Here is a 72,089-nt window from a genome sequence, read left to right as displayed (position 1 = left end):
AGAAGGCATGGAGGATGCGGAAGAGAAGAAGAGGAAGCACCATCGAGAGAGGGGACGGGAGGAAGGAGCTGCAAAGGTGTGGACGAGGGAGACTGGCGTTGAGGACCAGCTGGCTATGTGCTCCTGGGACTCTTCTAAGGATCCACGGAACCAAAACTTCTTCAAAATCCACACTTTCAGAACCAATCGATTGATGTGAAGGTAAACAAAACTGACAAAGAATACATAACCCTAAAAAATAGTTCCTGCTAATACTTAGTTTTCCTATGGCTTTTTAATATTAGCTTATACATTTTTAACCAAGGGGAAGACTTGATGGGAGAGAGAATCTTGAAAAGAGACTATAAAAATTATATTAGGAGCTATTGCCACCTAAAGCTCCATCATAAATTAATGTAAATTATGATACAGTGAAATCATTAAAGATGACTTAACTTACTGAATATGAACTAATGTAAGCCCAGTAAAAAGATTATCTGTGACTTTGGCTGAAAGAATGACATATCGCCTGGTTCATGCTTCAGCTTATTAGAAATGACAATTATCACAACTCTTTCGTAGAAAAGAGAGACTGTTCTCTGAAAGCTCTTTCTACAACTATAAAGCACAATATAGATGAAAGTAGCTGTTATTTTATTACCTTTAGACCAGCAGCTTCAAATACAGTGCAGTGAAAGAGGCTGCTGAGAGAGACAAATAAGATACTACACATGGAACGTTTCTTAAAAGCTGACTGTTTTTATAAGCACCATTTGGCCATTTATCCTAGGGTCTTACTAAAGCATCATGAGCAGTCAAATTCCTCTGAGCTGTCCCAAAGCAGAGCCGCCACCTCTTAGAGCGGTATTTGGAGATATCAGCTGTGAAGCTGTGCGTTATTACATTCCGGATGACCATGGATAAGGATGTTTGCAATTGAGATTGTGTGAATGGGATTTAAACCAGCAAACGGCAGCCTTTATCTCAAATAGCTCTCCACATCAAAGCTGTTAAAGCAAACCACTTTCCATAAAAATGTGTTAAGAAAGTCCCCGGAGCCACAGCCCAATAGGAAGAACAAAATTTATCAGCAAAGTTGTCTGAAGAAAGGAACTGCTGTGCTATGTGATGCCAAAGCAGAAGAAAATCAAGAAGGATGACCAATCCTCGAGGGAAGCAGCAGAGAGAATGCTTCCAACACGGCACCCAGAGCTTCCAGAAGGACCAAGCGGCCTCATCTATTAGAACTTGCTGCAGTGATGGACAGGTTCTGTACCTGCACCGCCCAGTCAGAAGCCAGCACACACATGTGGCCACTGACCACTTGAAATATGACTGCAGCAACCAAGGAACTCAAGTTTTCCTTTTCTTGCAATTGTAACTAATTTAAGTTTCAGTAGCCACACATGGCTTGTAGAGACCATACTGGATAGAGGTCGCAGTAGCTTTAGGAGACAGAAAGTATCTCCCATCAGCTGGATATCCATGTATTCATTCAACCAAGCAGAATTCACTGGGTACACCAGCCACCATGTTAGGTGCTGGGACTCAAGCATAACAGACAAACTTTTGCCCTTGGAAGTTTAAAGTCTAATAGGGAAGGAAAGCAAATACAGTACATTTTTTTGTGATAAAATGTAAATACAGAATGAAAGACATGCACAGGTCTCTGTAGAGGTAAGAGGGGTGAGTGGATGGTAGGATTTGGGAGCAGGCTTTGCAGAGAAAGGGCTGTTGCTGAGTTCTGAAAGGTGAGTAGGGGTTTGGCAAATGAAGGAATCCAGATAGAACATTCCAGACATAGAGCATTCCAGACAAAGGAAATGCTTACAGCCGACGGGCAGTATAATGCACCCTGGAAGCTGTAGGTACAATAAAACCTGTGCCGTGAACTACGTTCCTCCAGTTAACTGTGGGTCTCCAGAACCTGCGGCAAATACAGATCCTGATGCCCGTAGCTCATCCATCTCCCAGCCTGCAGGCTTCTCTCAAGCCCCAAAGATATTTCCACTCTTCAGTTGGCTTCTTTGCTTACCAAGAGGTCACTCTTGTTATTCACAACCTGCTTACCTGAGGGGTTCTTGTTATACTGTGATGTAATTATACATATCAAGGAAACCAACTGAATAGGAAGAGGAAAGATACAAATTAAGTGTGAGCAAAACCACTGTTAAAGTTTGGGGGAAGTCTGCAAAATTGGAAGAATCACGCACTCAAACTTTTGTGCGTTCCATTTTAAAGTACCAATTCAGGAAATTATATAGAAGGCATTATGTTTGTGGTTTATCCAAGAAAATTGACACATAACTCTGGTCAGCCAATCTTTGCTCAAAGAAAAGTTTTTGGCCTTACATCAGAACATTGGTAAATGCATGTAAATGTATATCTTTTATGTTATAATATAATATTGAAGACGTTGTATTGGTTTTCTGACTCACTATTTACTCCAATTTTTCAATTGCCGCTCTGTTCGCATAGTGTGAGGCCTCTATTGCAGTTCAGGGTGGAAGAAGCTTAAGCTGGCAGTGGTGACATGAAGGGGCTGAGGATGCAGTGGTACCCAGAATCTTCATGAGGGCCTGGCATCCCCTGCTGGGACCCAGGATGATATTGACTTAGGAGCAGAGGTGAGCAGAGGGTAGATTTTCCAAGCAATGATTATACTGATTTGTAAAAAGATGAAATCACATCTAAGTGAACTAAATAAATGGTTTAAAAGTGTTGTAGAAAAGTGGGCCCCAACAGATATCCTGGTGATCATAGTAAAGAGTAGCATAGTTTTGTTATTCAGAAACCCAGACCAGGGTGTGGTATGTTCTAGAAGGATGAGCAGAGGGACAGCCTTCACAGACTTTCAGGGGGGCAGGAGTTCTGCCTTTCAGATCCACGGGGCCTACAGATGATAAGCTTCAACTTATAACCGGAGCACAAACCCTGACTAACCCTGTAAGAAGCAGGGGACGATCATGGCTGACAACCAGCTGTTACAGAGAAAAGTGAAAATGTGAAGGAATGAAAAAGTAAGAAGACCTGTTGATTGAGTAATTGCGGAGGGTAAGTTAAGGGATGACTCCGAAGTCTGCAAATACACATGACTTTATAAACCATTGAACTTGTTGAATATATTTCACATGTTGATGGGAATGCTACTTCTTCTGTGAAGTAAGGGTAAGAATGGGGTCATTTAAACATAAAAATAGACATTTTATATTTATGTAGAGTAGACCCTTGTGGCAGGATTCCCTCTTTATCTGTCTCAAAGTTTATAGGTCAATGTTACAACAGGGGGAAAAAATACATACATATATATAAATATATATATATATATATATATATATATATATATACACACACATATATCATATATACACTATGTATAAAGTTAGATATATTATATAGATTTATATAGCTATATAGTTATATTTAGTACATGTATATATTTATATTGAAATATGTTATATAATATGTCTTTTTTCCAGAATCATGTTACCCAACAGCTTCCCATCAAATGGATCAAGGACATCTGCATCCTGGGAAAAGGATAGAAACATCCTAGAACAAAGAACTTATCGCACAGCTTTCTTCCTACGTGAAAGTTGATGTGCTAAATTTATAGCCATCAATAGTCTTGAAAGCCAAACTTTGTTAAAAGAGAAAGGTTTTCACTTCTTGTAAATTCCTAATACTTATTTTTAAACACTGAGAACTTACATTTGGAGAACCACAGGTCCAGGAGGATGGGGAGGGCACGGCAGGGAATGGATCCATTCCATGAGGGGCCTAGACTGGGGACTGAGCAGGGCACGGCCTGGGGAAGAAGCCAGGGGCTTGAAGATGGAGTTATGGACCTGGATGAAGGGGAAGCTGGAGGCACCTTCCTCGGGAATTCTGCTCCCAGGACAGCTGGGTTCTCAGAGCTCAGCAGACGTGAAGGAACAGAATCCAGCATAAGAAAAGGCCCATGTGGGAAGGTAGATGTGGAGGTGGCTGCTCTGATATCTTCCCTGGGAGGGGACCCTCAGGGCTGTGGGACGCAATCAGATGTTTGGAAGCGTGAAGTCCACTTACCGGGCTGGTGGGTTGCAAGTTTCCACGATTTAGTCTCAACTAAGTGACTGTTACCAGCTTTGTAATCACTGTCTGTGGCGGTCTGCCATGTCTCGGGCAGACTCAGCCTGACTCAGGCTCAGCAGAGGAAGACTCAGCATCCTGAAAGCCCCACCTGAGAGCTGGGGGAGCGGAGGGGCCTGTCCGCTTGCACATTGTCTCTAACATCTGAACACAAATCCAAAATACATCCATCAGAAAAGCAGCCCACTGTTTTTGTCCCTCACTTGGTGCATGGGTTATTAAATCTTCAGGGACAGAATTTCTTGTTAATATGTTGAGCACACTCGAGGTGTGCCTAGTGCCTTTAGGTCAGAAGTTAATCACAGTTAATCTATTTTTATACAAATACTGACATTGCTAAATTTTCAAACACTTATGTGCAATATTTATATAAACAACCAAAAATGAATCTACACAGCATCTCTAAATGTGATGTGTCTTTTTCCCAATAAATATTTTATATTGAGGCATATATATTGTGACAGGGTATAAACTAAAGTTATAATGACAGTCATATGTAAAGGATACAAATAAGAAATTTGGAAGACAGAGTGGGTTGTAGAATCAGTGCATATGTCAGAATGCTTTTTCTCTATTTATAAAACACAGTAAAGATATATGACATTTTCGTTAGCCATGATTTTTAAAAGATTAGGGCCTACATTCAGAGTTCTTGTATATTATTTTCTATAATAATCATAATTGCAAAGCTATAATATTTGAGAATATGATTTATTATATGATAAAATAAAAAGAAAGATGATTTTCATTTAAATCAACTCCCCATTGGGTGTCAATGATGAGTTCAAATTCTACTTGTTATGTGACCTTGGGAACATAATAGCTTTTCAAAGGTGCAGTGTCCTTATCAGCCAAAGGAAGATAATGAAAGCATGTACCTCATAGGTTTTTGTGAGACTAAAAAGTAACACATCACATAACTATTTTGCAAAATAACTGGTACCTAATAAGAAGCTGATAGGTGTTAGTCATTATCATCATTGTTATTATTACATTGAACAGAATTTTTATGTCTAAGATCATTATAAAGCATGGAAACTATGTGTTAAAGATAATAGTGAAGGCCAAATCTGCGTCTTAGTTTCCAAATATTTGATAAGTCACAGCAGGCCATGAGGACCTGATTTTCATACAGACCTGGGACACCACACTATTCATGTGAACAACAAGAATTTATAAAAATTGCATTATTACGTAAACTTCGGGATGGTGAGCTGAGCCATTCCAAAGGAGTTTTTCAGTCACATAGCCATTAGTAAAGCACGCTCTGGAGAAGCAAAGAGTCACTCTAGAGAAGGGAACCAAAGGATTATCTCGTTTCCTCATCCAGAAATGGTACAGAGTTGTGTGGAAGGCATCCTCTGTAGCCTTGGACAGAATCACTCACATACACTTAGACGTCAGTGCTTGAGAAATTTATAGATGATTTTTAATCAAAGGGGAACATTTGCAAGAAAAGGCTTATCTGTTGAGTTCCTCCAAGAGCTATGGTCACTAAAACTGGGTCATCAGAGATTGGTTTCAGGACCATGACCAGTTGGTGGCCAGGGGCGGGGGATGCAGAGACAGGGCATCAGCGCATCATGACAGGTGGTGGAGAAGGACAGCTGCTGGGAGGCGGAGAGACAGCCACTGCAAGGCTGGGCCTGAGTCATAGGGAGCCCAGGGTTTGGGTTGGAGTGAGCCGTAATAACTAATGGGGATGTCGGCTCAGGAAGCCCACACTGATGGCCACAGAAGCCCTGTGTGTCACCAGGTTAGGAAGAACCTCAGGGAAATAAAGAAAATGTCCACCTATATTCCCAAACTGGTTGAATAAAAGAAAGCTGTTTATCTGGGACCCAATAAATGATTGGGACACAAGAGAGAACTGTAAATCTAATCAGAGATTTCCTTCATGTTACAGAACATATTTCCCAGCCATTTGGTCACATACTGTGGCTAGCATGACCATCTTCTAAATTTACAATCTTGGCACATTGATTTTTTTTTCTTTTTTTTTTGCACATTGATGTTTTAGGCCCAAATAATTACTTATTGTGGGCCCTAGTCTGTGCTCTGTGGGATATTTAACAGCATCCTTAGCCTATACCCGCTAGATGCCAATAGCAGCCCACCCCCATCCAGAGAGACGAACAAAAATGTCTTTGGATCCTGCAGGTGCCTCTGGTTGCAGGGAAAGTGGGGACACAAAAGAAACCTCAGCTGAGAACTACAGCTTTACAACAATGGCTTTCCCTCTTTGTCGGGGAACATTTGCAGGGCAACTCATGGAGTTTGGAAAACCATCCAAGGATGCTGTGATTACTGTCTCCACTCTTTCAGATGTTATGGAAACGGGTGATGGCAACTTTTCATCGCCCACTATGACAACGCAAACACCTTGGAAGTTATTCATTTAGTTTCTGTTCTCCTATAACACTACGTCAGTACATGAAGCCCATTGCACTGCGATTATTTACCTGCTTATCTTTAGCTGTGGGTTCTGCGAAGACAGGGCTCCATCTTACCCACACTTATATGCCTGGAGCCCAGCAAAGTGTCTGGAAAATTCTATTTTCTCAATAAATATTTATTGGCTGATTGACTAAAATAACAAATGAATGAAGCAAAAGGACATAAGGAAATGTGCACTTTCTACCCAATATGAGAGAATCTACACTAAGGGCAAGGGTGCAATACCAGCTCTATCACACAGTGAATTCTTCTGAAAGCAGCAAGTTTAGAGCATAAAACAATGATGCCAACGTTTACTGAAGCTGAGCTGAATAACTAGAACAGAGTGGCAGAAAAATTTTTTGCCCAAAAAGCAAGTCAATGCCTAAATCCTTAAGCCATGGGTGTGCAAAGCATGGGAGAAACAAAACCAAGACATTCAGGATGTCTGTGCATTTATCTGCACATTCTATGTGCTTGCGAATAGCCAGGACAGAGCTCATCTTTGTACTGTCTGTGCTAAGCAACATGCTGCTCGGTAGAACGTGTCATTCTGGTGGAGGTGGCCTTCTCCGGGCAGCTGGGCAGCACCTGAGCCAAAAGGTTACTATCCCTCTGAAAAATGAATGGGGCATTCTCCAGTACTGTTGGAGATTATCAAATCAATCTCCATGCACTATCAAGATAGACTGATTCCAAGGAGAGTATAACCTGCCCAGCCCCAAAGGCTACCCTCCCCCAGGACCCATTCAGTAGGTGTTGGACACCAAACACAGCAAGAATAGCTTTTCAAGCACTATGAAATTTTTAGCCAAGATTAGCAAAATCAAACTTTTATAAAATGACCATCAGAGAAAAATAAATATGTTGTGAATAAATAGAGGCTATTTATACCTTGTACTCCAGGGAGGGGCACCAGGCTACCACACCAGTTTGAGTCACGTGCTTGGATCTTTATTTTATGAATAATGTGGGTATGCCCTCAAATTCTGCCATAAATGTCACTGGGGTTATTTTAAAATTCATTTTAATTCAGCTGACATTTACAAATTTTATTTTATTTTTACACAGCACACACATGAACATGCAATGATGTCACCCCCAGCCTAAAATTCCTCAGTGGTTCTTTTCATAATGAAATCTACAATGTGCACTTCCTACTAGCATCTCTATCCTTGCTTTTGGCATCCACTCACTCCTTCTCTGTAACACAAGACTCTCCTATAGGGACTTCTCTGACCTTGGCAAACTCGTTCCTATAACCTTGCCTTTGCTTCTGGGATTTTCTGCCTACAACAGAAAATGTTTCCCTGAGAAACAACTATTATTCCTTCTAATTTAGTTCACCCTTTGCTTCATCCCTTTCCTGATGCTCCCCGCTAACGATTCCCTCTCCTCCTTCCCTCCGCACTACCTTGTACTGCTCTCCATTATGTCTGGTATCGTAAAGCATCACGATTGTCTGATTATATCTGTTCCCCAACATTCAGTAAGACATTTGAGGATCAGAAAAATGAACTTCAGAATGGCTATGTCCAGTGCTTGGCTCTGTACCTGACAAATAAGAGGCCCTCAGGTAGGTGAGAGAGAAATACATATATACCTCATTCCCTTTAAGAAAAAGACCACATATAAGAAATCAATACGACTTAAGCAATCAGGAATAGACTGCAAGTTCATGGAAAAGAAAAACTAAAAAGTGCAGACCAGGAGCGACACGACGTTTGACATGGTGGAGCTTTATCCTCGATGGTAATCCTGTTTGCTGCCAGGGTAAAATGTTAAATTTATAATTCTTAGTTGTCTGAGGGAATGGGAAAGTTTGTTTCTTGGAACAAGCAGGGCCTTTTCTGGCCTCGAGTTCCAAAGGAAATTTCTCACTGATGGCTTCCTGGGCAGGGGGGCAGGGGGACTAGGGTGCAGCCTAGAGAGAGAGCACCATCGGCCATGAACTAGCCTTAGAAGTCATAAACCATCAAATCTGCCACAGGGAAAGTGGGAGCCATCAGTCTCCTTCCCCTTAAAGGAGGGGTGTCAAGCAACAGTAGTGTCAAAACTATTGTCATCTGAGAGCTTTGTCCAGCAGTCCAAGCTTAAGCCAGTCCTTGCAAAAGCACTATACATCCACGTGTTTCCTGAATTTCACGGCCTTCTTAAAACTGTGACACTAAATCACATAGGCACCCACCTTTCCTGTCTATGTGTAATGTTGTCCACGAAGCCATGTGATCAAATGAATCTGTGAAAGTTCTGTAAGTAACAGAGAGAGACTGACCTGCCAAACATGCTTCATGTTCAAGGTCAGTTTTGCCTGGCTTGTAACACATTTTAGAGTGTATTTAGAATGTATAGCATGAAAGTCCTAGCACATGTGCAATGCAGAATCCAGCTTCATTTCCCCCACATAATCTTATGGTCTCCAAATACTCAACTCCTGTATTGAATTATTTAATCTCACCTTTTAAAGGCACCACAGGTTAACCATGCTTATTTTAACATTAAGATACAAAGATAGGAGGTGGTCCATTCAACAGCCCTTGCTTCTTCACACTTCTCTCATTCAGATGGAAAACGATGGCCCAGGTTCCCAGGTTTACAAAGAAGATAAAGATTAAGGGGAAGAAGAAAAAGAGGAGGAGCGGGAAGGGGAGATAAGCAGAAAATATTGAAAACAAGAAGGGGGTAAGAGGGGAGAAGAGGACGGAGAACCTGGTGAAAGCCGTCACTAGACAGAAATTGTTTCAAATTGTCCCATTCCAAGGCTTAAAAGTCATCAGAGAAGTCTTATCTCTGGTGAGTCCTCAAGCTCTTCTCAGAACTGATGCCAAATTGGCACAGAATTTTTCAATTCTGCTCATACTTGCAATAAAGCAGCTTCATTGTCAAGTGAATTCCGATTATGATTGAAAATGTGAGTGAAATGTGTAGACAGGTAATAGAGTGGAATTTCATTGTCTCTATGATGTCTTAAGAAATCTACCCTGAAACAGAATGTAGAAAACTGAGTATAACAATATAGCACATTCAGAGTGTTCATTACAGCAGCAAAGGACTAGATTTGTTAAATTATAATTGTTTTTATGTTTACAATCTTGCCAGTAAATTAAGGTTTAGTACACTAATTAGATTGTCTATTACAGTACCTGCACGTGCTGTCTTTTGCTCCCTCCGCAGCTGGCAGATGGTGTAGAGCAGGTGATTCTGCCATTAGGAGCCACAGAATTTTAAAGAGACAAGTATAATTGTGTGCATTGCTTTTTTGCTCTTCCCCTAGACATGTGTGAGATTCTGGCCCATATATGCACATCACAGCTTCAATATTACTGCAGTGCCTTTCTTTTGAAAACTGCTCATGCTTTTTTTTTTTCATAAAATCTATGTTGCTCATTATTCCAAAATTTTAGAACGAATTATGCTGTATAGACAATCATGTTGCTGTAGACTATTTCAAGGCAATTCACGATAAACAATGAAGTCTATTTTTTCTTCTCCATCAGATGGAGGACTTGATCTAACGAAAGTTTCTGTATGCTTAAACTGACTTGGAGACACATTCTTCAGATTATTGAACATTTATTGACTGACCGAATTCATGGCTAACAGAACAGAAAAATGAACAGATAACATGGAAGGACGTGTGGATTAGTCAATTGTAGCTACTGCAAAGTGATAAAATCATGAAAAACTGATAGGAGAAGGGTGGTTTAACCGAGTCAACACTGCTTGGTTCATGCTGGGTGTTCTCAAAGCTTACTGCAAATTCTAATCCTCCTCAGGGAAAATACGTTCTCTTGTAGATGGAGTCCTAAGCCAACATCTTCCCAGATGTGTGAAACTCTCGAAGGGCAAGGAAACCCAAAGGTGAAGAGAAAGCCGCTCTCCACCCTCACGTCCCCAAGCTGCCACAGGTGGCTGAAAGGCTTTTAAAATGTGGGATTAGTGACTCAGGGAGAACTAGGATTTCCCAAGCCGTTCCATTTCACCCCTGACTACACTCGTGTGCTCCCTGACATTTTTCACCAGCACCAAGCAATCCAGAGATTCTAACAGAGTTCACCCAGTGAGTTTGCCTGTACATCCCTGGCTGAAGTTCAGGTGGTCACTTTTTGTTTGCTCATAAGCCTTATAATAGTAATATTATATATAACAATTATTTTATATATTATAATATATAATATGCATTTTATATAATAATAGATAATATATTTTCTATAATAATAATTATGTGTCTTTCAACAAATTAGTAAATAAATCTAAAAATTTATAAAATATAAAAATTTAAAAATATAAAGATACGTATTTATAGTCATTTATTTATATTTTTATTATAAACCTATTTTATTTATTACATTTTCCATTATAAACTAATATTCATTAGTTACCTGTGACAATTAGTAATCCTGCCCCAATTACAATCTGAATGATGGAATTCAGCATGAACACGAAATATATCTTCATTATACCTCTAGAAGGAGCCATAGAGAAGAGTTTTGCAGTACAAGTGCCCTATATATAAATCCACAGTAAGTGGCAAGTGGTAGTGTAGTCTGCTTTTCTGTATCTTGGCAATTTGACAGAAGTTAAAACTTGTATGTGATTTTAAATGTTTCTCCTTGAATGACAGTGCAAATCATCTATAAAACGAACTCACAGAGTCAGAGTTTACATAGTTTTTACACATGAATAGAAAGTTGAGTCAAACCTTTCTAAAAAAGGAAAATGTTTTAAAAAATAGTTATATATATAACAATCTGAACCCAAGGCTTGGTTTACTGAGAAAAATAAAGATCACCGCCAAGTTTGTGTTTGCAAACGATGATGACATTTTTAACCAGTCCATCTAAGAGCACAGGGCTTTGTCTTACTAGAAGCTAATTCTTTAGACCCTTCAAATAAAGGTGTGCACCTTCCCCAAACAGGGGGGAAAGTGATGGTGAGGGTCTGAGAGACAGTTTGATGAGTGAGATCCACAGTCTGGGCTACATCCCATGATGGCAACTCTGACTCCTTTCCCCCTTTTGGAAAGACACAAACCAGCTGTGGGTTCAGAAGATCAGGATTTGACTCAGTTTCTAGTTTACTACATAAACCTCATCAAATCTATTAGACTCCAAGTTTATTCATCTGAAATAGGAGTGATCTTCGTGCCGTCATAGTGATGTATGAGGATTCAGGACCAATCTCAGTTTCATGGCCTCTGTGATTGTTAAAATCTTATGCAAATATTAATTATTATAATTATTTATATTTACATAATTAAATATATCCTCCTTCCTTACCCCTGGATGGAAAACCAAAACTTAATTTTTATCAAACTAATTTTTAATAAGTGCTGACCTAATTAAAGCAACTGACATAACATTGAGAATGATTTGTATCCCTCAGAAAAGCTCATTAACCTGAATAAATGCCAGTTGGTAGGTGGATAGGAAAATATATTTCTGTTGCAAGAGGTCTCCTGGTTCTCACCTTGTGATGAGAAACCATGATGGAGCCACATTTCCCTCCCTCACTCTTAACTCTCATTCACCAGCACTGGCATCACCTCCAAATACACCCAACAAAAGATTGGCCACCAGGTCCATCAGGAGGCGAAATACAAGAAACTTGGAAATTTCCAGCAGCACTCCATCCCTCTGTCCCTGTGCCTACAGGTTTACACTTACCACCTGAAAATGCTTTTATTGATGAAATCAACAGGTTCTGCTACAAAGTCATTACTGGGAGAGAGGAGAATGCCTGATATATCAGTTATTTAATTTGTTTTTATTTTTATTTTTTTTTGCAGTACACAGGCCTCTCACTGTTGTGGCCTCTCCCGTTGTGGGCTCAGCGGCCATGGCTCACGGGCCCAGCCACTCTGTGGCATGTGGGATCTTCCCGGACTGGGGTGCGAACCCGTGTCTCCTGCATCGGCAGGCGGACTCTCAACCACTGCGCCACCAGGGAAGCCCCGTTATTTAATATTTTTTAAGGTTGATGTGTGTGTATGTGTGTGTGTGGACACCCAATCATAGAACAATAGCTTGGAATGGCCCTTAGAGTCATGGATCTATTTCCTCCTCTAGTTGGTCAGATTAGACAGTACATTAGATAGCAGCAGAAATATTTTATTATTTTGGCTTCTTCAATATCATAATTCCCAACATAATAACTTAATATATACGCGATAAGTTAACAAAACAGTCATTTTTACCCTTAATATAGTAGGGATGAAAGAAACCCAGAGAGAATAAGTGATTTGCCAAACATAATACCATTAGTAGGATTCTGAACAAAAACCAAACTGCTCCAAGTAGATCTGCTTTACATCACATGTAGTACTTGCAATATGTCACATAATAGTTAAAACATGAAAGGAAGCATGAGAAGAACAGCCAATACGTATGGAGTGCAGTCTATGTGCAGTAAGTACTTCAATCTCAAAGCTTCTTGCATCCCAAAATAAAAGGGACAACATTGGTTCAAAAAAGAACAATGAATTAACTGTGCCAGCTTATTTTAGTAGCTTCAAATGAACTGAGGTCTGAGAGTTAACTTTGGACTTAGTGATAAGGGAGGTTGCCAGTGACCTTGTCAGGATCTGTTTGTTGGAGTTGAGTCTTGGAGAAGGAAGCCTGATCCAGGGGGACCCAGGAGGTCATTGATTGAGGGGGATCACATGGGGGGCACAGGAGCACTGAAGACAGTCTGTGAAGACAAACGTTGATTGGACACATAGAAGCTAGGAAGGCTGATGTGACTAAGACAGGTGACATTCCATTTGCTTCATTCTAAGAGGAATTAATCAGTAGAGCAAGAGAGCAGGACAGAGAGGAGACATGAGCTGCAGGTTTATACCTGAGTAGACCAAGACGGAAGCCCCAGTGGCAGGACGGGACTTAGACAGGAAGACAGTTCATCCACTGGGTCAAGAGAGAAGCCCTTGTGTGTGACACAAATCCAGGTAGGTTAGGGGATGTGATAGGCACATGGGTGCAGGTGGAAAGTCTCTGCAGATTGCTTGTAAATTTACAAGAATGAGGAGGAGGGAGGGGGTATCTGGGGCTTTAGGAGAGGGGAGGACAGATGGGAAGTAGTGTCTAAGAGCCTAGAAAGTGACTGGATTGGCCAGCCATTCTCTGTGGTCTGCAGACCCCTGGGTGCCGAGACAGCTACAGGATATCAGCAAGGTCAAAACTGTTTTCCTCAAAAAAATAATACACTACTTGCTTTTTTCACTATGCTTAAATTTGTACTGAAGGTGCAAAAGCAATGGTGGGCAAAAAGAGTGGCCAAGCAGAAAGCAAAGCAGAAGCACCAAAATGCTCTAGCAGCCATGGCGTTCTCTGTGCCGTGCCCTTGCGGCTCAGTGTGTGTGTGTGTGTGTGTGTGTGTGTGTGTGCACATGCCAGCTGCACCTAAGAGTGCCCTCAATAAAGATGTAGATCTGGTTAACATTAAGTTTCAGGCTTTATGTCTGTGTCTCCTTCCTCTTCTGTGTGGTAAGCATAGTGCACACATAAGGCACTTCTACTGGATACCATCTCATGGTGCTTATCACACTTGTGTCAAGGAAAAGAACTTGTCACACATTTCAGTTGCTGGCTGAATTAGTGGCTTTTTTTCATAGGACAGCATTTTTATTTGAAAGAATGAGTGACAGGCAAACTGGTCACTCAGACTGAGGTGTTTGGCAGACATTTCCTGGAAAATAAATGAAGTGAGCCTGTCACTACAAGAAAAACAACGGACTGTATTTGTTGCCAATGATAATATTAGAACTTCTCAGTTGAAAATTAGAAATATGGCAAACTTGTATCCATTACTCTGAGTTTGACAGCTTCTCAATACATAAAGACATTTCTAATGAGCTAGGTGGTGATAATAACAAATGTGATTTTTCCCTATTATGTAATGATGTGTTGACATGTGGAAAATCTGGATAATTCTGAGAACTGAAAATTTCCAAACAAAGCAATGCATAATGTTAATAAATCCTGCATCAGTGAAAGATCCCAAGTACAAGATAGATCAGCGCAACAGAGTCCAAAACGTTCACTAATGTGGGTCCAGATTCCACACTGCCACTAACATTTAAGAAACAAACACTGTTCAAGTTACGATGTGCTATCAGAGGAAAACATACACAATCACCTGAGAAGGCTATTAAAACACTGATCTCTGTTTGAACCTACTTTAATCTAACAATTTACTGCAATAAATTGATGCAGAAGGAGAGATGAGAATCCAGCTACTTTCTATTAAACCTGACATTGACATATTTGCAAAAATAGTTGCCACTCTTCTCAATAAGTTTCATAAGAATATGTTATCCACACCGTGAACTTTTATTATTTGTGAAATTAATAACTAGTCTAAAATTTCTCTCTTTTAATTACTAACAGAGTACATATCAATAGATATAACCCACATAAACACACACTCTTTGCTGTCCTCAATAATATGTAAGGGCACAAGGAGTTCTGAGATCAAAATTGTTGAGAATTGATAGATCATGGAAAGAACCAGACAAGGATTGATGTCGTGTTACCAGGGTTGATGAGTTGGTCATATTTTCAAGTGTAAGTGGAATGTAAATAGAATTCACTTCATTCATAGATCCCATACTTAATGTCTGTATCCATCATGGTGTTTAGTTGTAAGACACAAAATTAACATCCACTAATTTGAGTCTAAAAGAAATTTAGTTAGGTCACAGAATATCCCAATATTCTGTAGAGCCAGACCTTGAAGGACAGAGACGAAAAGAGGTAAGGTGTCCAGAGATGCAGGCAGGAGCCCCAGGGCTGGGATGGGCAGGAGAAGGTATCTCTGCCTCTGCCATAAACTGTCACTAAGCTTCAATGGAGAGAGATAAGCCCAATTCCCATGTCCTGCTTGCTCTGGGTGACAAGTCCTAGACCACAGCATGGGATTCATTAAGCAGGAGTCATGTACCCTGGTACTGCTGACCTGAAAGTCAGAAAAGTGGTTGTTCTGCTCTTTTTTATGGTGTAGAAGGAAATAGGCCCTGTGTCCTACTAAGAAGGATGTCTTCAACACAGGGAAGGTTCAGATTTTACGTTAAAAATTATGTCCCCCATTCCTGCAAATCCCTTTCTCTGTCGTGTTCACCTCCTCCCCACACTCTCTACCTTCCCCTAAGGTCTTGGGACTTTGTAATATTCACACCAAAAAGTAGTCCAGTACTTCTGCTATTGGCTCTGAGATAATACAATTCATAACCAGCTTCCTGGTTAAATTCTGGGGAAAATCCAAGGAAAAGGGAAAGGAAAGGCAGAATACAGGAGAAACTGACACCCTAAGTTAACATTAATTATTACCTTGGGACCCCTTCTGATCTTGCGACCCACTGTGGCCAAGCCAACCTGGGGTCACAGCCGCAGCCATCTGTCCTTGGATCTAATACATACGGAAGCATTCTTTGGTTTACTTTAAAGAACAAGTTCCAAAAGAACCAGGATCATTCATTTGTCTGTTTGTTTTTTGTTTGGTTTTCATAATAAAATGTGAGAATGTGTGGCCAGCGAATGTGATTTTAAGGCTGAGTTCTGCTGTGGCTTTAATCTACCCACATTGGAAGATACCAAGATGGTATGTATTTTTTTTTTTAAGTGGCCAAATTTAGAGGAAACTTCTCCTTCTTTAATGGAAAGGACAGAAATGATTCTGAATGGGTTATGAAGCCCTATTTAGGATGGTATATGTTCTATAGTTTGAATTATCCAAAACACTATCCCAAAGAATGATAAAATTAATAAGTTAACATTTAGCATCTGAGATTTATATGACCTTTCAGCCACAAGAGATTTTCTGTACAACACAGACATAAACAGACACAATTCTGGAAAGATCTTTTCATCTTTAAACCATATCTTATTAGTTGTCTTCATTTTTTAGAGGTGCATTCCTTTTAAAAAATAATGAAGATGGTCAGCAATAAACCAGCCAGAATCATGCCTTTTTTCTTAGAACCAAATCTCCACTGAAAGATTTGGTCTCTGTTGATCGGTGTGTCTTGCTGTAGAGGGGAAGGCAAAGATATTAAGTTATTTTGGGGGAGTTTCATTCCTCCAGACACTCACACCTGTTCACATAGTAAATCATGTCTGCCTTTTCCTAACATCTTTCTAGCACTAAAAAGATGTACTAAAAACTTGATTTTAACATACACAGTTAGTGTTTGGGTAAAATTATGATGGTAGGAAACAAGAATGATCAAAGCTTAAGATCTCCTGTGAACAGATGAAGCAAGGGGAAATAATTTGTTTTATTCTGGAAGATGATAGTGATGATGACACATAGATGGATGATAGATATATAGATGGATAGATGGGTGGACAGTTTAGATAGATAGACAGATGGATAGATAGACATGTGGGTGATAGATGATAAATAAATAATAATACAAAAATAGACAATAGGTAGATGATAGATAGATGATAGATAGATAGACAGATGACAGATAACTTACCAGGCAATATCTATGTGCTAGAAGGTAGACCACCACTGGGACAACACACTAATTGTCTCTAAGGGAACAGAGGAGAAGTCCTGCAACTATATAACAACATTAATTTTCACAGATCCATTAAGTTTGAGCTTTGGAAGGAATATTACAAAACCGTCTGGTCCAACCCCTTTATATCGGGAAAATGAAGATTCAAAAGTTTTAAGCCAAAGCCAAAAATAAATCCAACTCTTCTTTTTCTTTGCCATTAGATCATTCCCTTGTGCCCTCACACACACACACACACACACACAAGCACACACCACACATACTCACACACTAAGACCACAGCTGGCTAAAAAAGGCAGGAGAAAATGTGTCTCAGGCAATTGGATAGTGTGTAAGGGGGTAATAGATCTAAATCACAGAAGCTGAAGAACAAAAGAAAGACAGAAAGTCTATCTAAATTTCTTATAATGTTTATTTTTTAATCTTTTATTTTCTTTTTTTTTTTTTGGAACGCGGGCCTCTCACCGTTGTGGCCTCTCCCGTTGCGGAGCACAGGCTCTGGACGCACAGGCTCAGCGGCCATGGCTCACGGGTCCATCCGCTCTGCGGCATGTGGGATCCTCCCGAACGGGAGCATGAACCCGCGTCTCCTGCATCGGCAGGCGGACTCTCAACCACTGCACCACCAGGGAAGCCCTATTTTTTTTTATCATTTTTAAAAGCAGCATCTTGGTTTCATATTAATTGGACACCAAAATTAAAAAAATAAACTTCCTCTTATCAAAATCTAAACTTTCTAAACTAAGCTCTGTGTGTTATCCTGATAAACTGAGGCTTAGATTCTCTGCTAAATTATTTGACATTAAGCATGAACAATGCTTAAGACATTTGGTAGGGGAGAGGGGACACAGCACACATCATTACTGGAAAAACTAGTGCTTTAAAGCAACAAACAAACTAGACCTTTTTCTAATAGTACTTAAATGCTTATTTTAACTCTTTATAATAGTCACTGATGGGAAAAGCTTTTTTTCTGAAGCACAACAATGTTGAGATTGAGAAATGCATTGTTCATTTATGTGCCTTCAAAAGTGCTTTTCTGTTTCAGCCATTTCATATCAAAATATCCGCTGATCTTAGTCCACAAGCCATGTAGAATATTCATTTTTCTTTGTATCATATAAATCTTTCATTATAAACAAAAATTGTGGAAAATCATGGTATTTTTATGATTCCAAATTTAGAATCTGCAGGCTTGAGAGTGGCATTAAATTTGACTGTATTCTTTTTCATAATCATGACCAAATGTTATCATTAAAAAGATTTTAAAAGCCAGGATCCTTATGTACTGTCCACTGGCATGTGTTCATTTGATGGACTTTTCTGGAAAAAATAGCTGACAAGAAACGTTCAAGATTGAACACTTCTTTTAGCCAGAGTCTTATCTGGTTTTTAGACCTCTTTAAGTTAATGAAGCTTAATATCAGCATGTCTGAAATATTACAATGGATTGATTTTATTACTATTTGTAGAGTTATGAAACATTATGTATTCACAGGCAACAATTTTTAAAGCAAAGTGTTGTATTTGCACTCTTTAAAAGTGTGGTTCTCTTGACATACCAAAATAATGTCATTGTAGAAAGATTATGGGGTTCCTTACTAAGGCCAATATCTTCCACTGGGCTGTTTACAATCAAGAGGTTTAGAGCATCCGCACCCTCTGCTTTCAGTGGGGCTCAGCACCCCCTGGTGGATTTGCACAAGCGGTCTTGAACAATTTAGTTGTAAGCCTGTAAGGAGGAGAAGGGAGCTTTTTTCTACTCTGCATTTAGTAAAAACCCCTCTAACTTGCCTACATTTTTACACTGGTCTCTGTAGCTGTGAGTTGTATGACAAGACCGCAGAGCAATTCTCCTAAATCTGAAATCACTGGTCTCCAAAATGAAAACTACAGACTTTTAATTGGGATTTGAGCCAATGTAATTTATTGGCTCACCGGTGTGAAAAACTAGCAAATTCTGTGGGCTTTGTGACACAGAGTTTGGAGGGAAGGTGATGAGAGGTGACTCTGAACTTCTTCAGGTTGTAAAGAAACCCATCCCTGAGGCCTCTTTGGTCTGTTCCACCATGAGAGAGTCACAGATGAGGGTAGAGAGGACACAGCCCTTCGCCACCATTCTCCGGTTTAGCAGAAAGTTTAATATTTTTAAAACGACCAATTTCCATCTGCAGATGATAAAGTGATTTACGAACTTAGATTTTTACCTCATCTAACCTATTTCATAGGTGAGAAAATCCAAAACCCAGACAGAATGCAAGATACTTCTGGTTTAGACAATCAGAACATGAAAAAAGTGCTCAGAGCCCTGGAATGACAACATGATTATGGGTTCCTTGCTGGATTTATCTTGATTTTATTTTCTTTTGAAAAAAAATCCACAGAAGTTTCTTTGAGAATCTATAACCCACATTTCTCATTTCTCTCTAGAGAAGAATGTTGATGGATTCATGTCCACTGCAACAGAGGGGGGAAAAAAAAAGTCTGCTTTGGCTTTACAATTTGGAGAAAAGCAGATCAAACACTGAAATAAGCTCATTGAAATGGTGTCTTTCGCCCCCAAAAGACCACATTTCATAAACATCAAATCAGAACACATGGTTTGCAAAGGGGACACTGCACCTGGGATCAGGGTGTTCTGTGAAATCCAGGACACTGAATGCCCCGCCCTCAGAGTCACCAGCCACCGTCCCAGGGAGGCGTTTCGTTGGGACAAGAAGAAGCTTGCTCTTCAGTAAATGGGGGGGAGGGGGGAGAGGGCCATATGAGAAAGGATTAGACAGGAGAGTCCAAAAGCTTCAGGAGGAATGCAGAGGGCTCCTCCTCCCCAAGGAAACAATCAGCTGAATTCTCAGAAACCCCGAGGCTAGGATTCGGAAGTGGGCAAGGGCGCTGCTCTGCTATGTCTCATAAAAAGAGTTTCCAAGTTACTTTGCTTTCTTCTGCTGAGCTTTGGGCAGGTTTTATTTACTCTGAGAGAAAAAGTAAAGACTGCTGAGCTAAAAGAAGTTTGTATTAAGCAAAGACATATACTTTGCTCTTAGAGACTATATTCCACATTGTCCAACGAAAAAGGAAAATTGAATATCTGAAAATACAATGGTATATTCCCTTTGAATAGCAACTGAATGCGTGATATAGCAGTCAGTGCTGAATTGAGTAGGACACTGAAGAATATTTTTAAGTCTATAATTTTATTATATCCCTTGGGGAAAAAGTATCACGAACATTCTAATTTGTTAATATAAAAATATGAGAATGTGGCAGTGTTTAAGGAATAGATGCCCGCACAGTATTTTTAAAATATTTAGAGTCAAAAAAGTATATATTAAGAGTCCAAAGAAATGAAGGATGAATAAATAGTTTTGAGGAAATTAAAATACATGGATTATTTCAAAATACTATTTATGAAGATATCATGAAAGAATAAAATGTAAGTGGGAAAATAAATCAAAGAAACAAAGACTAGTTCTTAGTAAGGTGTTGCAATCTTTAAAATGTGTCTTCAGTGTATAAGGGTCTTAAAGACCAAGCCCTAAGACAGACAGGAAAGAGGGCTGTGGGTCTCTACTGAGCCTGACCTGTGCTGAGTCAGCAGAAACTGGGGGCCTCCTGGCATTCTGAGCATCCCTGCACTTCTCAGGGATGCTCAGTCACAGCGCAGGGTGACTGCTGCCGTATTCCATTTCTATCCCTTTTCCTTGCAGACCTTTGGAGACTTCTGAATACCTGAGGTCTACCTCCTCCTTTAGGATCTCACGTTTCTCCAGATAACCTGCAAATCCGTCCGCTAAAGAAAAATTCCAACTTACATTTTTGCGTCTTCAGCTATGCCTGGATTACATGTCCTTACGTGCTCACCTATTGTTTGGGGAAGAGACATTTTCTGATACTTTCAAAAGCAGCCTAAAGAAGGATATATTTATAAAGTGTATTTATAAAGAAACATGTCTTTATGAGAAAGAAAGCCCTTTATTACTTTGCAATAAAGAAGGACTAAAGCCTCTGTTGAAGTAAAAGTAAAATACATCACAGTAACTTGATCCCAGGCTGCACAAAGGTTGGCATTGCATCTCATAAGGAAATATTGCAGCCTTCTGCATCAGGTCCTGCAAAGAGATTTTTGAGAGATCATTTTGCTTGCTAAGTCTGACCCTACAGTGCCAAGGTGTGAGAATACATTTCCTGGCGCTCTTCACAAAAGACTTCAGATTCAGGGTGAACTAAAAATTCATTAGAAGCCCTCCTCTCTCTGTTTTTCTGACAGGTGACCTTCTTGTAGATGTGACATAGTAGAAATGGTCTGATGGAGGCGCTGTGCTAGTGAGATGTGGCTTATCTTCAGCGAGGGAGACATGCATGGTACAAAGCCTTCTACTAGGAATCAAAGAAATCATTCTGGAAAACATTTGCCTTTTCAGAATGAGATGCCAAGGTTATGCAGAAATATAATTCTCTCAGGCTCCAGAAGAGCACAGGGGCTGAGGCAGGTCCTCAGCAGGAGGTGACGAGGAACAGAGAAGAGTGGAAGAGAGAGAAGGCGGGTGGAAGGCGGAGCAGATGAAGAGGGCAGGGTACAAACCCCTAGAACCTACAACATACAGAGTGAATGCCAGTGCAGACTGTGGGCTTCAGGGGATGAGGTGTCTGCCTAGGTTCATCCATTGGAACTGATGTCCCGCTCTGGTGCATGGGGAGGGTGGTAATGGGGGAGGATGTGCTGGACAGCGGACAGGGGTTGTACAGGAAATATCTGTACCTTCCTCTCAACTGTGCTCCAAAAGATGCAATCTTTTTAAAAAATAAAGGAGATATGGGGGAACAAAGGAGATGGCAAAGTAGAAGCTGGAAGAAACTGTAAAGAGAACATAAATTAAATTTGTCAGGGTACAGGTCTCCTAGTTCTAAAACACAGCATGGAATAGAAGTCCGAGGCCCTCCCACAAGCTTCCGTCTGTCACTGACGAAAATGTCAACTGACGCCAGCTTGAACTTGGGTCGTTGACCTAGCCTCCAAACAGCACCACAGGATTCAGTGCTCTGGTTCCTTGGAGATGAAATTTTTCTTCATCCCCACCATGTCCAAGACACTAACAGCTTGCCCAGCAGCTGCTTTCAGTGGGTCACTCATCATTACTGACCAGTGAGTGGACACGCAGAGGTTCCAGGGTGGGAAGGAAGTGGCAGACTTTCTTAGACTATCAAACCCTTGAGAGCTCCAACAGGAAGACAGGCCAGCTTCTTTATTTTTTATGCTGATTTTTTTATTTGAAGTACAGTTGATTTATAGTACCGTGTTAGTTTCAGGTATACAGTAAAGTGATTCAGTTATACATATATATATTCTTTTACAGGTGTTTTCCCTTATAGGTTATTACAAAATATTGAATATAGGTAGTTCCTTGTGCTATACAGTAGGTCCTTGTTGGTTATCTGGTTTATTTATAGTGATATGTGTATGCCTGCTAGCTTCTTATCATGGCATTTCCCCATTCTTTGGATAGTTCAGGTCATAGCATAAAATAAAATAATATATCACATTATAATGAGAATATATGACAACATTATTATAATATGTGACAATAGGTAATATTATTATAATACAAATACAATATCCAATGTCATAATAAAATGACAGCAGCAGAGAGCAGAAAGCCCTCTCTGAGCACACATGGATCTTGTCAAACCTCTAATCAAGTGGGTCCCTTAGAAAGGAGTGCCTGTACCTCTCACAGCCTTGGATGCTCTGTAGCTTGGCACCTGTTCAGAGCTGTGATCCTTACAGCTGTGATGTGATGATGTGTGTTAGGATGATTGCTATGGGTATTATGACTGTTCTTCCATGGTGCCAGACTCAGTGGGAAGAATTTTAATACTCTGGGATAGAAGGTTGGCTCCTGTGGCTGCTTGAAGAATACTGATCCAGAGTAATAAATCTGGAATCATCCCAATTCTCATTTTGTCCACAGACCCCTCCTGGAGCTCATCTGCATGTGTCAGACACGCCCCTTTTGATCCGCTGCCGTCCTTTGTCACCCTGGACCTGGAAGGAATGCTGATGAGTCGGACTTCTCTGCTCTCTGGTTAGCAGAGCTACTGAGAATATGCAGACAGCAGTGTGCTTTCCTCTCTGTCCCCATCCCCCTTAGGTGAGCAACCTGTGCACTGTGGCCTGAGGCTTGCTTTTCTGCATCCAGGCAGGGGACAGCTTTATGCATGATCCAAGAAGGCAGCTTCACAGAAGTTGTGAGGTAGCACCTGACACTCAAGGCAGAAAGCTCTTCTACAACATCCCCAAATCAAAGCTTTTTTTTGCCTTTAAAAACCTTAGGGCTTCCCTGGTGGCGCAGTGGTTGAGAGTCCGCCTGACAATGCAGGGGACACGGGTTCGTGCCCCGGTCTGGGAGGATCCCACATGCCGTGGAGCGGTTGGGTCCATGAGTCATGGCCTCTGAGCCTGCGCGTCTGGAGCCTGTGCTCCGCAACGGGAGAGACCACAACAGTGAGAGGCCCGCGTACCGCAAAAAAAAAAAAAAAAAAAAAAAAAAAAAAAAACCTTAAAGATGTCACATTCACGGTTTCATAGGGAAGCTCGTTTGGTTTTTATAAAAATTTAAATACTAGGAAAGTCTTCCTTATATTAAACCAAAATCAGCCTCTCTCTACCTGTACCTCTTCATACCTGCACAAGGTAAGTCTTCTAAACTTTACTCCTTCAAATATACAGAGATGACCAAACCATTGTATTTGCTATAGTTCAAGTTCACTCATCGTGCTGTGTCCCTCAATGGTTTATACATATCACAGAGACGTACAATACCCCTCGTAGCCAGTCCAGCCCTGAAGCAAATAGGATCGCCAAGCTTTCCGCTGGACCCCATTCTTGTTCTATCTCAATATCTAAATATGATTTGATGATTACTGTGAGGCAGTAATTACCTCAACTTTCTAGTAGAAAGGGCAGCTACAGTGCTGCTTACACACACACACACACACACACACACACTTCCATTAGCTCAACAGAGAGGTGGGATGGGGGTGGGTGGGAGGGAGGTCCAAGAGGGAGGGGATATATGCATACGTGTAGCTGATTCACTTTGTTGTACAGCAGAAACTAACACAGTGTCGTAAAGCAACTGTACCCCATTTAAAAAAGAAAAGAAAAAAAAATCCCACCTTTAGCATATCATAGGATTGAACCACAAAACTTGAGACTGTTGTCTAGTTGAAATGTACATCTTATTCAAATGACAAAATCTCCCTTTTCTAATCTAGCTGTCTACTATCTTATTATTTTATATTTTAGAATCTAATGGAAACGTTTGTTAACTCAAAAGCTTTCTAGAGACAGAAAACCCTAGGGGGGAAGGTATACAATAAAGACGGTATTGATTAGGACAAGTTAGTGATTAATGAAAAGAAGTATAATGAAAACAGCACTGGCTTTGCAAATGATTTCCTTTGTGAACCTCCAAAATCACTTCTTTCTCTGGGCCTCATTTTCCTCTTAATAAAATCAGAATATTGAACCCATGAACTGAGCTATTCCTTTCAGTTTTTAAATACTCTGGTTACTACAATAGCCTACATTTCAGTGGGGAAGGTAAAGAACCTCAGAAGAAAAAGTAACATGTGTAAGCACTTAAAAAATCTACTTGCTGGCTGGATCCATGAAGACAGTGGTAGACTTCAAAGTTGCATTGAAAGTTAACCTTCCTTTAATTATATATAAGGTATGAGGTAATCCAGTCCCTCTAGGACAATTCTCTGCATCCCTAAAATGCCATTGCTTTAATATCAATTGCCAGTTGTTTAATCACTTTGGAAATTGTCTTTTATGTCTTGGTCATAGTTTTATAAATACCCTCTTGAATAGCAAATGGTATCCCATGCGGATTTGACTGGGCAGGAAGGAGAACACTTACGGAGCAAGATTGTGGATATAAATTATGTTTTGTTATTTGGCTGTCATTATTTAAGAGTCTGAATAAGAAATTTGTTTTATATGGTTTTAAGCAATGATGATGGCAGAGTTGAAACAAGGGTTTTACTCTTTAAGGGCAGGCACTGCATCTGAAACTGCACTTCCCTACATGACGTCAAGTATCTTCTCAAAAGATCCAGCTGCCAAAGACATAATATTTGAGAAGTTGTCCTGAATGTTAGACACTTGAATGAATACCTTTATTGGTCACCTTCAGAAAACCTCAATTGATATAGAGATCATGATGACATTTCCTTAACTAAAAGTTGGGAATACTTTGGCAATCACAAATGAAAGCATTTGCAAAGAGAATATTTGAGTCTAGAGCTCTCTGGAATCTATGATTGCTACAATTATAAGATTATTTTTATTAGTGAACATACTTCTATTAGTATGTTTTCTACAGAGTATTATGGATGCATCTGAAGTTTCTGCAAATGATTTTACAAGCTTCATGAGCAGAAGAAAGTGTCAGGGAGAGGGCTGGAGGGCAGAGTTTGCAGATGTGGTATCTTACTGGCATTTATGTATCTTATTAATATGTATGTGATGAACAACAAGTTCTTACATGAGATCGATGTTAGCAAGTATATGAGACTATTTTTATCAATAGCAATGTGTATGGTTAATAACATTTAAAAGAACGTTTTCTGCATAATATTGTGTTTCAGGTAAAGTTATAATAAAAAAAAAAGTAAAATGCTCCCCCTCAAAAAAAGAAAACTCCACATGTTTAATCCCTAGCATTCATGCAACAAAGTCAGTAGGAGGATAGAAAATGCTGACAAGCAAAGATGCTAAAATGCCAACAACAAAAACAAAAAATCATGACTGTGATGGAGTGGCCTTAGAGGAAGTTGTGAGCTGTGTGCTTGTGTCCATAGGAGGAGAAAGGGGCCCTGGAAACACCACCCTTCTCCATCTGCTCCCAAACAACCTTCACAACCAGAAGTTTCTAAGTGTGACACTTACTACAAGCCCCTAATGACTATTTTGTTAATGCAGTGTAAAGATCCTCCCAGAACCCTGGAGCTGGGCTGAAAAGGTACCCTTCCCTGACATTCAGCCACTGGGATGGAAGACCCCTGTTGGAGCCCACAGGGCAACATCAGAACCATCAAGTCCCCACAAAACCACCCCTGGGAGATAAGGCACCAGCCTTTGTGCCCCAAAACCTCCTGCAAGGGCCAGGCCCCCCGCCAAATCCTGGCCTGGATCTGGATGTCTGAATGCGACAGGGCTGAAGCTCATCTAGACACCTGTTTCAGGGACCCTAGCTAATATTTCCAAACACCAAAACAAAAGATCACCCTTCCCTTGTGTCTGTAGCCCAAGTTATAGAGACACATGCTAACCCAGGTGAGAAACACAGTTCATCTAAACTTCCTGACTTCATTGTGGAAAGGACAACAGTACACAGGGCACAGGAAAGAGAGGGGGTGATGAGGTATATCTTTTAGTTGCAGCAAAATATGTTAGTAAATAAATAAATGAAAGCACAGAGATTCTTTTCCCTTAAAATTGTTTTTAAAGAGAAGATCATACTTACACAGTTTCATGGAAATCACACTTGGGATTTTAAAGCTAAATAAAGTTGTATATTGCTTCTCAAATGTGGGAAAAAGATGGATAGAAATAAAATTTCCAAATCTTGCTACACTAAGACAATTTATCACATCCAAGTAGAAGACAAATGTGAATATAAGAAAAGCTAAAAAAATTCTCATTTGGAAATTTGTTTGAATTTATCTACTTTAAGAATATTACAAGATCTCTGACTTTTTAAGATAAGATTCTTTCTTTAAGCTATCTGTTTTGCAAATATTTTTTAGGCTTAACCTATTAAAATTATAGGATATTATTTTGTCTTGAGCTCTGCTGAAATTAAATGCAACTGCCACCTATTTGAAATCAGTAAAAGCCAAAAAAGTAATGGGCTTCAGAAATGCCAGATTTCAGAACATAATGGGATTGAAATTGTAACACTCATTCCCTCCTAAAAATTATTTCTGGGAAGAGCTGGATTTCTCAAGTGTTTCTTAGAAAAAAGCTGTCGATGGTAGGCCGGTTCTTTAAGGAGTTTGAGGACCTTACCGTCCCTGAGGTGAACATATAAATTTCTAGAAGAGGTCCGATGGTTCCGCTCATATGTGCCTTAGCGGGCACTTACCTGAATGCGTTTGCAGGGCACTGGCACAGGCACCCTAGGGACCCAGAGGGGATGGTAGGTCCCCCTGCCTTACAGACCTTCAAATACAAGGGGTAGAAATATACACAGAGCAACCCTTGAAGAGGCATAGTTCACTTTTTTTTTTTTTTAACAAATTTTAAAACACTTTTTAAAATGTTTTCTTCTTTGTGTCTCCAGGTAGCCCTGCAGAACAGGCCAGGAAATTTTATTTATTTATTTATTTATTTTTGCGGTACACAGGCCTCTCACTGTTGTGGCCTCTCCTGTTGTGGAGAACAGGCTCCGGACGCCCAGGCTCAGCGGCCATGGCTCACGGGCCCAGCCGCTCTGCGGCATGTGGGATCTTCCCGGACCAGGGCACGAACCCACGTCCCCTGCATCAGCAGGCAGACTCTCAACCACTGCGCCACCAGGGAAGCCCCAAGAAATTATTTTTTAAGGCCACTTGACAGATGAAGGGACTAAGCCAAAGCTATTATGTGCCTAAAGTCAGAGAATAAATGTTGATAAACTTGGGATCCAGACAGTTTGACCACAGTTACAAGTCCCTTCCATGCCGCGGGCTACCTTTGAGAAGTAACGGTAAAACTCCTGACTTCTGGAGGTAAGACGGCCCTTTCCTCTGCAGGGCGAGCCTCCACGATCTCTAGAAGCTAACACCTTATCAGAAGAGGCTGCTTCTCCCTTTCCATGGTGCCATCAGCTTTCACAGCCCTGTGATAGGTCAACTCTCCAGTAGACACTGGTGTAGAAAACAAAACTTTCCAACAGCTTCCATCTCAAAGTGGAAGAAAAAATAACCCATCCTTGCTCATCCCCCATCCCCCTCCGAGGGGCTTCCACTGAGCCCCTGCTTGGGGCACGTTCAGCTCCTCCTGCCCTGTGGTTACCACGCTGGGCTTGTGCACATGTGTGTGCGTGTGTGTTTGCACGCTTGGGGACACATCTGTGACCTCCCACATATCAGCCACCAAACGCTTCCTTCCCCCCACTGAGGGACATTTGCAAATTCTGATTCAAGCAGGAAGCCTACAAGCCAGGCCACCCAGACGAGACTTTCTATTTTTGTTCAACTTTGTTTTTATACTGGACCTTAGGACCCACTTCTACTTCCACAGCAATGTCCCTCAGGCCCCATAAGGAAGGTTGGGAACATTCATCAGATATCGGTTAGGGAATCAGAGTGACAAGTTCAAATGCAAAAGATCTCAGTTTAAATTTCAGATGTGTGTGTCTGGATGGGTGTGTATGTGGGTGTATACATAATGTGTGTATATATAATATATACAAAATGTGTGTACATAACATATAAAAATATTATATATAATATAGAATTAGAGTATTATCAAAGTATAATGATAAATAATATAAATGCATTAATCATTATATATTACCTATAATTATAAAGATATAATATAAATGCATTATATAGTATATAAGTATAGTATATATTAGATATTAGACAATTGTATTATATATTAGATACAGGATAGTTATGTGTACACGTTATAAATTTTAAATATGTACACATATATACACACACATATATATTTTAAACATATGCACATTATATATACACATCATCTGAAATTTTAACTGAGATCCTTTGCATTTGGCTTGTTACTCTGATAATCCCATAACAGTTATAAATTACAAATACCATGGCAGCTGTCCAGTGCAAGGGTCACCTCTCTGCAGTATCTACAGCTTACTTGGTAGTCAGCAGATGTTGCTTTGTCGTTCTTGGCAGTTTGCTGTGGAGTGAATTGAAACTAGCTTTAAACTATGAAAAACTGGCTGGTTAAAGCAATCATGATTCAGGAACACTAGAGAAGAGATCAGGCGATCTACACAGTTTAGGAATAATCACTGGTTTGGTTGATTTTACGCTCTATGGCAATATTCAGTCAACATGTTTTTAGTGAACACCTACTGCATCTCATCTGCCCCGCCGCCTGCTGCAGATCCAGACAGACATCCGGCACCTGGCTCCAGTGGTCATGCTCTAAAGGCACAGAAGGAAACATGATTGCAACCCAAGGAGAAAGCCCTGAAATAGCTGTATTGATGACATGTTATAAGACATTAAAGATCAGCCTTCTTGGTTATTAAATACACATAAGAATAAATGCATTTAAGTATCATAAATCTTGAGTTACAAAAATCTTTCTTGTGAGTATATTACAAGGACTGTCTTCCTATCCATCCAACAAATAAGCCACTTGCCTTACGTGTGAACTTGACAGGGGGACTTGCTGAATAATGTAGCTTCGACACCATCCTCCCAACACTCACAAAGCTGCATACCAGGCACCAGTCAGGTTGTCAGATGAACAGTAACAGAGACATGGCCCAGCCTCTCATGGAATTTAGAGTGAGAAGGGAAAACAAATCATTAAATAAGCAGTTGTAAGAAAGTACCTAAATGCTGTCATGGCAGAATCACGGGGAAATGGAGAAAAAGAGGCATATGGGCAGACATTTGTGCCTGCCTCTTGTTTTCTTTTTGACAGTGTCCCCTTCCGTAGAATAAAGTCCCTTATTTTTGCAAGCAGGTGGCTCCCCAAATACTGAGTACCTTTCCAAGCCTCCCTTGAAAACAGGCATTGTCATGTGGTGAAGTTTGTCCCCTTGGTGAAGGAGGAGAAGGCATGTGCGCAACTTGCAGATACCACCTTAGAGGGCCTTTCCCTGAGCGGCCCCCTCCTCCCCACAGGCCAGGCGTTCAACTCAGGAGCTGCTGCCATGACCACACTCTCAGGATGATGACCTACAGCATGAACCGTTAAGGCAGGGAGAGCTAAACTTGCATCTCACTTAAGCCCTCTGTTTTGGGATCTCTTTGTTACAGTAGCTTAGCCAGTATCTCAGCTAACACAGAGAGTGGCCCTTGGAAGGAGGGTGCTTCTATAACAAAAACAAACTGAACTAAGTGACACGGATTTACTAGTTGGATTCTGGTCAGTGTAGACACGAATATCACACACAGGGAATCGGGTGTGCCCTGTGATGTTAGGGCAAAATACCAAATATCAAAATATCATATTTATCAAATATCAAAAAAATCAAACTGAAGTCATCTGAAGTCACTTGAAAGACTGACAATGCTACCCTAAGAAAAGGTTGGTCAAACTCAGGATGTCTGTGTCTGTTGACTGTTCCTTGCTGCTTTTAGTAACATAGCAAATGACAGAGATATGTTCAGGTTAAAACTGGGCAGTTTTCAAGTAGAAATGAAAGGGAATACGGTTCTCCTCTTTGAAATTTCTCTGCCTGTGGCCAGCAGCCTAAACTGATTGGGAGTTCAGAAATCAGGGTTCCTAGACAGTGTAAAAATAGCACATTGGCAATTGTCTAAAACCAGTTATGTCTCAGACGCTGTTCTAGGCGGTATAGATATATACTTAACCTTTGCAATTAGTCTTTACTTCCATGCCCTTCACCTTGATAATAAGAATAATTTATTTTATAAAAGTATTGTTACGTTCAAATAATACAAACAACCCCGCACAGTCCTTGGAATAGGTAGCATCTCAAAAAAAAATCATGTTTTTTTTGGTCCCTATATCTGGCTTTTCCAGGCTATGCCTTGCCTTTGTCCTTCCAGCATACATAGGTCCCAGTCCTAAAATCTGATATAATAGCTGAGTTCCTACTTCTGCTTCTAGAAATATCTAACTGAAACCACATGCCTCTATGCACTGGCAGCATGCCATCTATGGGTACTTCTTTCTAACTTATTCTCAATCCCTGTCTCCAAATTCTCCATCCCCTCGTATTGACCTATGTTCTACCACTTCTAACCTCCCAACACTCTCACCTTCCTGTGATCCTTCACACTCAGCCACGTTCTCTGCATTATGTGTCTGCCTATGTGCTGTGACTTCCTTTTATCATCAAGGAAGAAAGCACCTGTTCCTCCCTTTGGGATCTGCCTAATTTCAGTGTCCTGGACTCTCCTGGCCAGGCTGACCCTATTCCTACAGAGTGCTTTTCTGAGACACGGACCTCAGCTCATTTTAAGTTTTTTGAACATAAAGAATATTGGTCCAGGTCCATCTGGTAACGTTGCATATTCAAAGTTCTGGATTATTTGGATAACAAGTGAAGCAGAATAAATTCATCCACTGCCTAAAAACATCTGGTCCCTTTTAATGAAAACCTACCACTTGGCTGTCTGGAAACAAGTCTATTTGTATCCAACAAATATCCCGAGAGTTCTTTTAATATTTTGTTTTCTTTCCCAGCTGCAAAGCCACATAAGTAAACATGCTCTTTCATGTAATTCCCCATTGAAAATGATCTGAAACTATTTCCCAAGTTGTCTGAATAGATTCTGAATGTTCAAGGGACATTTTGCATATTTGAACCAAAAATCTACACTACGTGAAATTGGTGACTGCTCTCAAAATACCGCCTTTTCACAAATGTCAAAGAGAGCACAAATCCTATAGATTGAGACCTTGAATTGTCAATAAGTCTATGTTAGCTGCCTGGTTCCCTCGGTGTCCAAAAGGAAAAGGCATTAGTCTCCTTTCATGTGACAACATTTCCAGCCTTTGGTGATGGATACAAGTTATCACATAGGACTTCCCATGCTACAGTTTCACATTTTTATTAATTGTTATGGCTTTCAAAGCATTTCAGATACCTTATCTCACTTGACTCTCTTGACAAACTTCTGAAGTAAGCAGGGCAGATAGCATCATCTCTACACTGGAGAAGAGAAAACTGAAACATGAAAGATGAAATAACTACAACTCCTTGCTAAGATGGAGGCAGAGTTCTCTTGACCAACCCCTCTGCTCAAGGAATTTTAACAGGTAAAATATTAGCAGAGAATAACAGTAAGTCACTGCCTTACTCTCAGACAGGGCCCTTGCATTCTTGTGAGCCAGATGTAGAGGTTAACAGGCAAATGCAGCTGGAGCAGGACATCTGCTGGGTTTGGAGATGGGTCAGCCCCCAGGTATGAAAGGAGCCTGTGCCCCCTCCAGTCTTGTCCCTTGATGCCAGATGCCATGTGAAGTCTTTCCTTGTCTTAAAAGGAGCCTGAAGACCAAAGATGGTTGTCAATTCCACCTCCCACAATAGCTTTAAAAAATGTGTCTAGAGAGGGAGAGGACATAAGACAGTCTGTGACAAGGAGCTGTACCAAGACCCCAGGAGCTCATTGTAATTAGAGAAGCGATGTCCTCAGCAACACTGACACAGTCCCCCAGTGACAATTGTCAGAAATGGTTCTGGACTCTGGGAGGCACAGAAAGCCAGGCAGAGGCAGAAGAAGCTCCACAAACAGGTGAGAGAAATCACAAAGGAAGAGAGAGAGAGAATAATTAAAATGCACTCTACATGACTACAGACCAAATTATCAGAGCAAGTTAACCATCATTTAATGCTGAGAAACCCACAGTAAATGATCAGAAGAGGCATTCGCTCTAGATGGAGTTAATTCCGTAGACTATGGCCTTCAGGTGAACATGCATGAGATATTCAGAGGGATAAAAACTCAACTTTTGTTACAAAGATAAAGATGTTCTTAAACAAAACAAGTTTAAATTACAAGATTATCTAAACCACTAGATACTAAATTACTATGTAAAAAAAAACAATTACAAATTTGAGGAAAAAAATGTAGACATTTAATTTTTTTTTCATATAGTTGATAGAGTATTAGTTTCCTATTGGTGCACAACAGATTACCACAAACTTAGCTGCTTAAAACCACACCTTTTAACATATAAGACAGAAGGCCATGTGGGCTCTGCTGATGCTCTGCTCAGGAAACCTCAGGGCAAAATCAATGCGTCTGGAAAAGCATCCATGTCCAAGCTCACTGAGGTGGCTGGCAGAGCCCAATTCCTGGTCCCCATTGGTCAGAGGTCCTGTTTACTTGCTGGCCCTCAGCCGGGGCCACTCTATTCTTGTCGAGGCTGCCAGCCTCCTTCCCACTTGGCCTCCTCCATCCTCTACGCCAGTGATGGCACAGCAAGCATCTCTCATGCCTCAAATATCTCTGATTCCCTCTTCTGCTAACAACCAGAGGAAACCCTGGGCTTTTAAAGGGTTCAGGTAATTCCACTAGGCCCGTGCAGAAAATCTCCCTTTAGCCAAATAATTCATAACTTACATCATTTTCACAGGTTCCACCCACACTCAAAGAGGAGAGGATTTCACAAGCGTCAGGGATCCCTGTGGGCCTTTCTTAGAATTCTGCATCCCACACAGGAGGCTGGAAAGAGACAGTTAGTGAAATGGAAGATAGGGCTAAAAACTAATTTGAGAAAGTGGCACACAGAAACCCACAGTTTATTATTTTTTAATGAATATTAGAGAAATCAAGAAAAAGTTTCCAACCTATTCTTCCAACAATTGTAGAATGTCTCCAACATTCCTTTAATAAGAATCCCAGAAAAAAATGAAGAGAATATCAGAGAGAGAATAGAAATAACTCCTAATTTTTATAAAGAAGTCAAGAAATATATAATTGTTTTTCAGAAAATATACACAAATACAATAAATAAAAATAAATTACCTCCAAAGAACTACAATTAGACTGATGGCATACTTCTTATTAATAGTAATAGATGTCAGTAAGTGCAAATGAGGACTAGTCTTCATGCAGCCAAAGACAGGTCAGCTTAGACTCGTGCATGCAATTAATGCTCATGCAAAAGTAATAGCATGTGGAAATGTCTAATTAAGGTGAACAACCAAGAAAGGAATAAAAATAACACAGGGAAGGGAACTATGATTAAAGAACTGCTGCTGAGGATCCATGAAGCTATTGAAATATGGAACCCAACCCATGTGTATTAACACCAGAGAGCATACTTTGACATTATCTACTTCGAACACTTAAAAAATAATATAGCTAATAAACATCATGAGGAAGGGAGTTCAAGAACAATAATATGTTTAACTACCTTATCTTTCCATCGATAGTGTCAAAAATTCAGACATGAAATTTTTAAAAACTGTAAGTACAAAATAAAGATATTTTCTGATATATACTGACTATGGGAGTTCCCCTCCCATTTTTCCCCCTCCAGGACTCACACCCTCACCAGAGAAGCTGGGAAAAAGACAGGTCACCATGTGGGAGAGACCACCAAGGAGAGGGTGTGGATGAAAGTACAAGAGTGAGGACATACATTGAATATGCTTGTGCTCAATTCACCCTTCAAAGAAAACCATTTCTTATTGTAAAAGGCCAAAAATAAACCTCTAAACAACAATGATGTGGTAGGAAGGAATATTCAATGAGTAAAGCAAGGTCAGCAGGAAATACCAAATAACTTTAATCATAAGCACAAAATAGAGTTACCTATATCAGTGATATACAGGTCCCTTTGAAAGAAGAGAAGCACATCTTAAGCAGGAAAAAGATGTTGTAGAAAACCATCAGTGCAGGAGAAGGCAGGGCAAAAAAAGAAAAAAAATAGAAAACAATGAAAAAAGACAGGAGAAATAATTCCAAATATATCAATCCATAGTAACAATAAATGTAATGGTCTTAAACTAAGCTATTGGAAGACAGACTATCAAACTGGATGATTGATAAAGTTAAAACACACAAAATACCAAATAGTAAGTTATGCCACATAAATATTAGGCAAATGTAAACTGGTATAAAAATATTAATATTAGGGAAATTAGAATAAAATGAATCCTGTGTAATAAGGCAATTACTCTAATACCAAAGAATATGTACAATCATATGTTTTACCTCCCTGACACCATAATATCAAATACATAAAGCATAAAAAATTGAATTATAATCATAGGAGAATATTTTAACATAGCTACATGTGAAATGAAAAGCCAAAAGAGCCAACAAAATTTGTCAGGCCAAAAAATTTAGTTCATTTGTTCTTTTCTGATTGACACAGAACCTCATGATTCTAACAGTGAGACCATTAATCAGTTGGATAAAGATGCCAACATAAACACATAGAGGATGGAACAAGTCTGAAATGAAAGCTAGTGTGGAAATGAGAAGATGCAGCCAGCCCACATGCTCTGCTTACAAGGATAAAGTTGCCAAGGTCTTCTGAAGGTACAGGTGTGTCCACTATTTTAGATGGAGCAGATACATGGGGTGAAGGTCTTGCGAGGTGCAGGGAGATGTGCCTTTTCTTTTCAATCTTAATTTTGCTTTATGTACTTTTTCATAAATTTCCATATATTTTCTCCATTGCAGATATTTTATATCCATTAACTATATGTCTCTCCTTTAATCAATTACCATCCAGTGGTGAGAAAATCTACGAAGACTGACCATAGACCAGGCATTCTCAGTGAATCTCAGATAATCCATATCCCGCAAACCAAGTCCTTGGACCCCAAGATAATATAATCGGCAACAATTAAAAAAAGGTTCATGATAATAGCACCACTGATAATAAGAACATACCCTGGTCCAGCGCTTACAGTGTTCCAGGTGTTTGGTCCTCACTGCAGCACTGAGACAGGAGCTGTGACTGTCCGCATCTGACTGAGGACTCAGCCAAAGTTCAGGATGGTTGGCCCGCTCCGCATCTCAGAGTTGAGACCTGCTGGATCTGGGATGCCCCTCAGCCACACCCACAGTGGCCACACAGCTTCTGTTTCTCGACGATGGGGCCTACAGTCCAGAGCTCACAAGGACCTGGTGCTCTGGGTTTAAGGCTCTGCTCTTGTCTTGAAATCCTTAACAATTTTGTCTGTGAATCCGAGCTTTGAAAGAGAAGTTGGTTGGTCCAACAGAGCACCTACCAGGGCCTTGGAGCCTTGACTCAGGGATGTCCTACTTCCAGCCACTTCCTTGGGAGGGGATCCTGGCTGCCTGATCCCGACCCCCTGACTCACTGGATCCAACCCAGCCTCCTCCCAGCCCCTGCCCAGACTCTGTTGCTTCGGGGGCCAAGGTGGGAGCCTACGCACAGATTCAGTGGTAGCTACCCTAACCTGGGTGGCAGCCCCACTGCCTTTGGAAGGCAGCTTGGCAGGTCAGCCTCTCACCCACCCTGACCCAGCATGAAAGGCATCCCCTTGTGGAGGGTGCAGTCCCTTGAGAGGCACAGAGAGTAGGTCCAGGCAGCCGGGCGGGGGTGTGGCAGATGACCTGTGTCATCGTGAACCCCAAGTGGCAGACGGGAGGTCTCAGGCACCCCCAGAGTCTTCAGTCACCACACAAAATTCCCACTCCAGAAGGAGAACAACATTAAATTACAAATAAAGAATTCCATATCAGGTAAAGAGAGAGCTACAGAAAAAAGAAAAGAAAATATATTTTAGTACCTCTAGTTACAATTTTTTCTGTTTTTTTAAACAGTCACCCCACTTTTATTTTGCACTTGGATTATTAAATGAGGTAGCCCCTCCTCTATGCTGCACTACAAAAGACCTTAAAAGTCACTGGGTTTATCTCTTCTTCCACATTTTGAACAGTTCTCTCATTCAGAGCCACACTGAATGAGTCAAATCACTCTATCATACATTGGTAAGCACTTTTTCCCTGACTGTTCTCTTCTCCAGGTAAACATCTTCACCTCTTAAAATGGCATCATTTTTAGGTGACCATAGGCGACCCGTGACCACCACTTTAGATAGGGCATCTGAACCAGTTTGGGTCATACCAAGTTATTTTCACATCTATCAACAAAAGCCCTCAAGGTGTAAAAACATCTTAAGGAAAGATGGAAGAGTTCACAGGTGACTCTTCCTGGGAGGGAAAAGTCACAGATGCCAAGATTTAAACATGGATGAGAGAAAAATGTCTCCATGACACATTCTGTCCCCAGATGGAATGGGCTGCATGAGGGGGTGGTGAGCTCCGTCCTATAGGACATGCCCAGCAGAGCTGAACAATGGCTGCTGTTGAGGGGTGTCTGGGAGAAGAATGTCCCATTTGTTGGACTCAATGGCCTTATAGCTCGGAGGGCTAGAAATGAATGCAATTACTATGAAATTACATTTATGTGAGTGGACATAACATATCTAATACTTGGAAACTGTGCTCTGTCTATATCCCAAACTGATTACGTAAAGCTTCTTCAAAGACATAGATGAACAAGAGCAAAAAAGCACTATTAAAACCTCTGCAGATCTGAGCTAGGGAGGAAGATCTAGTTAGTTATGAGCAGAAGCTAAGGAAAGATCACCACGAAAAGTTAAGACAAATACACCTTGTAACCATTAAGTACTTCATAAATTCTGTTAAGTGTCAGCATTCTTATATTACTCCAGGGTTAGTGAATTCTGGAAATAACTACTTCTCTTCTACCCTCTCCCCCAACAACAGAAATATCCATTTCATTCTCAAACTTGCAGTTTCTTAGCAAGAAGCCAAGACTATACAATACACCAAGAGAGATGACTTTTTTGGCAACGTGTGTTTGCAATAAAAGAAAAGTTAGAAAGGAAGTCCGATCTGCAGGCTTGAGATTGCTAAAATCCAGTTAATGTTGATTAATGCACAGAAATTACCCAAGATCAGTTCACTAGGGAACATTTGTAACAGAGCCAAGGTAAGTGAGATCTTTCAGGACCTACTAGATGCCAAATACACAAATTAAAATTGCTGTAGGATTCGACAATGCTGGAAATCTTTTGTTTGTTTGTTTGTTTTTTTGTTTTGCCTTTTAATTTCCACAAGAACTTTCTTTGGGAGAAAAGTACAAGAAATTTTGCTAACTGGGACCCTTCCTTGAGAGCCGCCCATCATATGGCATTTCATTACTTTTATGTCTCACCATGTATGTTCCAAGGTTTGATCTGATAGAGACTTTGCATCAATTATCATGCAAATTCCATGAACTGAAATGAACAGAGCAGCAGTAAGAGCGACACAAAGCTGTCTGTATCAAAAGGTTTGAATAAATGCTAAGTATCATTAGCAGAGTCTCTCCCTCTTCCCAATCAATTCCCAGAACCCTGATTTCTTTCAATCTTTCTTTAAAAGTGATCTCATCCTGATCTAATGATGCTGATTCACAGACACAGTGAGGTAATGCACTTAAGATAATGCATCACCTCGATGGCTCACACAAGTGTAAATATTAAGCAGAATTTCAGTACAGCATTAACTTTTACTGTAACAAGAAACTGAAAACTAATATTACAGTGCAGCCACCAGCACAATGCCATGCTGATAAGATGGCATTAGAAAGGGTAAGAGAGGATGATTTTTCCCTCCTCTGTGCTATAGGATGTCAACTAATTTTATAGTTTCTTATTTAGAAGAAGGTAAAATAACATTTTTAGGTGGTAAATTAAACTTTTTTATATAAAAAGCAATGTGTAAATCTGCATGACCCAGTGACAAACTAGGCATTTTTTTTATCCTGCCATTTTTATAAGCACAAAGAGTTTGAGTTTATAAATAAATATGTATTAGAAGCACATTTGAAACATCTGACTATAGAATGAGTTTTCTACTGGTCCTAGTAATAGAAGCCAGACTCTCAGAGAAGTCTCTACAATTTACAGTTGCATTCAGATTACATTGTGTGTATTTGTGGAGCAAATTGATATTTCTACTTCAATTTTATATGTATAACCATTATATGCAGTGTGCTTCCTCAAAATGTATGAACATGGGCTGTAATGGAAAGCATAGAGACTGGGAAAAGGGGACATAAAACGTCAGAGCTCAAAGGGGTCTTAGGAATTACATCCTCTAACATTGCTCTTTCATGGGGGATGAAATTAAGATGTAGAGATGGTAAACGATAGGCAATGCATTCATGTGTTTGATCCCCTCAGATACTAACTGAAGGGGTATGATTAGTGATAGGGTTATGGTGATGAATACAGTTTGGTTCTTGTCCTCAAGTAGCTTTCAGCATAGCAGGAAACTCCAATATGTAAACAACCAATTATACAGGAGGCAGAAGAAACAAGTGCTGTGAGGGAAGTGCCACGGGACAGCAGAGAGAAGAGCAACTCACTGCAAACAGGAGTGAGACAGATAGTAAAGGCTCAGTGGAAACTTAGAGTTTGAGTGGAATGCGGATAATGGAAGAAGGCAAACAAGGAAAAGGGTAGACCAAGGGGACAGCACACACAAAATCGAGAGGAAAGATGGCATTGGGCATGAGCCATCATTTTGATGGAGGGGATACTGTGGATAGTAAAGTGGCCAAGAGTGAAAGTCACCAGACTGGCAGAATCTTGCCAACCAGTTTGGTTAGAAGAATTGTTGCGAGCACAGCAGCACAGCCCGCCAGGTAGTTGGAAGTTATTTATTGGCCCAGAGAGAATTAAAACGGAGGTTTTCTGACTCTAAAGTCTTCCTTCACTACATCATATGCTTTTTCATGAATTTTTGTACAATAAAATGGTTTTGTCTGTCAAACAGAAAAAAAAAAAAAACAATAAAACAAGATGTAGAGGGTGCACCACCATTACAAAGAATAACATTTTGATAAAGATACTTTTTATTTCATACCACTTTCTGGTTTACAAAGCAGGATCATGCATATCCTTTCATTTGAACTTCCCATTTTCTCTGGGAGTAGAACAAGTATTATTTTAATTGTGCAGATGAACAAATTGTGCCTCTAAGAGGTTTCTGACTGGATAAATTGTAGATCTGGGACTAATACCCAGGTCCTGTAGACCAAGTCAAGTTATCTTTCCAATATACTATATTGCTTCTCAAAAATTACATATATATATATATGTGTGTATATATATATACATATATATGTATATATACACATATATATATATATATATATATATATATATATTTGCATAAAGATGCATCTAAAAGGCCAGAGTGAAGTTTGAAATGACTGGGAACCCAGAGTTACTTGGGAGAAGAGTCTCCAATCTGACAAGTGCTGCCTCCCCCTGCAGAAGGGTTCTCCTCTCTCCTCTCCTGCCCCTGCTCCCTGAGTCCTGGAAGGCTGGCTTTCATTCTGTTCTTTCAGCAAATTATAATTCCCCAGGGATCAGATCCAGGAGCATTTTCCCTCTTCCAACCTCTTTGATCTCTGCAGCCTTTAAAGCTGGTCATGTCATCATTTCCTCTTCCTGGAGGCTCAAACCATTCCTTCACTTCCAGAGCTGACCTAGCCTTTTTGGACTTGACTTCCCACTTCTCTGCCTGCCCTTTCATCAGACCTGTGGGTAACACCAGCCTCTGAACAGGGCTCGCCTGTAAGTTTGACCTTTCCCAAGCATGTGAGCTTGGCTCTCTCTTCTATCATGAAAACTCCCCTGGGTGAACTCATCATTCATTCATCACTCATTGGTTCATTTATTTAGTACCTACTCATTTCCATGTAAATAGCTCCTCTGTAAATTTCTACATTGACCAGGAATGAATGGGAAATGTAGCACCAATTTTTCTTTCAAGAATAAGCTTCTCTTTGCAACCACTGAAAACAAACCCTGGGTGGGGTGGGGGGGAACCTTCTATAGTATATTTTAAAGCTTTAAAAATATACAGATTAAGTGTTTAAAATATTTATAAAATAATATTTATAAAATTTTTATTTATACATATAACCTCTCAGACATCCTATTCAAACCTGTAATTCTGCACCACACCCCACATTCCCTAACTCTCTTCTCTGATTTTCTTTCTTCCATAGAATTAATTATATTTGACGTCTATGCACTACTTGTTTATGTTATTTTGTTTTTTGTCTCTCTACTTTGGAATATAAACAACATGAGGGCGGGAATTTCGTCTGTTTTGTGCATTGTTGTATCTCTGGTACCTTGAACTGCAACCAGTATTTTGTGCATCTTCAAGAAATATCTGTCAGATGAAAGAACAGGCTTCAGGGAGTATCCACCCAGTGGAATTTTCCACCGTCACCAGCAGGATCAGTTTCACAAGTCATCTGTGCTGACCTCACCTGTTCTTCAGCAAATATGATGTAAGGAAGTTTATGGGAATAGATATCTCAGCACTATGGAGGCAGCAGGAAAGGGCTGTGGTTAGGGGTCTCTGTGATGTTGGGAGTAGAAATGGTACACTGGACTCTGGGACTCTCTGACACATTCATTATCATTCCCCAAAGTGGTAACGGAAAGCCCAATTAGAATTGGGCTCAGCTTCTCCTAGGTCAAGTCCACGTCAGGGCACCTAGTGATGATCTTGGATAAGTGTTTCACAAAGTATCCGTGGTAGATCATGTGTTGGGGAGGGTTTCCTTCACTCCTGGGGTTCCAATCAGAGTTGGGTCTTCAAACAGTCTTGTAAGGGCAACAGCCATATTCACTATTATTCTCTGTAGTGCAGTATTTCCATGTGCCTGTGTTTAAAAAAGAACCTATTAATATCCAAAATTTCCTCAAGGGTAGCTAAGTTGTAGAAAACAAAAATTCCTCACCTCTCTACAGAGGACAAACATGGCTTTTTTTTTTTTTTTTAATATACCAGATGCCATTTTTTCGAACAGGCATGTAGAATTAAGCCAATTGTCTGTATAGATATTATATCTTTGTTAATTCCAAATGATAACCATTTGATATAGGGGTATATAAAACTAGGTGCCTGTCTCTCTCAATCATAGTGAAACACAAACTCAATTCTTGATTAAGGATTGCTTCTTTAAAAAGCAGTTCTCAAATCAGATATGATAGGACCTTTATCATAGAAACTCTTGGTGTTAAACAGCTGGTCTTCTGCTGTAGCTGTCCTGGTGCCAATGAACTGTCAGGGCAAGGAGTGACTGAATGTTGGCCTCGGTTCCCTGGATCAGGGAGAAGAGGATGCACATGGGGTGCTGGAAGCCAGCCAGCCTTGACATTCACTTTCTCATCAAAGGAAGGACTGATTTATAAAGGCGCCCCTGATGTAAAGAACCCGGGAACTTAAGGACCCAGCAAGTTCCTCCTCCAAGTCAACACCAACATTTGCTGCAGAAAAGAAGCCCAACAAGATGATCACCCTTTCCTAGGAGATTACAGACACGTGATGTCTGGCTCACCCACAAATATCAATGTGTTCTTGACCTTGCTGGAGATGAAAATAAATGAGTTAACTACAGCACGGCTGGCAGGGCTGAGGGAAATGTGAGGAAGCCTGTCTCTATGTAGACACAGAAGAAGAGAGTGGTGGCAGGACTGTGTCCAAGAAAAAGCCAAAGGGTTGATTGTAGCATAGTTTAAAAAAATAGATTACACTCAATAATTTTCAAATAATTAGATATTTTTCTTAGGCTCCATTTCAGATAAACTATTAATTAAATCACAAATGTGCATAAGAGGAAAAAAATAAAATTACAAAGAACCAACTCTCTCTCAGATCTGATTTTAGTTTTAGTTGACCAACCAGTATGGAATACCCCAGACACTTACATTTTGGTTGCAGAGACCTATCCTCCTTTGCTCACCAGCCACTTGAAGAGAGAACAAAATGAAAGTTTCTCTAAGGTTCCTATGTGGGACTATGACCATGGTCTTCCTTCTTTTACTTTACTACTTTTTTTTTCCTGTAAAGAAGAAATGCTCTGAGAGATAAATAGGGAGGGGATGCGAGAAGTGAGAAGAGCATGCCAACAGCGAGAGAGAAGGCAGGACACAGTTCACTTCTTTCTGTCAGCGGTCAGTGGTGAGGTTTGGGTAGTATTGAGAGAGTGTTAAAGTCAAGACCCACAAGTGTCTGCAGCCAGCCACCACCCACGGCTACCGGTACTCTATGAGTGATGCATGAGAAACTAAGGCCCTCCCCCCTCCCAGTGCTGGGTTAGAGCCGGAGCTCTCATTTGGGACCACTAATCTAAAATGGGGGGAAGGGTGTTGGGATGAATTGGGAGATTGGAATTGAAACACACACACTACTCTATATAAAATAAATAACTAATGAGGACCGACTGTATAGCACAGGGGACCCTACTCAGTGCTCTGTGGTGACCTAAATGGAAAGGAAATCTAAAAAAGAGGAGATATATGTATACGTATAACTGAGTCACTTTGCTGCACAGCAGAAGCTAACACCAAATTGTAAAGCAACTATACGCCAATAAAAATTAACAAAGCAAGGAAGAAGAACAGGAAAGCAGAGAGGTCTCCATCCCTCTTGGCAGCCCATGTGCAGGTAGGAGCTGAAACTGAGAAGAGTTCTTACCCAGCTTTTCCCCCACATAAGATGCTCGGCTCCCATCACGTGTGGATTGAATGGGACCACAAAGGATGCCTTGAAGTTGGAGCTGAGTGAACACCAAGAGATGAAGTCAGACAGGCAGGGTAGGTTGGGGGAAGCCTGAGCTCTTGTGCTTGACTTTGCATGAAGTGGAAGAGGAGGGACAGAATCGGACTTAGTTTTCAAAGGGTCCCCCTAGCTGCCCTGTTGGGACCCAGTGGAAATTGTCTCAGGACAGAAGTAGGGGGACATTCAGGAGGCTGAGACAATGACCCAGGTGAGAGACCATGGTGGCTGGGAGCGTGAGCTCTGTTTCCATTCTTTTTTTTTTTTTTTTTTTTTTTTTTTCTTTTTTCTTTTTTTTTTTTTAAGTTTATTTATTTATTTTTTTAATTAGTTTCTGCTTTATAACAAAGTGAATCAGTCATACATATACATCTGTTCCCACATCCCTTCCCTCATGCATCTCCCTCCCTCCCACCCTCCCCATCCCACCCCTCCAGGCGGTCACAAAGCACCGAGTTTCCATTCTTTTCCAGCACTTCTACACCAATTGTGGTGTCTTCCTATGTTTTTCCTGAACAGTTTTCACCCCTCACTCCTTCCTTTTTCCCAATATCCACCCTTTTCATTTATTCTCTTGGTCACCCTACCAAACTGCATCCATGATAGAGCATTTCCTCCTGTACTTCTTATCTAGATATTTTCTTTTCTTTTTTAATATAGTTCATTTTTATGCCCAAAAAAACTAGACTCCATTGATTTCCAGTAAGTATTTATCAATATTTGATAAACTACATATATATATATATATATATATATATATATATATATATATATATATATATATATATATAAAATCATCTTCTAAAGATGAGACTGCCTTTATGAGGTGAAATATAGTTTAAAAATATATAGAAATTCTTATTTTATATATGAATTTATACACACATGTAGAAAGATCAGCCTTTAATCTTATTGTCCTTTCTTTCTAAGTCAGCAGAAGAGTTAAAATTCTTCTCAGAGTGGAAATCGCATTTCTTGTGCTTACACATATTTCCTCTCAGCTATACCTCCAAGCCACGCAGCTCATTCTGTATCTGTCTTTCCTTGTTTGTTCTTTTATTCCCATATTTAATGAGCATATTTAGCATGGATTATGTCCCAGACATTATGCTAAATTTAAGGGATCAAAGATGAATTGATTCATCCCATGCCCTTAAGGAGTTTACAGATGAATGGGGAAGACACACTTAAAACCCGCAAACTTTGTAAAAGTGCAGAAATGTACAAAGGCACACGGTGTGTTTGAATAGGTGTGGCCAGGCAATTTCTGAAATAAAACTTAAATGTCCGAGAGACAGCAGTATTATGTACATAGTCCTAAACTAGGTTGTTTATAGAATGCATTCAAACATGGGAAAACTGACTTATAAGTTACCAAATTGTGCATATCTCGCTCTTGACAAAATAAACCCAAAATTCTTCACTGAGGATTTTAGATGAATTTCTTTCTATTCCTAGTATTTCTGAACCTCTGGAAGCTACACATAGCCTGACTTACATTACTAAATATGCAGCATACGTGGAAATAATGCTTTTCATCCAAAAATAAAGTATTTACTTCTTTTACCTCATCTTGATATTATTTCTAAGCTTACACAGTTCCTGCCAAAAGGGAAAAGGATGCAGATTCATTTGCATCCCAAACAAGCAGTAGTTGCTCTCAAATTGTAAATCTGATTCCTTTCAAGCCCTATCACTCCTATCAAGTAAGTAAATCCAAATCCTTCATATTTTAAAACCTTGTAAAAATAAAAGATGAGAAAGGCCTAATGTTGGTCCAGGTTGCAAAAAGAGCTTCAGTACTCTGTTCTTATATCCTGTAATTCGCTGGAGCTTGGGTTTCAACTCCAACAATACCATGTTGGACAGTGAAAGAGGGAACACGTTAGCTCCAGTTTCAGAATTAAAGCAGTAGAACCACCACTGTGGGAATGGCCTCGATGTCTCCCTCATTTTGCTTGCTCTCTGGAAAGAAGATGTGACCAGAGAAGCATTAGCCTCATTTTCTGAAGCCACAAGAGGGGGAGGTCCACTCATTTTTCTCTATTTGTCTTCCTGACGTTTATCCTGGGCCCTGCCTGTCCCCAGCCCACGAGTTTATGGACCTTAAGCAAGGTCAGTTTAACAGTTTACACCTCTCTTCCCTGGAAGAAGAGCCTTCACCTACCCAATGACAGGACCTCAGTCCTGCCTTTCAGTCTGCTTGTTTCTGGTGTCCCAGTGGCCATGGGGACCCACAAGCAGTTGAGCTGCAGACTCCTCCTCCACCCTCCTGTTCCAGTTGTGAATCTCATCCATGTTATCTTCTGGTCCAGATGCTGCCCATTTCACCCAAATTGGCTTCTGAAGTCAACATCAGCCCTACTGCATCCAGAGCACCATCTCAGTCTTAAGTCTTTACCAGAAATCACCAGTATTTTCACCCTCCCAGGTCCCTAGTTCCCAGCATTTAGGACCACCAGTACTGCAGAACCTACATTTGGGTTGCATCTAAGATGACAGTAAAGCTCCCTTGAGCAGTGGTGGTTCTGGAGCACCATCATCACCTGACTCTAGAAGCATCTGTGATGGGGTCAAAGGTAGGGATTAAGGATGGATCCTATCTGTCAAGGAGTTTGAGTCCTTGAGATATGGTTCCAGCTACTTTCGGGCAGGTTCCTTAGATGCAGAGCCTGAGATAGGGATTGTTATGCAAATAATTCATTGTGGAAGCTTTCCTGGGAGAGGGGGCATATAGAAAACATCAAATGAAACTAGAGAAAGAGGTAGTGTCTGGTGAGTTTAGACTCAGGATGACACCACAAGGAACTCAATGGCACCAAGGAAACCAATGTTATTTTATCTTTAGGCAATAAAATCTGGATCTGTGCTCCCTTTTCAGTCAGACAGTCTATGGGTGTGGGGTCCCCCTCCATGTATCTACGGGCTGGGTTGTCAATATTCTTGTCTGCTGAGAGATGGATATGCCAGTTGGTAGAAGACCTCTGGGCAGAGCACAAACAGCTCCTATTATGCAGGCTTTCTGCCACCACAAGTGCCTCTAGGGGCTGGTACAGGGTACATTTAGTACAGCTCCCACTCTACTAGGCAGAAATAGTATTTAATTTCCCCTTTAATATGGCTGTTAGATTAGGATCTCTCTCATTAAAGACATTTTTTTAGAAACCTCATCTTACATCTGTGCAATGGCATTTTTTATGCCTCCGCCAGTACATTGGACTTGTCCTTTTCTTGATCAACTCTCATTTTCAGACTGGTTTCGATCTCTATTCTATGGGAAACCCATGGTTCCATACAAACCAAGGGATATGTTAGGGCTACCAATTTAGAACAAGGGGATCTTAAATCCAAGGAAGGAGTCAAAAAGTGTTCAGATGTTCATCTTCCTTGCATATGTAGAAAGGCTTCATTTCCAATATAATGTCTATTCCTGCACAAAATGTACAAGTACATGATGAAAACTAGATGTAATAGCTAACTATCGGGGTTTTACTGAGGTTTACAGGCTGACATGGCAGACGCTCCCTTCTAACCTGACCTACTATGATTGACTTAGTGACAGAAACCAGCCGGAAGTGACCAACTGCTCCCAACCTATGGTCAGTGTCAGTGGCAGAGACACTAGCTTCTCACCAAACTTGACTTCCTCTGCTTCCTGAGCACAAAGCTGGACAATGTTCTCAACCCCCTTGACCACATTTCTCAGAGTTGAGACAGGCTATGTGACAAGGTTCCAAGGAATGTGATGTGAGCTGTGCCATTTCAGGTCCAGTTCATAGAAGACCCGTCATGAATTTCTTCCTACTTTATTTTCCTTCCAGACAACACCCCAGGGCACACTTGTGTTGAAGGTAGAAGAGTCCGTGTCATCCTTGATTCTGGAATGGCAAGTGTGACCACCTTGAACTCTTTCTTGAGTGAGAAATAAAAGTTATGGTTGAGCCAATATCCACCTATAACTCAGTATAGTAATAGAAATCAGGTAGCACACTCAAATTAGGGTGATTTGAGGATAGTTTATGTGCAAAGGGACCAATGGCATTGGTCTGGGCAGGGTGGAGGGGACCCACGTGGGACAGTGCAGCAGCCCAGGTCTGGCAGAGGCCTGAAGGATAAGGGAAGAAAATGCTATTGGAAACCAAAAAGGGACCTGGAGCCAGTTCCCTTGAGAAAAGTGATGTTCTGTCAAGGACACGACCAGCCCAAGATGACTCCCTAGGGAGGGAACTGGACAGTAATGCCTTGACCTCCCTCTGGTCTCGTCTGGTCCAGATGGTCCACTCCATCTCACTCCTCTGGTCCACTCCCTCCCTCTGGTCTCCCCAGGGGCTCCCTCTTGGGGGAAACCAAAGGGAATCCAGGGGTCATGGGATTGATAGGTCAGCCTCCTGGGGCAAAGGGCAGGATTGAATAGGGAATCTTAGGCAAATGGAATTTATCAACAAATTGCACTTTGGGATCTGCTTGTTATATCAATTATTCTACCACAACTAATACAGTCTCTAAGTAATGGGGTGAGGAAGAAGTACAGATTATCTCAGATGCTAAAAGGGATCATTTCACATGAATATTCAATGAGAGGAAGCTAATAATCTCATGGAAATTTTTATTGGTAGAAATTCTATCTATTACTGTGTCAAATCTAATTTCCTACATCTTCCATCCACTGGGCATCTATCTTCTCTGTGAGGTTACATAGAATAAATCTAAACTCTCTGGCACATTAGAGTCCTGCAAACATTTGAAGGCAGTTGTCATATTCCTCTCACACTGTTGTATTTTTGTTTTTTTTCTACAGGAACTCCAGACCCTCAGTTCCTTGTACACCATGGTTTCTGAATCCTTCAATATGTTGACTGTCTCCTCTGTCTGATCACTAGCTTGAGGGTCCTCATAAACTGAACTGCCAAGAGCTGAAGAAAGTACTCGTGGGATGACCCACTTATTTTACATGCAAAAAATCTATTTCCAGAACTATCCCTTAATTAAATAAAGTAAAAATGATGAGTTTTTAAAGTCATCATGTCATAGAGTGGATCTGATTGACTTTGATAACCATGACATCCTCTAGGTCAGAGGTCAACAATTTTCTTCTGTAAACAGTCAGATAATGAATATTTTAGGCTCTGTGAGCCAGACAGTCTCTGAGAAGACTACCCCACCCTGTGTTCCAGCAGGAAAGAAGCCACGGACCAGATGTAAACGAATGTATGTGGCTGGCTTCCAACAATGTGTTTGTAGGAACCAGCCAGACCACTGGGCAGATTTGACCCATTGACCAGAGTTTGCTGACACCTGCTCTAGGTCAGAGGTTCTCAAACTTCGCTTCATCCTAGAATTTCTGAGGAAGATTTTAAAATCCTGATTCCAGAGCACACTCATAAAAATTCGACCACATTATCTGGGCAGGGGAGAGCTGGCTAGGGCAGTAAATTTAGGTTCCCAAACATCTCCACTAACCCAGTGGGGGTGACTGCCTTGGCTCCCTATGTGCCTCCTCTGACACCCAGGAGAGCAGCTGGGGCAGCTCATTATAGGCTGGTGAGAGGCAAGAGTGGAGGTCTGGCCCCCCCATGCAGAGTTTGCTGGTTTTGCAGAGGTCAGACTGCAAAGCTTCCTCTTGCATTTTTCTGGAGTAAAGCAGGTATTGTCTAAACATTTTCTGTCTTGCTAGGCTGCCCTTCTCTTGGTCCTTTGGCTGGAGAGAAAAGGCTTTTTTGTTTGTTTGTTTTTTGCTTTTTGTTTTTTGTCTGCTCTTTGGCATGTGTAGGTTGCCAATGTCTTCAGCTCCAAGTCTGGAATATACAGGGCTTACATCCTTACCAGGACACTCACCACCTTCAGTTCCAAGTCCTCTCACTGGTCTACCTTATTTTTTCAGAAAGGAACACCTTTCAGAGTCCCTTATGTTTGTTTTATTTAGATTGCCCAGGGTTTTAATTCTACGTAGTGGGAGGAATAGGGAAACCTGCTCCATCTTCCTGGTAGTGAAGTCCCTCTGGGTTGTTTTTCTTAACATTAAATGCTAGTAGGCTTGTTTCCTTCCATATTTTACCTGAGCCATTGAACTTTTACCTAAGATTAAGGCAGTATGGCCCTCAGCTAGGCAGCTCACACTGGGAAGCAGTCAGGAACCACATTAGATGTGGTTCTTTTGACAGGAAACTCGGGAGAGCATTGCTTGAATTTGTGAAGGTCTTTCCTGCAGACCTAGATGTTCTGTGGATCACAGGGTTGGAAGTTCCAAGCTCATCCTGCACATGAAGACCTCCGAGCAGACTCTGTGCTTGCAGGTGTAGGATATTTTCACTATGTCTTTTTCTTCAGTATCACATTCTCTAATCCAAGGGGTCTCCAGACCTGCAGCACCTCCTTGCTAGAAAGGCCATTCTTTGGCACCACCAAGAACTACAGAACCAGAAACCCTGTTTGAGAATCACTGCCCTAATGTACTAACACTCCAACCCGTTAATATTATTTCGATTCATTTTACTTACTGAGTATTTTCACTCAGTGGTTCTCAACTTTTTCTGTCCATTGGAATAACATGAGAAACTTCAAAGCAAGCTGGTCTGCCTTTGTCACCCCTGGAGACTGTGAGTTAATTGGTCTGGGGTGTGGTCTGGTTTTCAGAAAACTTAAAGGGTCCTAAGATGCAGTAAATAATTATCACTTTCCCCCAAAACCTTCCATTCCCACCTTCAATAGGAGCACCATCCTGTTTTATAATCAGTTAATTAGTGAGTGATGCGAATTTGATTTTGATCAAGCAGATCCGGTGGACCCAGGGACTGCATTTTTACAAGAATTTCAAGGCATCTGTTGCAGAGACCTTTTTTGAATAAAACTGGCTAGAAATATCTGCCTTGATCCCCAAAGGATGTGAAATAGAAATGCCTCTGGCAGAGAGAAAATCATTGACTGTCTGCATGTCTTGGAGATGATTCTACAGAACCCAGAGACTCTGGGTCATCTCCGTTTGAGACAGATTCCTTCACCACAAACTCCTGGAACTTCCTTCAACCCACTGCTGTGTCTGTGACCTAATTTTCCAGGACCTGCTTCTCAGAGGGCTTGTAGCTGCAAGAGGTTTTCTGAAAATAAACCTTTAAGTCAACTTGGTTACTTTCTGCCTAGGCTTCCAGTAACCTCTGGTGATCCCTCAGGAGTTGGTAGTGAGAATTAATTTGCACTAGCTTCACAGCAAGACTCATTCTGTTCTGCAAACACTATATTTCATTCACCTTTCCCACTACTTTCACCACAATATTTACCAGAGGATACCTCTCAAACACGATAACACTATAAAAACATGTCTGTACACCCAACTAAATCCCAGATGGGTTAAAGACGGAAATGTTAAAAACAAGAAACTGAAGCATATAAGCCTCAGAAATAATTCTTTAATCTTGAGGTTAGTGATCTGGCAAAACTCCAATATCAATATCTTTATGCTTTCCTCCGGAGCCTGTCACATTCCTCAGAGAAGACTGGCACGCCTGCCCGCCCACCCAGTGGGAGTCCCTGGGCAGGGCCCCCAGAACACTGGTGTCCAGGCTCTTATAGTATCCAATCACCTTGCCTTTAGGGTGGGTCCAGGCTGCACTCCACCTGAGGTCTCAGGCCGGGAGACACGATATTGTAACACATGTGAGAACAGACTTCTGGGTTCCTGCACGTGGGGAATTTTGAGGGGTCCAGATGCACAGGGAGAGAGGGTAGCCCCATCTAACTGTCTTAACAAGCTCTCAGCCCTTCTTCTCTGAATTCACTCCAATTTCGCAGTGTCCACTGCTGCCGGTCCCCACAGCTGTGGGGATCACGATGGTCAAGGTGACCCCCTCACAGGCTCCTCTCTGTGGACTCAGCACACCACTCTTCGAGGCCCTGTGGTTCTTTGCTCCTTCTCTACGTGTTTCCAGCTCCTGAATGCTGTTCCACTTGCACTCAGTGCCCTGGCAGATTTATGACCATTTACTCTAGTTTTCATAGGGTTTGAAGAAAGGGAAAAAGGAGATGTATGTGTTCCAGTGGTCATTTTTACCTAGAGAAGATGATGATCTATTTTTTTAATGCTCTTAAATAGGGAATAAATACAACAGTCCTGTGAAAGGCATCGAGAGTAAGTATTTTTAAAAAAAAAGAATGAAAACTTCGAAGTACATCAAATTAGAGAAGTGTGGTCACAACAGAGAACCAATCCTCGTGAATGTCCACCTGGGTCAGAGAGTGCTCAGCCCTGCTACTAAGCTGCTCAGAGGCTGGCAGAAAAACAGGAGCTGCTCCTCTGTCCAGATAACCTTTGCTCCCAGGAAGGCCCACCCATGAACGTGACAGTGGGGGGTCTCCTCCTACCTCCAGCACCCTGCAAAAAAATAAGTCGTCTTGCAAAGAAAACTCTAGGCTTCCTCAGTCACATGCTACTATTTTAAAACCTATCTATCTTGGCAGAAAAATCCTTCCCTCAGTTTAAATAAAAGTCTTCATGCATAAACTCAAATCTAGCTTTGCTCAGTGGGCCAGTTTCTTTTCTAACAGTCTGTTGATTATATAAAGCCTGTTATTAGGTCTCCTCTGCATTGCCTCCCTGACAAATGAAGAGTAAATAATCCTTAAAACTTGCTGGTTCTTATTTCCAAGTTTTGCTTCATCTCAGTTTTTTTTTCCCCTCAACCTCCCCCAAGCTGTGTGTCACTTCTTAAGTTGGTAGTGTCTGAACTACGCTAAGGTCACAACCATAAGCTGACCAACCAGGTTCCCTGTGTTCCCCACACATTTACTGTTATTTTTGCACCTTAATATATTGTTGCCCCAGATATTGCTAATGAGTGTTTCCTTTATCACCCATTATGACTTTCAGACTTTTGCACCAAAATCACTCACCATTCATCCTTTGGTTGGTGTTTATGCTTTTTCTTTCTCTCTTAATTTACAGGTACCACATCAGAGGATCTTAGCATTTTTTCAAAGCTGAAGTGGTAATGATAACACATGGCTTGATGGGAATCAAGGATTAAAAAAGCATACTGTAGAGCCAAAATATACTTCGGTTTCATTAGTTTGTAATGAATTTCATTTGTATATATGTAGCATTACCAAATCAAATATTGGTTGGTGGGGGGAGGAGAGTTGATTAGACTTTCCTTCTTTCCAGTCAGAAGCCAGTGCTGAAGAACATCTGTCAGAGCACTGGTGGCCCAGGAGACCTGTCCTGATTGAAAGGGTCACAGAAGACAAAGCTGTTTTGACTTCATTTAAAAATGTGCTGAGAGACAGAGAGGCTGCTTCTATGTAGCCCTGGTAAGAAATATTAGAAAAAAACTTTGGTAGTGATAAATAATAACTTAAATTCAGTTAATAAAGGTGTGATATAATACCTGTTGATATAGTTGCTCTATTTTGCCTTGACTTATAATTGTAATATAAATTAAATACAATACATAATGATGTGTATCAGTAGGTTGATCATAATGTTTGTCATCAAGTTCAACATTCTTTGAGAGTGAAAGAATATGCTGTCCATAGTTATGCAGGGTCAACAGAAATAAACCAGGACTATCTTAGGAAAATGGCACCAACTGGCCATGCTTTTTATGAAGAGTGGCATTGTTGAAGAAAGCACAATTGACTGAATTGTGCTCTAAATGCCCCAACACTGACTTGGCCATGGTGGAGGAAAATCACATCAACTTTCCCTTCCTTTGTAACTGACAGCTGTTCTTCAAATCCGAGAATATCATGGAGTAGAGAAGGACACTGCTGTGTGGGGCTGTTTTGAAATCATGAGAAGCATCACTGGGGGGTTGGAGCCAGTTTGTGGGTGGTTCGTCTTCTTCTATCAAGATCTAGTGAGGACATGTGGCCTGAAAAGTCTGTGACTCCATGTAGCTGAAGCTCCTTCTGCGTAGCTGCTGCACAGTGTCCCAAATGTACAAAACCAAGAGAACATTGAAATTACAGATGAAAAATTAATCAAGCGCTCCTCGTTTTGACCATAAGCTAGTTTTGAACTTGAATGAATTATTTTTCTTCTCTGAGCCTCAATGACTTCATCTTTAAATTAAATTGAATTCTTACAATGTGTCTCTAGTGTGATTTGAAGGAGATAATCGATGTATTATTGATACATAGTACACACATAATGCATACAATGTACAATTGTAAATAATCATACATTTGCTTTTTAAGTTTAAGATAATGTATTGATTTAATCATGATCTTCTTTGCAAGATAGAAGTCATTTTGGCTTAGCACTTTATGGCTATTACTCCTTCTTGTGAATAGATCAATCCTGTCTTGATTCACAATTGGCTAAAATTGTATTGTCACAGAAAATCTTTTAAAAAACCCTACAGTGTCCCTTATGCAGTTCTTAAAGTTGTGAACAACTGGTTGTCATTTTTCTGTTATCTGTTTCTCAATAATTAAAACATATTTCTTAAAACATATTAAACAATTAAAACAAATTAAAACATAAAACAAAAAACAATAATTAAAACATATAAATGATCAAAATCATATTCATTGGAATTAAAATTTATTATATATATATATATATATATATATATATATATATATATACACACACACACACACACACACATATATAGGTTACAAAGCAGTAGCTTGCCTTTTAATAGGTTTGGAAAACTGAAGTACCCAGAGCTCAATTCAGAAAATAAGGGCCCAAAGGATGCTACAAATCTCATCAGAAAACAAAAACCTGGAAAATATATCAGGGTACATGAAAATGAAATGTACCCTAAAAGATCAATTTCCTATTTCAATTCACCATACGGTTTATATTTTGTCAATTTGACAATAATTTGTAATCAAGCTGATTGTAATTGACCAAATGAGATTCATAAATAAGTAAATGAAGCCATATCTTATGGTTTAATCTCTACTTTGACATAAAATAGTGAGGTTAGAAATTTTGAAAATATGTTTTTTATTTAACTTTCAGCTACGTCAATTGGCGTGTGAGGTATAAGTGGAAATTATAAGGCTAAGCTGAAGTTTATGTTTCATAAATAGCTGTTCCTATATATTTTATATTTCTAAAATTTCTTAGGGAGTATCTCTGATCATTCGAAGTATAACAGGACACCCATTTTTCTAGAAATCAGGCAAAGTCAAGTGGCTATTTCATCCTTCAGTTCACACCCTATTTGTGTTCTCAGAAGTGTTGGATTTCTTTTGCTCTTAAAGCCTTTTGCAGACAGGGCATTATTTCCCCTTGTTGCTGATAAGGGGACCAAGATGCATAGAGAACTGACCAAGATTCCATAGGATCTGTGAAGCTCCTCATCACTTGATGCCCTGTGACTCCAAATCCCATACACTTTCTGCTAAACCAGTGGCTTTTCATACTGTGCTCCTGAATTTTAAGGATTCTTCATACCATGCCAGGAGCTATGGGGAAAGTGTGAGGGGGGCCTGGCGGGGGGAGGAAGGCCGACCCAGCGGGGGATGAAGCCACCACCTGACTCCAACCAGCCCTGCATTCCTACAGTCTGTTCTGTGGACTGAAGGTCTTAGAAGCTGACTTGAAAAAGTGTTCTTCTGCTTAAAAATATTTGAAAACAAGTGCCTTAAGTCATGCTGTCTCCACGTTCTACCCACAAACACGCAGGCCTATGCACCTACCCACATACCCAGACTATGAAAGAGGGGAGGGCAGCAGGATTCCGAGGAAATAACATCAGAGCAATTCTTCTGCCATTTGGGGAGTCTTTCTAGGGAGCTTGGCCTCTTCATGATGTCCTGCCAACGCTACTGCCCTGGGCCTCTGGGACCACATGTGTGGTCCAGCTCTGCCAGGCCAGCTCATGGCTAAAGCCTCCATTTCCACAGAATAAGGAAGAGGGAGAAAGGTCAGAACAAAGAGGAAAATCAGTCTCTGGCCTTCTCAGCCTCCATTAACACTGCACAACCTAAGCCTGGGCTGCATCTCTCAGGTGTGGGCAGGAATGTCAGGTGGAGTTGTTTCTATAGAGCATCTCAAGTTGCCTCTTAGTGATGCATGGAACTGAGGTGGGTTGTTCAGGAAGGAGTCGCAGGGTCAGGGGAGGCTGTGATGCAGTAGGAAAAGAGAAGGAGACGTGGGAAGCCAGGCTGGTCTGATTTTAAATAAGTGAAGCTGTGGAGAGTTTCAGCCCACTCCGTCTGGCTTCCTGACCTGATTCTGTAACAGTGCTGACTTCTCTTCTAAGAAGCCATGCACAGCAGAAGCAGATCCGGCCATTCTTCATGCTGACACTAAGCCCTGAGTAGCTCCAAAGGAGGGAGAAGCTCAGGCTGAAACGCATAGTTGGGTTTACCTTTATTTTCAGTAGGAAAGCCAAGGCCTTACCAGCACAAGAGGGCCAGGATGTAAGCCAAAGGGGTTCGCTCTAATTTCTCACAAAGAACCGGTCCAAAGTAGCCCTAAAACTAACATGACTCTGAGGCTATATCACCTCATTCAAGACAGAAAGAGAATATAACTACCTTGGTACATATTCAACTGTTCCAAAACCTGCATGAGCAATGCAGAGGGTATGTAGTGAAGGAAAAGTTACTATAATGCTTTTAACTCTGAAAATTCAGGAACATGGTTCTTCAATGCCCAACAGTTATCAAATTGATGACTGGCATACAGGTAAATTCTCTGACAGATAGACCAGCTAGAAACCAGTGGTTAGATGTTGTATGCCTCTCCCAGTGTGGGTCATGCTGGAAAATAAGCTTGGGGAGTCAACAGAGTGCTGGGAATAGGGTGTGTGTGCTGGCAGTCCTGAGTGTGTTTTTGTTCCCTGATGTAACCACCACAGAGCAAGACACCAAGCATAACTCGGCATGCACTTTCACAATTCCCAGCACCCATCCTAAATCCCAAGTCACCAAAGGACAAAGAAACACATTTTCTTACATTCTCTTTTAGAAATTCTTTCTCTTCTCACCATGCCATTCCCAACTTGCAAGCATTTTTAATATGTTTAATAAATATAAATAAATAAAATGTAATCTATTTAATAAAATTTATTATTATAAAATAAATCTATTTAACAGGAGAGATGGTCAAAGAGGCCCAGTATATATGACAACATGAAATCATTAAAAAATAGGGATTAGACAGTATGAAAAAAATATATATATATATTTATCTGGAGTTCTGTTCATCATAAATATTTTGATAACTCAAATGAGAAGTATTTTAAATAAATTAAAAATATAGTTAGATAATTCTTATTAGACCATTAGTAGAATTGGTTGAAAAAATATGACCTAATCAGGAACAATGAAGCCAGTGAAGGGGTTCTTTTAGAGCTAAATAATTGTCAAATGTCCATGGATAAAACTTTGCAGTTTCCAAACTTTGCAATTGCTTTTGATTTTAAGTGCGGAGGTAATACTAAGACCTATTCAATGAATCACGGTTCTACTAGATATTTTAAATTACTTTTATATTTATTACACATTTAATTTATTTCTATCTATATATATGTAATATGTACTTGATACTTTGCAAAAAGCCTTTAAAAATAAGACAATTTTTACAAAATATGAATAACATTTTTGTTTAGAAAAACTTTCTAATGTCTAGGTTTATGCTTTTATGATTATTTTTAGAGAAAATAAACAACATTACTTTTAATTATGGACATTTTAAATCTAATATATATCTGTCTAGAGTATATTTATAGATGAATAGGCTTGAAGAATTAGTGGAAAAATACACCATGTTTTCTTCATTTTGTCAAAAAATTTAAAATGTCTATTTAGAGCTTGCAGTACTTTTGGATGGATGTTCTCATTGTACTTATTTGTAACACTTTTATGAAAAAACAGAACTACTCATTAAGTGCTATTTCACAGAGAAATGAAAAATTAAGTAAAATAGTTTTGATGATAATAGTTTAAAGCTGTTGCTTGTGCATGAGCACAAAGATATAGACTTCAAATGACTGTTGCTTTCCATCCATTTGAAGCAAGCAACTCTCCACATGAACATGAGACATGTGTGTATAAAACAGATGCTTAGAAATATATTTAGGTGACTGCAGATTTCTTTGCCTATATATTCCATTTAGGTATTTAATTTTTATGGCAGTATTATCCTTTAGTTTTAATATAATGTCAGTGTCTTAATGGCAGTTTTCATATTCTTCAATACAAATCTACATAAAGTCTTTCTATCCATTTATAGATAGATAGCCTGTAATAGCATTTAGAAAATGACAAAAAGGTATCTGTCCATTAAAAAAATTTTTTTCTATGCATCCAATTCCCTGAATGTCAGTAATAGACCCCAGGGAGGTTTTAAATGTGTAATATTGACCCGATTTGAAGACTTCTAAAAATCCACTTTCTTACTGGCCACGCATATGGGCAGCACTGGCTTTGGAGTCAGGGTCTTTCCTGCCCCCTGGAGCTGGCTGAAATACTTGGTGGTCTGTCAAGCATTAACATGAGAAAGTGTAGTGGCTTTTTTGAAACATTGTAAGCTATTGGGTCAAAGCATGTTTCAGTAAGACAATTTTGCTTCTTCTGCAGTCAGGCAGGTCTGCCAGATCAGGCGAGACACCCAAAACCTAATGAAATATTTAAGAAGGGCCTTCCTCCGTGCAAACACAAATCAGTCTTCCCAATCAAATGTCTGAGGCACTTTTAAATGTTGAGGTTGGGAAGGTAAGAAGCAAATAATAAGATGGAATAACAAAATCAAATAAACAGAACATCTCAGATGAAAGAAATAGGTAGAATGTCTGTCAGTATATAATAATTCTGTAAATGTGTGGGCCTTATAGGGCTGTTAATGATGCAACCTTATCAGTGATCTTGGGTGGTGCTGAATGAGGGGTCGGGGGGTGGAGTGTAATACAAACGCAGTTATAAGTCTTCATTCTTTGCTTGAGAAACACCCACACGGACCCTGAGACTTAGGGAACCTGACGGTCTGTTCAGAAACATGCCCATCTAAACGATTGCATTTGTCCAAGAATTTATAAAAGATATAAAAGATCATTTGACAAGCCCAGCTTTGTGAAAAGCACTGCAAAGCGGGAAACGTTGTGAATGTTTCTGTCTAATTTATACTCACCATGTTTTCTGAAGAGAGAGAACCGGACCAAGTCAGCAATCTTCTCTCTCTGGTCAGATGCTTCTCTGACATTCAACCTGCTCCTTGACCTTAAGGATTTTGTCTCTGTAATAGGCAAAGAGATAACAAAGACACCTATTACCTATGGAAAGGAGGAAGCATGAAGTCTATACAAGGCTGGGTTGGTTCTGCCTATGATTTCTGGGCTTTGAAAAAGCAGCAAACTGGCATTCTCCAAGGCAAAGATGACCACGCTAATAGTGCTTTCTGTCTTTCTTCTTGTAAAATGGAAACAAGAGGTAGTCCAAGAGCAGGCTCTGGCTTTCAGAAGCAGGAACCCTTGGCCACCCCTCCCCTCCCCCATGTGTCCCCCGCCCATCTCCCCTACCCTCACTCTGCATTCATTCTAGCCCAGCCGTCTTATGATAAAAGAAGGATGCCATGCAGGGTAAATTCAGTCGGATTGTCAATGTATCCATACACATTCTCAGTCTCTGTTCAATGTTCCATGACAACAAGGTGAGACGGCAGAGGTTATCCGAACAGCTGCTGCCTAAGCTGGAAATTCCAGGCATTGAGCACCATCTGCCTATACATTCACAGATGTATAGAAGAGCCATCTATCAGACTGCAGCATGCAGCTGCCTCCCCATCAGGCCTGCTTCCTTTCTAGGCGAGGAACAATGAGAGCTAGTTCTTCACTTTGTGTCACACAGAATGGCTGATTTGATTAAGTCCCCAACTCTCATTATGCTAGGTAGGGGTGTAGAATTTCAATGATAATCCATAATGCATGACCAGTTTGTCACCATGACAACATAAATTCAAGGTTACTAGCTCAGACGCATAATTGGGTGTGCATTGAGTGCTGAGAAGGGCTGTTAAAATTCTTGTCATAGAAAAGTCGCATCCATCATACTGCCTGAAATTGCAAAGTACTCATAATCAGACAGAAAAATCCTTGGAGAAAAATGCTAATAAAATAACTATTACAGTCTAATAAAATTATTAAGTTTAACCACTGTCGTTTTTAAAGTATTTCAGCTAAGAAGAATGAAAGAGACACCTCATTAAACACCGAAGACTTCGATTTCACCTCCCCTCCCAATATTTGCATTGAAATATGGATCTAAAGAATTTTTCTTCTCAGTGTGATTGATTGATCAAAATAAATCCCATATAATAAAATATACCACCACACATATTTATTTCATTTCTGTATTTCATATTGTATTTTTCTTAGCTGTGACAATATTTCCTTAATAAAATGCTCTGGGGAAAACTAAATCTCCTTCTTTGCTTTAATGTTCAAAATTAAATTATGCATGTTATTTGCTATATCTCTCAAAGCAGAGACATGAAAACTAAGGTGATGACAAGAAAATGAAAAAGAGTCAAAAAGAGACAAGAATTTGTTAAGTTATCAGCCTATCCCACTAAGGGTTCATTTTGGTATTTATAATTATTCATAATAGAATTTTTACTCAAATGTACGTGGCTAATAAAAATCCAACACAAAATAAAATGTGTACTCTATAAAAGGATTTCATCTGGGACCAAAATAATTATGGTAATTACTTGTTTTGGTGTCTGCCTTTGCCAATGAAGTAGAACCAGGCAGAGTTATAAATGAGCCCTGTATAAATGGTTGAGAATTAAGCGCAGAGTGTTATTGGAGGAGGCACAGCATGGCTCGTTGAAGATTTCCCCCCATTTTCTTTGATTGAGTATAACCAATGCCTCCCCATGTTGTTGCCTCTTTGGATTTTAATTTAAGATGCTTTGCTCTGTGGTATTATTGGCTAGGATTTTTCATAAAACATAACCCATTTTAAATATGTGTCCTTTCACCACATAGCACTGTAGTGCATATATTTTTAAAACACAAATCTATTCTTTGTTACTGAGATTCAGCTTTTCTTTAATTCTGTTGAAAAAATGTAAGATCCATTGACTTAAGTGATAAGAGAATTCCTGCCAAATAAAAGCAGACATGGTCACAGGAGCATGGAAACACTGCTGTGCTTTTGCATAGACGTCGTAGGAAGAGAGATTACTTGATTCTACATTTCTCTCATATTATATTTCGTGTTTTATTCTCTGACTACACTCCAGGATATGCACAAAATCAGTTATTTCCCTTGGTATCAAATCTGCTATCATTATAGAATAACTAAAATATGAGGTAAAGGCACAAACAAAACTAATTTTTAGGCAGCTGATGTTATGTTGTTTACATCGTTTACCTTCTAGAATTTCTCATGCTGTCCTCAATTTTCTACAAAGCCAAGTGAGATTCCATGATGTTTTAAAGTGAAAAACAGAGATTTATTCTTTAAAGGAAGATCACATACCCAGGACCTTTGCAATGTTTTAAAGTCAAAAATAAGAGAAAAGCAAGAATCAAAATCAGATGACCTAGTTCAGAATATAGATGTAATTTTATATTTTTTTTACGTTGTGTCTAATCATCCTAATGGCTGTGTCCTTTGGAATTTTTTTTTTTTAATTGAAGATACTTTGTGTGGTGCACTTTCATTTGAAATATGAAGGGGTTTTCGTCTGAAAGAGCTTGCTTACAAAAGTCACATCTGGAAGTATATTCAGACCCAACTGCACACATGTAACTCCAATTAACATCACGAAAGCGCAGGAAAATATACCCGCCAGCCGGTGGAGGGGGAGGGGCGAGGAACCGAAGAAAGAAGTTTGTGTCTCCGATTTAAATACAAGTGACTTTGTGCAGAACTCCAGCATGGGTTCAAATGAACTCCTATTGTGGATAGCACTGGGTCTCCAGACAGACTAGCATTTCTGATGTAATGTTCAGTGAAGTGCAGCTGTAATCAGGACCAAATACTGAGCTGGGATGCCTCAACCAGAAGGAAAGCTCTCCAAACTGCTAGGGTGTGGGTCAGATTTAGTTTTGAAAGCCTCTAAGGTAATTTAAAACTTAATTATTATTTGAGGAGTTTGGCTTTAGTAGATTGAAGGAAACAAACTGATCAGCACTAATATATACTGATTCAAAACATCCTATTGGCTATTATTCAAAATATTTTATGCCATATACACTCATTATAAGAAAACAGAACGTTTAATTAAACCAAAAGTGTAAGCCTCAGTAATATGGATTTCATTATAAAGTATTCTTTAAAAAGATGAATGGCAATCCATAATGTTTTCAGTTTATAGAATTAGAGTCACAGTAGGGAGATTACAATGAGTCTTATATCCCTTGTGCCTCAAAATTTTCATCAGGAAAATCTAAATTTCCAATTTGAAAATATGCTGCAGTTAATTTTCATTTTTAACAAGCTACAATTTGATTCTAGTAAATCACTCCAAGTCTGAAATGATTATGAAATTAACACATGATCATATCTATGAATAATAATGTATTAAACCTCTAAATAAATTATGGGACAGGAAGATAGAAATTCTTGGTGTGTTTAAATTAGGAAGGGATTCTAATGCTCTCAGTACTGGTTATGTAAAATATACATATCAGCCAAAAAGAGTAACCATATAAATGTGTTGCTCCTGGAATTCACTATGTACACACTGGAGTCTGGCCTTCATCCTTCACATTATTTCCTTCTGCATACTGATTGTTGCTTTTAATCACTTCATATTCTGATGCCTTCCCCTTCATTGGTTAGCTTTACAGAATTCAGAAAAACTAACACCCAATATAGCTGGATATACTTGTTCTGAAAACCTGTTAAATGTGTGAATTATATTTTTTATACATATGATGAAGACTGTTAACAAGTTGTTCTCTGTGAGATGTACTTTAGTAATATGATATTTTAAAACTTTTGGAAGCCGTTATCTATAGCACTTCCAGAGGATGTGTTATATTCAAGTTAACAAAAAATATATCCCCCAGTGTATATGCGCATATGAGTATGTACATAGTTTATCTATGCATATACGTATAATCTATGTATGCAGGCAAATCTAAGACCATTGCTGCTTCTCCTTTATTCTCATGATATACATTTACACTTGTATCTCTCTTGTGTTAATTCTGTGGTAATTAGATAAAAAGTTAAGTGTAGCAATTTGAGGACTAGTTTTGATTCATACCTGTCTCCATTTCTTTCAAGTTACAATTGCAAACAGGTACGAGTAGCTCCTGATTCTTCAATTTTTGTGTAACATTCAGTATCATCTCTACAATGTGGTAGCCAATCATGCTGTACTGGGCAAGAATCCCTGCCATGATATACAGGACAGCTGCTGTGATAAACCCTGTGCCAATGTACCCCCTTCAGAATAACAAAGTGCACTTAACTACCATCTTAAACGATTAGGATGCACAGTCATGCAGAAAAACACCAACCAAAAATCTGATTTTTAACTCAATTTTTTGAAATCACAAAAAAACTACAAATATATGTGAAACTCTTACTCGACCATATTATAGAAATATATCAAAATTGCTGATCAATATATATCCAACAAGAACCAATTAGATGTGTGAAAGTATAGTAAATGTGTGATGAAAAAGAAATGGATAATAGAGAGAAACATATATTCCATATATATTCCATACTTTCAAACAATTACCATACAATAAAATCACCTTTTAAAACCATGCTGAGTATAGTTTATTTCCAATGTTAAAAGGCATTAAGTGTCCTGAAGAACATTTGACTCACAGATTTTGGTCTGAAATTGCTTCAAAGTTTATCTGCATTAGTACATTAAATACAATAAATATTTGAACCTTCTATTTTAAACCTCCAAAATTGACCCTCTAACTTATATATGAACATTTGCAGTGATGAATAACTTATCATTTCTTAAGGAAAGTCAAGATTGTTTTCATACTAACCTGTAATCTTTCTCCCAAACTTTTGGTTAATCAACCAAATTTCTATATCTTGGCACCATACAGAATAAAATGAATACATCTCATACTCTACTATTATTCTCATATTGAGGAAAATGCCATCTTCTCTTCTTAAAATGAAAAGAAAAAAGTCTCTTCAAACATCCCTCATTTGACTTGTAAGCATATGGATATGCTTTTTAGGGTCGGTACATTAAAAACAACAATCAAAGTGCAGAACTGTATATAGAGAGGCTATAATGTCAGACTACACTTAAATTCACAGATATAGGACCTCTTATAGTAGTTTAAGCACCAAATCACCCACGTCTTCCTTCTGAAAAGGACCCCTAATACTCTACCAGAACTCTGTTCTGATTTATATGCTCACTTAGTGAGGGTGGAGACCATAACCAGATAACCATGGAATACTTCTCACCCATCACAATGCCTGGAATATACTAACATCCAGCAAACATTAGTTAACTGAGTAAAAAACGATTGAAATATGTGAATTGTTACAGCACCCTGATTCCATCACTGAAAATGATTCCAAAACATGGCTCTTCCATTTCTCCTTGAGTTTTTTTTTCCCTCTCTTTATCCACAGGGTCTTCCTACAGCACTGCTACAAAAAAGATCCCAGGACACTCCTACAACGATACTGTTTTCAATGGCACCCCTCCTAACAGCATTCTGATACAAAAAATGGAGTTAGAATTTGCAAAGGACTCAATGGAACAATAGGGTTTTTAGTATTTCCCAGAATCAGGTAGAGAAGAGGAGAGAAGAATTACAAGATAAGATGTGATAACTTGCCTACTCAGGTATTCTACAGTTCTTGAAATGTTTCCAAGTAATGAAAGAAAATTAACAATCCTTTTCGGACCAAGCCCGTGGAATAGTCTAGCACATCACACTCCTACTTTTGATCTGAAATAGCTTCTTTCTGTTGAGTCACATGCATGGAAACCATGAGGTAACTGAAGACCAGAATATGTCTTTCAGGTGTTCCCCTGACCCACTTCACATCCAATGTCAACTAGGGTTCAGATTCTTCATGAGGTGATGGAGCGACATGAGCTTAGCCCTGCAGGAAGTCATAGTGAAGGTGGGGATACACAATGTAAACAGTAGTTACGAGAGAGAGTACCTAAGTGCTGCAGCGGAAGTAAGTACCAGACACTGCAGCAGCAGAGAGGGAAAAGCAAAGAGCCAAGAAGGACGTCGGGCAGGGAAGAGGACACAGGATGAGCCATGAAGCCAAGTGAAGAGGAGAAGAGGGAGCAGGAATTCCAGGCTGAAGAGAAGGATAAGAACAAGAATATGGACATGTGGAGAACTCTTTTTCCTTGGGAACGATTAGGAGTGAGCTGATTGTGGTTGGTGAACAGGATGGGCAGGGGAGCAAGTGTGAGACTGCAAAAGACAGGTTGGCCCCCAAGTGGGGCAAGTCTCGGGCAGGCAGTGAGGAGCTGGGAAACCTTTAGGACGGTGGCTATGGGTCATTTTAGGCAGGATCAAGGGCTCATCCACTGCATGTCCCAGCAGGACCACAGAGCAACCAGCGCAATCTATGTTAATGCAGAAGAACAAGGAAGATGTTTTTTCCTGGTGATGTAGCAGCAAGCTCTAAGATATTCTCATTTCACAACCACGTATACAAAGATTTTTCACCAAGTACATCCTGAAGAGATTTAAAACTTGTAAAAAAAAGATGGTATTGATCAAGATGACCTCTAAGTTCCCTTCCAATTTCAACAATCTCAAAGTGTTAGTTACCCGCAAGAACAGCAATGACTTTCCCACATGTGGCACTGTAGTCTTACTGCCTCACTGGTCTTGTCTACACTTGTCGTTGTTGTTTTTTTTTTTCTGTTGTACATTTGAGTCTGAAAGTATTATTCTCAGAACTACAACTGTTTGCAACCTTTGCAAACTCTGAGATCGAGGAAATGAAGTTAAATAAAATACTACCTCTTTTTGTTTTGCTCCTGAAAATATGTACAACTAACCTCTAGTAGTAATATAAGATACATATTCTTCGGATTCAAAATTTGGGTTGCTCTACTTTACCTGTATAATTAAAGGGTTTGGGTCTACTAAATATTTTGTATTAATGGTTTTCTAATCGGTGTAATCCCTAAAAGCGTGTGGTGTTCCACAAACAGTTTTGCTGGGGAAGGATTACGGAAATGATATTTTTATTCTGATACTCAGTTGCTCTCAGTTCATGGTAAGGTGAATTGGTGTAGAGTTAAATTTAGATTTTCTTTATGGGTTATTAATAATAGCCTACAAAATTAACAGCCATGCCTTGTGCTAATCTAGCACCTCTCATAGCACATTATCTCAGCTTTTTTATCCCATTTGTTCTCACCACATCCCTGTGAGAAATGGTGATCACTGATTAGGAAGCTGGAGGAAGAGAGTTACATTACCAAGTTGAACAACATCACAGATGAGGCTGATCTTTAACCCCAAGTACTGTCAAATGATTCTTTTCCCTTTAGAAAATGCTACGCATGAAAGCTATATTCTTCATTTACACTGTCATGTCTCCTGACACAGTTTGGCCTCCATCAGTGATTCTAAGTTCTAAGTTAACTCATCCTGAGAGAACTTCTCCAGTGATCTCACATAGGGGAAGCTCACATGAACTGCTTATAGCAGAAATCACAGTGTTTATGTAGCTAAGCCCCAATTAAGCAATTTGTGCCTGCTGCATTTTCCTATAGGAGTACTCTCATTTCCTATGGAATACCCAGGGTTTAAATACTGTAATTAGAGATCAGTTACTCAGTCAATAGTCACTGAGTGTCTATGGAGCTGAAGAGGGGCTTTGTGCAGACCCTACTATGGAAAGAGCACTAGACTTCCAGTTTGTGTACCCTGGGCATCAGAACCTTGAGCACAATGGTCAGCTAGTTATTTTTCCTCTCTGTAACAATTCTTGAAGTGGCTCCATTTTTCACTAGGTTTATAATGTGCATAAAAAAGGTTAATTGAGGAGTAAATTTCACAATGTTCTAAATAACAAAACCATAAATGCATAAACTATAATGAAAAATAAGCAGCTAGAGCTTTAGCCTGATTCTGACATCAGTATAAACTAAGGTGTGGGTGTCACTTCTGAAAGTTGAGTCTAAAATAAATATTTCAGCCCGTTCCTGACTGACTCTTTCTATTCTCCTATTAAACATTTCTGAGTAGTTAGGTGATTTCTACATAATAACCTGGTTCCCATTCCCTTGCAATTTCCTTGTCTGAGGGCAAGTATAAACTGGACAAAATTTTCAATCTCTTTGTAAGCAATTGTTGGGAGGATAGGTTTTAAAGTGCAAAGTCTTATCAAATACATTTTGATAAATTTACCTATATGTCATTTCCCAGATGTGAGCTGGCCTAGAGGATGGAGGAGTGAGGTTCTCCTCAATTCAGTAGGACGTCCGAGGAATTTGTCTCTTTTTACATAGCAGGGGTATATATTTTATATGCTCTTTGGGGAAATAGGAGAACAAATTCCAGGTTGACTTCTCAATCAAAATCTAGAAAGTGAATCAGATAAAGGATTGAATTCACCCTGTAAAATGGTGGGCTTTAGTTACTGAGGTGGGAGAATCTTCTTAAATGAGAAACAAAATCCAGAACCAATAAAGAAAGAAGTTGAGCTAGTTGACTACAAAACAAACAAACAAACAAAAAAGACAGGTTGGGAGATAATATATAAAACATATAGAAGAGATGGCACTTCATATCTGATGAATTTAAAGAGGTCTTGTGTGCAAACAAGCAAAAGACCAGCAAACAAAACAAAACAAAACAAAACAAAACAAAAACCTAAGCAAAGGATAAGAACAGGACATTTCCAGAAGGAAAAATACAAACTAATAAATATATGCTCAGTCTCATCTTGTCGGGGAAATGCCAATTAAAAATAATAAGATGCAATTTATTTGCCTATCAGACTTATAAAAATTAACATCTTTGACAACAAGCAGCATTGACAAGAGTGTAGACAAATAAGCGCTACTGAAGAAGCTAATTTACTGCAGCCTTTTGAGAGCAAAGTTTGGAATCATTGATTAAAGGCATAAATGTCTTCATTTTTGACCTGGAAATTTTCCTTTTAGTGTCTACCCTACAAAAATTTTGCAATTATGTACAAAGAAGCACATGTGGAAAGATGTTTAACACGACATTTATTGTAAAAGAAAAACAAAAAAAAAAACTGTAGGCAACTAAAGTCTTTGAAAAAGCAGGTGCTCAAAATATGAAATGTTTCTGTTATGAAATAGCATGAAACTATTTAAAAGGTTTTATATATACTGAAAAGGAAGGTTTTATGAAATAGCATGAAACTATTTAAAAGGTTTATATATACTGAAAAGGAAGGTTTTATGAAATATACATTTTTGGAAAGAAAAATATATAGCAGACTATTTTATAGAGTATCATCTTAATATTTTATACAATAGAAAGAAGAAAGAAAGAATAAAGTGTTTATCTATATTCCTATGTAAAAGCCAAATGGATGCTGCTAAGATACACTCAAAATTGTTAAAGCTAAACTCTCTGGGGAGGCAAGTGGATTGGGGCTTGTAGGAACAGTGGTGGGAGGGTCAAGAGGGGAATGAAAAAAGACCATCAATTTTTATTTTATATGCTTCTGTACTGAGTACATTGTTTTACAACTAGAAGACCAACTATAGCATCTTCTGATGGTGATTGAGTTTGTTTTATTTTTTACTACCCAATAGTTCAGAATATTCACAAAACCAAGAACATTCACAAAATCAATCAGGCCCATAGTGATAAGCTCCTGGAAACTAAAAAGCTAGTAAGAGCTTCCAAAGTGTTTGGGGAAAAATCAAATACCCTTGGACATCAAGAATCGACTAAATTCAATGTCTACAATTTATTGGCAACTAGTGTATTTGAGATCAGTTTTGTTTATGAATAAATAAATAGGAGAGAATAAACATAAGTGAAAGATCTCAACAAAAATAAAATAGATTGATCACAAACTTCAGTAAAGCTCAGGAGAAACCACCTCAGAGGAAAAAAAATTACCATAATAAAAGTTTTCAAAAGTCTTGTCTTCATTGGTGAAGCCCAAGAAGTTAACAGTAGATGATTATAAAAAGTACAAAGCCTTTAAGAATCAAATGACAAAAACAAAAACAAAAAATGAGGAGGAATAGGAAATGGGTGTAATGAGGCAAATCTGCAACAAAACAGAAAATGAAGGACCAGAAGTGCACTTACCAAGGATACTCATATGTCAACATCTTTATAAATCAGATACAAACACAGAGTAGGTAAATAAAAATTATGTACACCACATAATAAAAACACTCAAAGAAAATAATAAGGGAGCTGGAAACACATTTATTAATAGGCAAACTCTCCACAGTTGAGCCACTCTTCATCCCCACAATCCAATTATACACTGTTTGTAAGAGACACACCTACAACTGAGTGGCAACCACTTTTATCAAAAGGCTAATGACCAAAGTATGAGATTTACAGCCCTGGTCCCCGCCTGGGACTTGGAGACTGAATAAGAGCTCCTGTCAACCTGCTGAAGTATGGATACTTCTTTCCATTATATGCCCCAGTGCATTTTCTCACCTGACACTCCCCATAACTCTTAAATGTAGAGAAGACAGATGGTGTCCTCAAGGTCAAACAGCTAGTGGATCACGTAGTGGGGGGCTCGAACCCAGGGTTTCTGATGTTAAATCTGGAGCTTATGTCCTTGTGCTGAACAGCAGGAGTGCTGCCATTTCTACCATCTTGCTCAACATTCCACCAGATTTGGGGTCATGCCTGGGCTTCAATGCTTTCAGAATCAGTATGCTTTCAAAATATCCCCAGGTGAAGTTGGGCCAATTTCTTACAGATATGTAAATTGCCATACACATCCTCTTCAGTTAGAGGGCACAGCTTGGGAGTGTGGATGAAGAATGTCACCTGCCTTATCTGTAAATAAAGGATATTGAGGCCATCAAGACATCAGCCACTGTAGCCACCCGCCCCTCAAACTGCTCACTCTGAGGGGACTCAGGATGGAGAAAAGCAGGATCCTGGCCCCAGATAATTAAGGTGCAGATCAAAGGAATGTTTTCAATAAGCCCAGATTCTTGCATCTTCCTGTACATGGAAAAGTGCTAAATTCATTAACTTGAGATATCTGGGTTTTCTGTAATTAACAGCAGTATTTTGATGTTCCAGCTACCTGGGTTGGTTGTTTGTTTGTTTTGTTTTTGTTTTGCAAAAAACTCCTATATGTCCTGGCTCCTCCCTGACCTCTTTGGAGCCGTCCGTCAGAGCTCTGAGAGCCTGTCTCCCGGGGTTAGGTCCTCTGTAAGTCCACCAGATAAAATATAATTCTCAACTTTAGGTTGTTTAAAAGGGTAATGATGAGCTTCAGGCAGATCTAGGAATGAGTTTCTCAGGTACTATTATTCACTCTGGCAAAATTACTAAGCAGACAAAATTGAAAAAGGAATATATCCTGGCATTGTTGAGATGTTCCGTTGTGAAGTAGGCTGAATTTGCAAGATACACACTCTGGAGGTAAATTTCCTTTCCTAGACACAGAAAGTAGCTTAGACTCAACTGGTAGACAAAGTCCAGGTGCGTATTTTTATTGTTGGAGACGAACCTTCCCTCCTCCATAACAAATTAAGATGTTTCTACCGAAATATGGAGTTCTTTAGTCAAATCAGATCCTCACTATTGACTAAACGTATAATTACTTTCACTTGCATCCTGAGTAAAATTTCCTTAGTAGTGAAAATGTAGCCTTGTCAGCTTTATGAATTTAACCACTTTTCCCTTCTTTTCTCAAGATTTGGTGCTGATCCATATGGCCAGTAACTCTGCACTAAAGGATAAGCTTTTCTTTTTATATTTTTCTTTTAAATGAGCCCCGCCCAACCAAAATGAAACAATTGATAGTCTCAGAGAGAACCATAAAGTCTTATTTGTACTATTAAAATTACAAACGTCTACTCCATTAATTTAATAGCATTTACTTTTACAGTGGAAAACAACCAAACCAAGCAATCTAGCTTCATTTTGCCAGGGGTCCAAGTCCTCCAAAGTCAAGGGAAATTGACAGCTTTTGTGTGTCAATGGGCTGTATCTCACCCTAAAGCCCATTTGCATGTGAGCCCCGAAGATGCTGCCGAGTCTAAAGGTTCTAAAATCTCAGATCCATTCCTGTATGATCTAGTGGAACACATCCTTGTGTTTTCATGAAAAATAAACCCTTTATTTCAAAATAAAATTGAAATTGAGTGTTTCAAAAATGCTATGCCTTAGTCTATATTAAAGCATCACAAAGGGACTGTGCTTATTTAGAAATAATCTCCTAGGAAGTCGAGTGTTCTTGCACATAAACATTCCACCTCGATTGAATCCATATCAACATGCAAATGTGTTCAGAGCACCTTCCCAGAGCTTAGGACAAGGATGCATTTGAACATTAGAATGATTCAGAATGTTTTATTTCTATATGAAATGCAATGACACCTAATTTTTAGATATTTACTTGAGCACAGTGAGAATTCAAGTTTATCAATTTTATCTGATGTCAGAAAAATGCAAAGTGAATCATTTGGGTTCACAAGGAATATGAATTTAGCAGCACAATGTTACAAATGTCCTTACTCTGCTTTCTTTTACATGCATCTGCTCCTGTATCTATACTTGCATCTGTGTCTACATGCAGATGTAAATATAGTATGTATATTACATTGCCTGCAAATGACAAGTAAAATTGGCAAGTTAAGGTCATGAAGCAAAGCTGATGTTTCATATTTTCTCCCATAAGCAGCAGGATCAGTAAGAATTCCGATGTGTAAAACACAAGTTTCTGCAGAAAAGTTATCATGTACTTTTTAAACTTTTTGTTGTGAAATCATGCACACTCAGGAAAATCCATAAAATGTAAAGGCATACTTTAACAAATAATTGTAAACAGCCTGTAACCATTACCCACAGAATAAATTCGAGCACTGCTGGCACCACAGGAGCCCCTGAATCTTCCTGCTTCTCTTCTTGTCCTAACTCTTTCCACTGGTACACCCACTGTCCTCACTTAATGATAATCATTCCTTTCTTTCTTAATACCCTGTCATTCACCTGTGTATCCCTACATACTACATTTCAGTTTTGCTTATGTTTTAACTTTGTATAAATGGAATTGTACAGCACATATTTTTGTCACTTGCTTCTTTTACTCAACAATATAGCTTTAATTGGTCCATGTCCCAAGTGATGCAGTCTTTGCATTTCTGTGTTGAATTCCATTGTCTGAATATTCACAAGGTATTTTCCAATTAGGCTGCTGATGTTGACTTGAATTCTTTCCAGGTTTTAACTATCTATGAACATTGCTGCAATAAACATTTATGTACATGTATCTGGTTGTACTTGGTTATACTTAACTTTCTGCTGAGTACACATATGATCAGAAAGGGAATTGCTGGTTCATAGTATATACATGTTTTCACTCTGATGGAGATAACCCAACTGTTTTCCCAACAACAGAAAGAGCGTTCCCAGAGCTCTGTGCACCTCACTCAGCAACATTTTGTTTTGCCATTTGTTTTATTTTTTCCAGTCCAGTGAATATGTACTATCTCATTTTCTTTCTTTTTTTTTTTTTTTTTTTTTTTTGCGGTACGCGGGCCTCTCACTGTTGTGGCCTCTCCCACCGCAGAGCACAGGCTCCGGACGTGCAGGCCCAGCGGCCA

The sequence above is a fragment of the Mesoplodon bidens genome (genome assembly GCF_964165515.1).
Source record: "Mesoplodon bidens genome assembly, chromosome: 14".
NCBI lineage: Eukaryota > Metazoa > Chordata > Mammalia > Artiodactyla > Ziphiidae > Mesoplodon > Mesoplodon bidens.
This window is presented reverse-complemented; position numbering follows the sequence as displayed.